The sequence below is a fragment of the Seriola aureovittata genome, chromosome 13, assembly GCF_021018895.1.
Source record: "Seriola aureovittata isolate HTS-2021-v1 ecotype China chromosome 13, ASM2101889v1, whole genome shotgun sequence".
Lineage (NCBI taxonomy): Eukaryota > Metazoa > Chordata > Actinopteri > Carangiformes > Carangidae > Seriola > Seriola aureovittata.
Genome location: NC_079376.1, coordinates 17,624,338 through 17,685,271, shown reverse-complemented (window position 1 = coordinate 17,685,271; position 60,934 = coordinate 17,624,338). Strand labels below are relative to the sequence as shown.

General features: G+C 41.9%; 1 protein-coding gene across 3 annotated transcripts; it reads left to right on the top strand.

Annotated features, from left to right (window-relative positions):
* Positions 1–1,171: 1,171 nt before the first annotated feature.
* col12a1a (collagen, type XII, alpha 1a) lies at positions 1,172–56,661 on the top strand. Of its 3 annotated transcripts, none has more exons than XM_056392952.1 (66): positions 1,172–1,348; positions 2,789–2,894; positions 6,886–7,002; positions 7,105–7,248; positions 7,918–7,971; positions 9,222–9,485; positions 9,690–9,854; positions 10,104–10,277; positions 10,413–10,703; positions 10,834–11,436; positions 12,243–12,521; positions 12,610–12,885; positions 12,999–13,271; positions 18,289–18,558; positions 20,085–20,351; positions 20,595–20,787; positions 20,899–21,023; positions 22,653–22,802; positions 22,885–23,004; positions 23,095–23,259; positions 23,366–23,512; positions 24,098–24,237; positions 25,022–25,151; positions 25,555–25,700; positions 26,250–26,379; positions 26,522–26,658; positions 27,844–27,973; positions 28,067–28,206; positions 28,464–28,596; positions 28,810–28,833; positions 29,625–29,764; positions 32,131–32,260; positions 32,471–32,610; positions 32,746–32,875; positions 34,812–34,954; positions 36,565–36,694; positions 36,828–36,970; positions 37,088–37,217; positions 37,834–37,953; positions 38,080–38,226; positions 38,356–38,472; positions 38,584–38,736; positions 38,858–38,932; positions 39,037–39,176; positions 39,320–39,443; positions 39,581–39,724; positions 39,923–40,087; positions 40,330–40,368; positions 40,505–40,643; positions 41,391–41,533; positions 42,046–42,155; positions 46,361–46,519; positions 46,835–46,912; positions 47,781–47,867; positions 48,388–48,441; positions 48,901–48,996; positions 49,412–49,465; positions 50,432–50,485; positions 50,788–50,841; positions 51,397–51,468; positions 51,585–51,620; positions 51,721–51,787; positions 51,881–52,063; positions 52,394–52,471; positions 53,625–53,795; positions 54,800–55,187. In XM_056392952.1, the coding sequence occupies exons 2-66, from the start codon at positions 2,825–2,827 to the stop codon at positions 54,808–54,810; spliced, it is 9,213 nt and encodes a 3,070-aa protein (XP_056248927.1). In that variant the 5' UTR covers positions 1,172–1,348; positions 2,789–2,824; the 3' UTR covers positions 54,811–55,187. The 3 variants fall into 3 exon arrangements, with proteins under 3 accessions (XP_056248927.1, XP_056248926.1, XP_056248925.1); XM_056392950.1 differs by lacking the exon at positions 54,800–55,187 and adding an exon at positions 55,714–56,661 and having other exon boundaries at positions 1,173–1,348; XM_056392951.1 differs by lacking the exons at positions 28,810–28,833; positions 54,800–55,187 and adding an exon at positions 55,714–56,661.
* Positions 56,662–60,934: the final 4,273 nt, after the last annotated feature.

Below are 60,934 nucleotides of genomic sequence, written 5' to 3'. Positions count from 1 at the left end.
GCATAACAGTGGGGGCACTGAAAATGGCTTTGAAAGTAAAATGACTGTAATTTGATGATGAATCATAAAGGGTTGTTTGAAGCCAAGCTCAACTCATTGCTCTATCTCAGTCACATCTGTAATACTGTGTGATGTTTTCACAGGGAGTGGATACATCGTGTCCATGAGATGTTTACTGCTGCAGTTCCCAAGAAGGCTCAGTGAAGCAGGATCGTCCAGTCTGACTTTATTATCTGATGAAACAAGTATGCTGATGCTGTGTGTAACTCACCAACTATCTGCCGGACAGATTTGTATTCTGGGAAATTGTTACTCCTACCAATAATATGACTTCATTCTGTGTTTGAAATCAATGGCTATTGATTGTATAAATCCTGATTCCTACTGTAGATGTTTGGTAAATTTTACTACAAGCTTTCATATTGAGTTTATATATTTTTGGAAAAAGGTCAAGACCTATCTTATTTTTTACCCAGAATTTGAGTCCAGTATGAGACTGCAGTTTTTCTCTTAACTGATTTTTGTAACTGTATTTTCATCAGGTTAGATTAGATTTCTCTCATCAATCCTAACATGTAGTGTAGTACTTTGATTTGAACACTAGAGGGCAACAAAAACCAAGCGGTCAGTAGCTCAGACTGTTACATTGTGTAGCAGGATGGGCTGTTGCTGAAATACATCTCCAGTCCCAGCAAAAGTTAATTTACCCATTTTAGCTACAAATACACTTAATAATAATAATACATAAATAAATGGGCTCATGTTTTTGTTTCTTTATGTATCTTGAGCACATCAAGAGAGAATAGCCGTGTTATAACACCAAGAGATTTGTGGTTACAAAACCAAATAATCAACTTTTATTTCAGTTGGAATTTGAGATAAGAAATGAGTTAAAGCTGCCTGTTGCGCATATGAAACGCTTCCCCCCTCTAACTGTTGTCTGGCAAACTGTGCCCCTGCTGTGAAGTCACATCGGCAGTGGAAACTCATTAAATTGACAGACCAAAGGAATGCAAGTGAAAAAAAAAGTAATTTCCAAACAGTGGATCGGTCTTTGCGGGGGACATACATCAACTGACAGGCAGAGGTTTCGTAAGAAACCCATACGATGGTAAATTGAGAGTTGGGAACTGCCCCTCTATTAAGTAGCCGATGGTGGAAAGATTCTTCCCACTTGGAAAGAGGCTTTTCCTCCTTGGACATCTGCTGGCGGAGCTTTCAGTAGCCAGAGAGAGGAGAGAGGGGTCCAGCCGCAGCTCCTGACACTTCTCTCTTACTCTGCAGAGGAGGAAGCTTCAAGCAGGCTGCTCTGAACATTGGTCGCTTCATTCTTTAGGGGGTTGAATAGGTGAGTAGACTGACTTTTATTTATTGCAAATTACTTATTTTAACTTTTTAAAAATAGAAATAACAAATTTTCAATTTTACAATATTTGGGAAGGTTTTGACATTTTTGACGCAGTTTTTTTTCTGTATTATCCGTGTTTTTCACATGCATGATTAGGAAATAAACTAGGCTAGATCACTTTAAACAACATTTTTAACAAACTTTTTAGGAAACGACGCCCAGAAACTTCACTGAACTGAACTGAATGAAATTTCATTGACAAGCCATTGGTTTAAAAATACTATCTGAAAATGAAGCCATTGTATCATAAAGTCATTATAGGTTATGGCCATGTAGTGATTCAGTAGCAGTTTATGTGTGATTCAGTCTTTTTGATAAGATCAGATCCTTGTGGCCATGGGGCCAGGAGAGTAATCTCAGCCCCTGAATAGCTGCAGTTTTCTGGCTTGTGCACCAGGAGGGGCGCACAGCCTGTGGTAAAGACTTACAGAAGCTGAGTTCAGACTATGATGTGGGTTTGGGGTTCAGGCAACTTATCCTTTGGTAAAAGGAGTAACCCCCTCACACGAAGATGAAGTATTCTATTTCTGTAACTGCGTTTGACAAAGTCCTAAAGGAATTTATCTTGTTGAAGAGAAGGAGAGGAGTTAGGGAAGCAATTTTAGGATTTAAGGTACAAAATGTGCAATTTTTTTCTTTTTTTTCCCTTTCTTTTTTTTTTTTTTTTTTACAAAAGATGCTGCTATGAAGATGTCTCATTATACATTCAAATACTTAAAAAATATTACCATTATGCAAACTATGATACCACAGTTTTTGGTAACTGTATATGGTCATCCAGACTCCATCCCTGTAGGGCTAAAGAGAACATGAGCTATAGATAAGACTATTCTGTTGTAGTGAGCTGCAAAGTGAACCACCAAAATGATCAAGCTTGCTAGCGAAGCCCTGGATTTCCACATGTTATATAAAAGTCAAACCAGATGAGCATGTGTTAAAATGTTTTTTCAGTCACTCATTACTGAATACCTACAGCAGTTAGTCTATACCTCAGGGTGTGGGCGTCAGCTGGAGGCAGCAAGGTGTGGCACTTGTTGTGTAAGCGAGTCTAGATGGAGCATGTAGTTTTTGTTATCATGACGGAAAGCAGTGTAATAATAATAAGAGCTATCAATCTGGATTCCATATAAAAAAAATTAAAAAAACATAATTCAGGGTGGGATTCGGCTCGACTGTGCATGTTGCATATTAACACTATGCACTCTTAGTTAAAGGCAAACTGGCCATTCTTCAGCTCATACTCTGTCTAAATCTGAGTATCAGGGCGCAGCAGTAAATCAGACTTAAATATGTTCCCTTGATGTAGTGCCTAGTTGCACCACACTGACAAAATGAGCTGCAGATCTGCAGCTTAAACTCATTTTATTTCTTTGTCCTCAGACTGATTGATGCGCTGCTGACCCTCTAAGACCAAAGATGAAGATAGGGCTGTCACTGGCCGCGGCTGCCTTCCTTGCAGCCTTGTTATCCTCCGTAGATGCTCAAGGTAAATGAAACCGCCTGGCCTCAGTCCACTCACTTACACTATATCACTCTGTCTCTTTATCTCTTTATCCTTCTCTTCTTTCACCTATGATCTTCCCTGGTTGTTTATGCTACAATAATTAGTCTTTTATTTTAATGCCAGAGTCATCACATGGAAACTCTGAACTATTTGTATTGATAAACTGAATAAAGTTATTCTCATTTCATGTGTATGCTATTTGACTATGTGAATATCGGACATGTGACTGATTGTTTTATTATTGTCATGCTTTCATCCCTCATTTGCAGCGTGTATTGTCAGATTTATCTGTCATGACTCATTACAGAACCACTTTACTTGTATTTAGGCTGTAATTGAGATAGTTTAAACCACCACTTGAAGGACAATTTTCTCATTCAAATTTGGCACATATAAAATACCAAGCACTCTAAAGCACTCTTATTTCATGTCCAATTTTTAACTGAATGCATTAAACAGCAGGACACACACTAAGAGTAGAACAAAACTCATTTCATGGCTAAATGTTTCCTCTGAAATGTTTTAGCAGGCCTGTAGCTCTTTCGTTTTTTTTTGTTTATCTCTGCACTTTGACTAAAGCAAAGGTTGCAAGATTGAGAATCCTTGGTAATTAGGCACTGAAATGCTGCTAGATCACATATGAGGTTGTAGCAGGATCTTGTAAACCTGTCTAAATCTCACTGCAATGGTTTTAGAGTGGTTGCAGCAGTAAGCTTTTTTTAGAGTACATTAACAGTACAATAGTTAAAGTGATTTAAATCATCATTAAAAATGTATAAAACATAGCATAATTTTTTTTATTGTCAGTATCAAAAGTTTTTAGTGTCACATTATGGAGCCAGTACTGTAGTTTTGTTGTTAGAAAGTTTAATAAATGGAAACATGCGAGTGGTTAAAAATGATCTTTAAGAGCCATACGTGAATAACTTTGTTAATCTCCAACTCTGATTTGCGCTTATATATGACTGTTTCAGTAGTAATTAAATACTTGTTGCTGTATGTGTCACAAAGGCCGACAACAGTCTGTTAACAACATGTCAGTAGGTTTGACAGAATATGACTCAAAGTAATTTCATATGCAAACATTTCAGTCCAAATAATGGGAAATATGGAAATATGGTATGGAAACCTTCAGATTTTTTCCTTTGAAAGCTCTCTGGCGTGGTGAGAGGAGTCGAACGTCTATTCTCACATATCTCCACTAACGGAATGGAAAGATGAAATACGAGAATAGCAAATTAATCCTCAGACAGCACAAAGACAAAGAGCCTTTCTCGGGCTTCTTTGCGGGCATTCACAAAAACGCTGAGTTGCAATACATATGGAAAGTTAATATGCAGTAATGTTTAATGTCAGCACATGTTGTGGAATTACTTTGGCATCTGTCCTGCCTCTCTGGGAGAGTCGGTGTTCTTTCCTCCCCTTCTTGGTCTCTCCTCTTGGCAGCAGCTCAGGCCAGGATAGCTGGCTGGCTGGCTGAACACAGAGGTTACTAACAGAACAGTAGCCAGACTCTGGCCCCTGGGAGCCAGGAGTGTCCTTTATTGGGAACTGATGAGACAGACATTCATATAACAATAGCAACCACAAGGTCCAAATAACATACCAGAGCTTGTTATTTTGACAAAACCATCTTTGTTCCTTAACCTCCTAAGACCCGAACTCTTGCATGGCGTGCATTTTTAATTTCTCTTTGCTATTTATTCTGATTGGGACCTGAGAAAAATGATGTCCACATATGAGGACATTAGTTTTACATTTCTATTACTGAGTGGCAGTATAATATCCTCATATGTGGTCACCAGGCCCTTGTTGAGAAAAAGTTAGTATTGTGGTCTAGAGAACCCAAAATGTGAGGTCCACATATGTGGACGCCAGGTCCTAGGAGGTTAAGCATATTTTAAAGCCAGATGGACATATGGTCAAAGAAATTGTAACAAATTGAATTCACATGCTCAAACCATCTTTCCATCAACAAAAGTGGGAGTGGCGGACGCGTCATGCAGGTGAAGACTGGTTTTAAATCTTTTTATTACGAATTTTTCAATCCACCATTCATCGCTTTGCTGCTAACCCATCCCACCACTCATACACACCCTACCCACCCACACACACACACACACACACACACACACACACACACACACACACACACACACACACTCACACACACACACACACACTTCCATACCCCTTACCATTCGGTGTTGGAGATGAGTACTCGCGGAGAAATCAGGGGGAACACGGCCCATCGGGGCTCCTTGAGTTGATATGCCAGGTTGGTGATCCTCCAATCCCAGTGTTTAAGCATTTAGTGGGCTCCTGTTTGTCATCTGCCTGTGCATTCAGTGTGTCCCAAGCTATGGCTTCCTCCTCCAAAGTGTATTTTACAATGATATTCTTGCCTCCCGTGGCACTCTTATTCTACTTTACAGCTATAGCATGCACTCACATGGCAACACTCTTTGCTGACATCTTACAGTCTTCTGCATGGACTGGTACTACTGGTACCACTGTGGATTAATGCACTTGAAGTCAGTGTAAATAACATCATGCTAAACTCATTAATCTCTGTAATGGTCTCACAAAATTAGTTTTATTCTTTTGTTTCTTTTCTACTGTTTTTCAATGATTGATTGTGTCACTCTGAAGCATCTTTGTCTCCAAACACCAATTATCTCTACATTAACCAAACTTCTTGAGCAGAGCTGCATGCACCATATCAAGAGTTTATTTTAATTACTAATAGAGATTACTAATAAGATAAGAAAATTAAAACTAACTACTTACTTGATACAAAAAGGAAATGTAGCACTTTTAGATTCAACTCTTAAAATGCTTTGATGTGAATTTCTTGCATGTAAACGACAAGTACTAAACGTTAACACATCTCCGCTACTGAACATTAGCTCTCAGCTGGTGGCCTCGAAGCTGTAAGAAAGAATATCATTTTAAAATATGTTTGTCGTCTCTGTCTGTGTGGTCCCAACTGTACATGGAAACTACCGTCCAGTCAATCAAAGTTGTTGAACCAAACAACTTTCTCATGTACATGATGCATGACGCTGTGATCGAGTCAGCTCGATGTAAAGGCGCGTGGTCTTGTCACACTGTTTATGTTTTCCTGTATTTATTTCAGTGTACACACTTCCTCTGTTGCAGTACATCTGAACATTCTTTTGAGTGTCTCGAGTAATCTTGTTCTCTCATGCCTTCTTATGCATTATGCTGCCAATGAAAAAGTACACAAGAGTCTCCGGCGACGAATTGTGTATTCTTTTTAAAAGGTTTGCAATGGATGTGTGCCACTCACTTGTGTAAAGAGTCTTAACCAAATAAACAACAAACCACTTCTTGTCTTTGAAATATGTTTATATACAACGTATATATAACATATGGTGTTCAATTTTGTCAAGAGTTACTTCAACAACATATGGCAACCTTGATTCCATTGTATAATCAGTAACTTGAGAATGAAGTCACTGTTGTATTTTTGTAATGCTGAGATCAACTCCATCATAAAAGCAGTTTAGTATGTGGTCGAGGCATGCGTTGTAATGACTGCACTCAGCATGCGTTGGATGGTTCACTCAGTGTTTGCACTTTGGTAGCGTTTGTGTGGAGTCGTGCACATGTTGGCATACACACACACACGTGTATGCCAGTGCTTGAGTTGCTGGCCATCTTGGTCGGGCAACTCAAACAAATGTCATTTTGCTCCAAAATGGCTTCTCACACTTTTTCAATGTTGTCGTGTTCTTTTACTCGTCACCCTCACAAATGGACGTCAGTGCTATATGTGTCTGTCCCCAACAACGAACGAGTCCGCTTCAGTCATGAAGTGTTTGTCGTTGGGATCAGTGTGAATGCTTGATTAAAAATGTCTTCGTTTGATTTGATCACAAATACAACCATCTTTATACACACATTGGTGTTTGTTGGGATTTAATGCTGTTTCATCTCTTATTTGCAGTGGAACCTCCCTCAGACTTGAAATTTAAAATTCTAAATGAGAACACAGTGGATATGTCATGGGCAAGGCCCTCAGCAAGGATAGATGGCTTCAGAATACAAGTTGTGTCAGATGCAGGTCAGTATGGAGTCAGCGCCTGTGTCAGTGATAAGAACCTGCCAGTGTTTACACACACACAGCACCCCAACAGGTGATTTACTGCTTGATTTCCTCTCCTAGATGAACCGGTTAGAGACTTTACCCTTGATGCCTACACCACTACGACCTCAATCAGTAACCTGACCCCTGACTTGGACTACTCAGTGTCCATAAACTCCTATTATGGGTCAGAGGAGAGCATTCCCATCTTTGGGCAACTAACCAGTAAGTACACAGGGTCATATGGGGTTGATATAGATTGTTTGGTCTTTTTTTCACATAACACACAAGCACCTTTGAAGTCAATAAAATAGCCTATTTTTGTATCTAGAGTTTGCTAGAGATTAGTGTAACGTCTGCTGGTTGTGAACTTTATAATTTAAATAATTAAAAAAATTCTTTATAATGATATAGTATTGCTAGTGTGTAAAGGCATGAGGTACTGTTGTATCCAGAAGGTCAGTAAAGGTCAATGAACATTTCTGTTGTCTTCTCATTCATTATACATTCTGATGTTCATTAGTGTGACATCAAGATCACTAATACCAAACATTATCTCCTCTCACAATATATGGAGTACACTTGAATTGTATAATATGATGTGCTTCTAAAAGTGATATTCTCCCGTTAATAAGAGTACAGCTTATTCCGCATTTTCATCTAGCCACATGAGACACATAAAAGTAGGGAGGAATCACATCTGTTTACTAAATCTTGAATTGCTCCCTGTTTATAGCTAACGCAGCATAGAAGATATGTGTTTGTGTGCATGTGGTTTTGATCCTCTCGACCAGCTTTTACGAAGTGTTAATTTGGCTTTTTCCGCTGTGAAAAAAGCCCACAGTGATACAGCAATGTGCGGCCCTAACTCACCAAGTGTTTCCTGTGTTTCAGTTCAGTCCAGTAACACCAGTGGACGAGTCAGGAGGCCACAGTCAGATGCAATCAGTGAGTATGTTTACGGTAGTGTCAACCAAAATCTGAACAAGGCTGACTTTCCAATTTTTTTTTTAATGAATTTTTTCCCCTCATGACTGTCATCACAGTGTTTTTCTCTCATGGAATAATCTGGTCAGGCGTACATTTTACCCTCTGTCAGGGTTGTCACAGGGTAAGCAGAAGGAGTTCTGACAGTGACCGGGAAGGCGCACATTGGCTCTTTTAATTGAAACCAGTCAGCACATCAAAAAAAAGGAGACAGGGCTTCTGTTATGCGTCATGGAGAGGAGGGGAGCAGGAGGGGGTTGTCAAGCAATGACCTATTCATTGTGCAACCTAGAGGCTAGTGCTGTCCCTTGAGCTGTCAAAATATGTGGCACAGTTATTAATCAGATTTCTCCCTTTCCAAACGTCATGAGACCTGGTCTATGGTCACTGACAGGAGGACATGCTCACATGTCATGCCCCCCTCCTCCTCCCAACCTGATGACTGGAAACTGTACCCACACTTCCAGATTCTCCTAAACCCTTACTCATGGTTAAGCACTCAGAAAGCCCTTCACGGCCACAAAAATTATTTGACTAAACCTCTACTTTCATGCCATTATTTTCAACATTAGGTCAGGGAATTTTGAGGAAGAAAGATGGGCCTTTTAAAAATGAGGCTTATGAGATGTGAGGAACAGAATTTAGAGTCAATGAGACCTAGGGGAACGAAGATTAAAGTCCATCCACATAAGCCTTGCCAATTATTTCAATAAAGTCATCCTGTATGTTCCAGAGAATTTCTTATGATTTAATGCTCCGTAGGATTTGAAAGTATAAAAGTGAACATTGCTGGTGGAACCTCTGCTGAATGTTTAGTCTATAAAGTTACATTTTTAACTCTGTCTACTGGAATGGCTATACCAGTCCTCTGCTTGGCACTGGTTGATATTTCCTTTGATGTCAGAATGCATTTCTCTGAGTTATCCAACTAACTGTCAAGGGTTTGATTTTATTTAGACGGACAGAAGAAGAAATGGGCCAGTTTGAAAATATTGTTCCAAGACCAAGCTTTTGCGGCCATACCTTAATTGGCACATTTTTGGCTTACCACTTGAGACATAAAGGATGTGCTTTTAGTTTTTACACAAATCATTAACCACAAATGCCAAACTCTTCCCAATCTGGATCAGTCAAATTGTGTTACATAATTTCCGAATGCTTCTATTCCAGACTGACTTTCTTATTTCTCCAATATCAATATCTGTCTCCAGAGTGCTCGGTCAGTGCAATAGCAGATTTGGTTTTTCTGGTGGACGGCTCATGGAGCGTGGGCAGAGAAAACTTTAAGCACATCCGCAGTTTCATCGCAGCCCTGGCAGGGGCCTTCGACATTGGCGAGGACAAGACACGGGTGGCCGTGGTTCAGTACAGCACAGATACCCGCACAGAGTTCCCTCTCACCCGTTACACCAGAAGAGGAGACCTGCTCCAAGCCATCAACTCCCTGCCATACAAGGGAGGAAATACTATGACAGGTAAGGTGCTCATTAGCAGAAAGGTAGAATTTAATAGATTTGTACGCTTCTGCAAGAGAGCCAATATGGGTTTGTATGGTTGTTAGTGATTTTATTAATAGTTTTTATGTGAAAAATCATTTATATGTGATCATAAATGATGTGACCTTATGCATGCAAGAGAAGTATTCAAAAATACACATGTAGATACATTTCTGTCTCAAGGTGATGCCATAGATTACCTGCTGAGAAACATCTTCACGGAGGAAGCTGGATCCCGAAAAGGTTTTCCAAAGGTAGCCATGATCATCACTGATGGAAAATCCCAGGACCCAGTGGAGGAGTATGCTAAAAGACTTAGGAACATTGGAGTGGAAATATTTGTCCTAGGTATGGTTTGTTATTCAGTGTTTCGTTGAATTGCGCTCTACCATGTGAAAGTCTGTCTGTTCTTGGAAGCCATTAGATTTTCCACTGATTGTTCTTTGTGAGATATTTGACTTGGTAAAAGTCAGGTACTGCTGTTTTTTTCTGACCCACACAATACTCTAAAACCGTCAACAGTCTTCCACATCTGTAATGCAGACTGTGAGATAAAACATGAGTTAACATTGTTGTACCTCACATTTTCCCACTTAGGTATCAAAGGAGCAGATGAGGATGAGCTAAGGGAAATTGCCTCCTCACCTCATCACAAACATGTGTACAATGTTCCCAACTTTGACCTGATCCAAGAGGTACAGAAAAAGATCATCACAGAGGTGTGCTCCGGTGTTGATGACCAGCTCAGCTCTCTGGTCAGCGGAGAAGAAAGTGAGTCAATTGATCTTTATTAAATGTGGTACAATATAGTTTTGACATGAAATGCCCCTTAGCTTAGCATTTTTAAGATACATCTTAAAAGCCCAGCTCAACATTTTCTCATTTCCTTTGATTTTTTTTCCTCAGTGGTGGAGGCACCATCTAACCTGCAGGTCACTGAAATTGCATCTAAGTCAATGAGAGTGACATGGGATATCTCCATGGATGAAATCACAGGCTACAAGCTCACGCTCATTCCCATGTTACCTGGAATGAAACGCCAAGAGCTATACATTGGACCCACTCAGACATCCATAAATGTCCGTGACCTTTCCCCTGAGACTGAGTATGAGATCAGCTTGTATGCCCTCAAAGGTCTGACTCCCAGTGAACCCATCCAGGCGATGGAGAAGACCCAACCTGTCAAGGTGTCAACAGGTAAGATAAATTGATTGTGTATGACCTGCATCTTTTCTTGACTATTTTCAGGTTAGATTTTACTTAATCACCTTGTTTTCATCAAATTTCATTTCATTAAATTAACCTGTGATTTCTTGTCTTTTTCAAGAGTGCTCTCTGGGAGTGGATGTGCAGGCTGATGTGGTCCTTCTTGTTGATGGTTCGTACAGTATTGGATTACAAAACTTTGCCAAAGTCCGTGCCTTCTTGGAGGTTCTGGTCAATTCCTTTGACATCGGCCCCAGTAAGGTCCAGATAAGCTTGGTCCAGTACAGTCGCGACCCACACACTGAGTTTGCCCTCAACACCCACCATGATATTAATGCTGTTGTCAAAGCTGTGCGCACCTTCCCCTACCGTGGAGGCTCCACTAACACTGGCAAGGCCATGACCTATGTCAGGGAGAAGATCTTTATCAATTCCCGTGGAGCAAGACAGAATGTCCCCCGTGTCATGGTCCTGATCACAGATGGAAAGTCTTCAGACTCTTTTAAGGACGCAGCCACCAACCTGAGGAATATCGATGTGGAGATCTTTGCCGTTGGTGTGAAGGATGCAGTGAGGTCTGAGTTGGAGGCCATTGCTAATCCCCCAGCAGACACTCATGTCTATGAGGTGGAGGACTTTGATGCCTTCCAGAGGATTTCCAAGGAGCTGACTCAGTCCATCTGTCTGAGGATTGAACAGGAGCTACTCAACATCAAAAAGAGAAGTAAGTAGGAGGATAGAATATCATGACATGCTAATTGTTACTTGAAGGGTAGCCGCGTAATATGCCCGTGACTTCTTGGCATCCGTTTTGGACCATTTCCATTTGCTAAGTATGTTAGCATCTTCATGTTGGTCCCTTTATTAGACACTGTAACATCTGACTGTCTGTTGGTGGAAAAGAGCCAGTGAAATCAAGGAAAAGCAAAACACAGCATTATTACACTGTGTAAATTGCTGTCAGACAATGTACAAGCTAAATTTAATCAACTCACTCTACCATAGCCTGCCAATAAACATACCACAGAACCACACAGCTTGTTTCTTGAATGAGCTCTATCACACCATTTGTTATCACTTACATCGACTGGAACAACTGTACTATTTTGACTTGATAATTATGGCTACCCAAGCTCTGAGAGAGAGAGAATAGAGCTGTGGCTGTTCCACACAGTGTAAAAATGACATCACTTCACACACTATGCTTATTGATACTGAAGCCTGTAGTCCCAAAACACACACCAATTAGTGAGTGTACCATTCCGTGCCTGTTTTTTTTTTTTTTAACATTTTTTTAACCTTGTCAGCTGAACAAGGTTACATCAATGCTTTGCTTTTCATTGCTGCTGGTAATTGAAGGTAATTTCCCCGGCCAAGGCAATGGACAGAGAGGAGAAAGGAATTAAACAGAGCTTCATTAGTTCCTTAAACTTAACAGATTTATAGCAAAATATGATCATTAACATGATCAAGGCCCATACACTGCCTTTCAATGACACACTTTCTCAACAAGTAATCTTTGATTTCCAGGTCTGCTTCCACCCAGAGACTTGCAGTTCTCTGAAATTACCTCCAGAAGCTTCCGTACCACATGGACGGCCCCTGCTGCCGCTGTCTTGTCTTACCTGGTGCGTTTCCGCAAGGCTGAAGATGTCACCGGAGACTACATTTCCCTGGCAGTGCCAAAAGATACCACCACAGCTGTTCTGCCCCACCTTTATCCCCTCACTGCTTATGAAGTCAACGTCTTTGCTCAGTACGATAAAGGAGACAGTTTCCCTTTGACCGGTGAAGAGACCACTCTTGAAGGTAAGAGATATTTCCTTGGATTTGACCCAATACAGCTAAAGTAATCAAAATGAGAATACTTAGCATCTGTAAATTCTTTTCTTTTCAGAACAAGGGAGTGTACGAAACTTACGAGTTACAGAGGAGACAACAAACAGTTTTAGGGTGTCATGGCAACCTGCTCCAGGCTCGGTGATCAGGTATCGCCTGTCCTACGTTCCACTGAATGGTGCTGGGGAGACACTGGAGGCACAGACAATTGGAACTGAAACCACCATGGTCCTCCAGGAGCTTTTCCCCATTACCACCTACCGTGTGTCTGTGTCTGCTGAGTATGCTACTGGCCTAGGGAATGAGATGCAGGTCGATGGTACCACTAAGGAAGGTGAGTCAGAAAAGCTACTGGTCATTAGGAAGTAATTTGTTAAGAGCAAGTGGCAAACACTTGTGCGAAACCTGGAATGAATTAGTGTTTGATCCGTTTTTGTTTCCTTTCAGTCCGTGGCTCTCCTCGTGACCTTCGTGTCTTTGACGAGACCATATCTACAATGAAACTGGCATGGCAGGCTGCTCCAGGAAATGTCCTTCAATATCGTATCGCCTTCAAACCTGCTGACGGTGGTGAGAGGAAGGAGATATCGGTCAAAGGAGATAACACCCAGGCTCTGCTGAAGAACTTAAAACCAAGCACTGAATATGAGCTGTTTGTTAGTGCTCGCTATTCCTCCGGTTTGGGTGAACCTCTTCTGGGCACAGGAACCACTTTAGAAGGTAAGGGAGAAAGTCACATTGCTAATGTCTAATTTGAAATCTTTGAAGCATGGTAGGATTATTTCTGTAGCCAATGTGTGACAGAAATGTGAAGCACGCTTTGTGGCTGTGGGCTCAGCAAGTGGGTACTGCTGAATAGACAAATGTATTATTGTGCTCAGCTTCTTTTCCAGAGGAAAGAAACCTCAGAGATTTAGGCATGCACACTTAGGGAAATTTTGTTGTTCATTAGCATTTATAGTTTTTCAAAGTCCTGTGTGGTGTAAAACTGAAATTAGGTCATTTGTCTCTCTAGATGTCCCTTCAATAATGTAGCATCTCGTATTTCTCACAGGCAACTACATCAGATTTAAGGAAGTTGTGCTCTGACTTTGCAAGGTTGGTTGAGTATACGGGCTGTGGTTAGAGGGGAAAAGACAGGAATGTGGCTCTTGATGTAATTTTTTTGGCATGGACTGAGGGTTAGGGTGGCTTTGCCGCCCATGAAGGCAGTGAGGTGGAAATGGGTGGGGGATGCTTGTAAACCTAGAAAACTAATGAAATGGCTTGGAACAGACTTTGACAGCCCTATGCTTGCCTGGTAATAGCTTTACATCTCAGCCTGTCAGGGATGTATGATTTATTGTTTTACAGTGGTTTATAAGACATATGGGGAATATTTTATAACGAATTTCAGATACTGTATTACTCCACCTGCACTTTACCTGTCAGTTTAGCTCATCTGACAAAGGTCACTACCACATTTTAGTTACTGGTAAGCTGGATGCAATCTGTGGTTGAGCATTTTTGTATATATAGAGGACAGTTTATAGACAACAAAGGGGGCACATAGTGGGGGGGGGGGGGTGGAGGTTTCGGGGGTGGGAGGTCCTCTTTTGATTTCTCACAGAGTGGGAGGAGGAATTGTTGTAGTGTCACACCACAGGAAAGGAAGTCAAAGAGATCTGTTTTGAGAGAAGGAGGGAGGTCTTAGCTATGGGAGGGCAAAACAACAACCAAGGTCCTGTATCCCACAGAGGGGAATGTCTCTGGTTTTTAGTCAGCTCCACTTGTGGCTGCAAAACTAGTAAACTATGCATGAAATCAGAAGACTTCACCAGGTTGGACATTAAATTATAATGGTGGAGTTTGCCCCAATATGCTGTACTGGATATAATGGTTTATAGTTGGACTATCCATTAAAATGGGGATCATTTGCTTGGTTTAAAGATGATGATTGTTGTCTGATAAAGCACATTGTTGTTGTGCTTAAACTATCAATGAAAAGACAGAGAGGACAAACTAGGCATTGTTTTATTTATTTATTTATTTTTGGTGTCTAAAAATTCAGAAAGTCACTGTTTTTCAACCTTTTGATGAAAACAAGATGAAAACAGCACAGTCACAGTCTTTAATTGTGTCCATGTTTAGCTCAACCTGAAGTGAACTCCTCTCTGAAAACAGTTTGAACACACAGACACATCCAAGCTATTTTATTCATCACAATAGCAAGAGTGGAGCTCTTGTTCATTAATGTTGCTTCCTTACACTCCTGGCAGTGGTGAGGTTCTCAGTGCCCGGTGTGTTCTTATTCAACAGGAATATTTATTGCAGACCACATGGACCTGTCAGTAGGTTGCATAAGAGGACTTTGGCTCAGAAGGTGTTCTTTAGAAAAATGAACAAACCTTCAATTTTGAATTCACAACTAGAATAGTGGATCTTTGTTTACGTTTTGGAGACTGCAAGAATTTGAAAGAAAGGGTTTTTCTTTGCTGTGTTTTCCTCTTTTTTTTCTCTGTTCCCACATTGAGCAAAGGGCTTGGTTTTGATTATAGAATTAGTTTCCACTGGTCAAATCTGTGCTGTCATCAGCCACACACCCCCACAGGAAAAAGACCCATGACAAAGCACTTTGTTTAGCCAGTGCTATTAAGCTGTCATGACGTCAGCATACTTCAACACTGATCTCATTGTCTTGAGTGCCACTCATTTTGAGTGACCCTCTCTGTGAAGTCCATGTAGGCGAGAACTGGAAGAGAGTGGCTCGCACAAAGACATCCCTTGTGGCTAACAGTGGATGGTAGCCAATACAGGAGCCTTGAGTAGGACAGAATTATAACATCCTGAAATGACTCAGAAGGAGGACAGAGAAGGTGTCAAAGGGAATGCTTGGATGAATATCCCAACTGTGGATATTATACACAAATATGGCAAAATTATTTACTTAAGAACAGGGAGTTTTATTGTACATGTGGAAGATGTTACCTAAGAGGAGCTTGAAAGCTGTGTGAGTTGTCTGTCTGTTCTGAAGAACTGTCTGTTCATCTTCCTCCAGGGTGGGGCAAAGGACAGGCAGAGGCAGAGAGAGGGCGAGGACGAGTAGAGAAATGAATACTTTAAAATGTGAAGCAGGACGCCTCAGGGTGACCTGGTGTCTAAAAAACTCAGTCCATAAGGCCATATGATCAACCCCTGAAGGAGCCATCTCTGAAGTAACCAATTACTAATTACTTACATGGCACCGCAAATGTTTTGCCATGTGCCAGAGGGACTTAGATTCTTTTTACTATCTTTAACTCACAGAGCAGCACAACAGCAGGTGAAACTGTGGCATCTTGGTTTGATTTCCTCTTAAACCAATGCCTTTGGGAACTTTTAGGCAGTGCCAGGCTCTTTCAGTGGTTCTGCCAGACTGTTTTTCTCCACCGCTCTGAAGGTCCTTTGAGGTAAAAGGCCAGAGACGGACAAACCTTGGCGCACAGACACTGAAGGCTTCATCTTTGTGGCTCAGACATACAGTATGTCTTAGTCAACCAAAAGCAGTACAGTGAGGGAACTTTGAAGTGGGGGTGCCAGCGCTGAGATGGCAGTTTGAGGGAGCTATGTATTTCCTGCGGTGATTTTGGAGAAATTTCCAGAATGAGCCTGAGTAAGAGTAAAACACAGCTAAGCTGAGTCTTTTAACTCAGTGTCTGTGATCCAAATAACTACTATCCAAAACAAAGGTTGTGCATAAAGACACTGAGTAAATCAATCCATGTAAAACAGTGCTGATAGACTCTTTCTGTGCATTTTCCATGCCTGCTGGCATTGATGGGTTTTTTTTCCACAAGTGCAGTCATTTATATTTTCAAGCTTTAGACATCTTTGGCTGCAGATGTGAAGGTTATGTCAGCACATGCCCCTGCAGCAAATCTCTCTAGATGATTTTCACTTGTGTCATATGTGGTTTTCTAGAGACATGGGTGAGGCTTTAATGTGAATGTATGATCTGGTCTTGTTCAGGTCTTAATTTGAGAGTAGCCTTCTCCTTGAAGGGTGGGAAGCAGTTTTGGGGGTTTGAGAAAAATACTAAGATAAGGAGATGCAGATTTTTTTTAATTATTATTATGAAGTTACACGTGTGTGCTTGTATACACATCTCTGTTATATATATAAATACAACTGTAATTCCCTGCAGCCATGTAGTTACATATAAACATACTGTTATGTAACCAATATAAATTTAAAAACTGACAATTAATATATTGACAGATTGTAAATTCACATATTTCATCAGACCAAAACCTTTGCTAGGTCTGTGGACCATGTGTTTCGTGTATGTGTGCTTTGCTTCTTGGAGCGGCTCCTTCTCTTTAGCTTGTCTGCAAGTATTGATGAAAAGCGAGCCACTGTCTGCAGAACTCATTTCCTTCTGATTCTTTTGCCCTTGGTTCACACACAGCTGTAAAAGTCAGTCAAGTTCTTCCTTTTCTGCTTGCAAAGATTACCCTTTTGATGGAATGATCTGGGTATTTATTAGTGGTCCTTACTGTTTTCATGGTCCACGGTCAAAATCCGGAGCTCTCCATTAATTTGTGGTCGCGGCCATTACTCTTCATATCTTTGCTCTCAAAGTGCAGCTCGCTGTGCTCTCGACATGGCTGCTGCAGTTAATCCTGTTCAGATCGGCATCCAATTCATCTGTAATGCATTGATGCTGAGAGGGACTCGCAGGCTGACAGCCTTTTGTGCTCTACGCTGTCTTTAGATTTCCTAATGATTATGCATTGGACTTGTAGTTTTGTGTTGCGTCTCATTCTTTGCAATGGTTTTTTTTTATTTTTTTATTACAAATCATTTGGTGAGGTTTGATGAATAAGGTTTAAGAGAGACCACCCAGCATCTCTGCACTGCCTGCGATTATATTCTCATTAGGTGCTGGCATGTAGTGGGTTAGGGGCTTGAGTGAGGATTATGATTCCAGAGGTTGTGTGGGAGGCTATGCATGGCGGCCTATCCTCCTGTGGTGGATACATCTCCTCTATATGGCAGCCAGGCCGAGAGTGTTGAGAGTCCATCTCAACATGGGCATCCCTCTCAGCCAAGTGTGTGTTGGCTGCTCATCACGAAAACACCACCACAAAATTCCCTCCACTCTGTTTCTGCGCCTGCCTCCTTTAATGATGGTCTCTCAGGAAAAGAGAGTGAAGGAGAGAAAAGGGGGGAGCGCAACATCTGCAATTGTAGCAAACACACTTTTGTGGATCTGGTTTCCTCTGTTTCGATGGAAAATTAAAGCGTTGCCGGGAGAGGCACTGAGGATATGTGATTTGTGATTAGTTTTGCAGAGATTTTTCCAGCAGTCTCTGATTAAGAAGGGAGAAAATCAGGTTGTTCAAACAGATCCTGAGGGGTTAAAGCGGAGACAGATGAGTGATTGTTGGTGGTGTATCGCGGGGTTGTTCGTTTTGTCCATTTCGTGTCTCGCTCACTTCCTCAAACCTCCATATATCTGCATTAAAAATCAACACCACCTGGACAAAGCCATCGCTGGGCTGGAGTGAGCTGAAGCATTTTAACGCCACCGTCTTAGTTCAGTTAATATTCATCGGAGCAAATCAAAACAAAGAAAATCCTGAGCAATTTGTATGAGTAAACAAAAGTAAACCTGTGGCACTACTTGCTTTTCTATTTCCATATCCATTATGCAAAGGCAGATGTAATACTCCAACCTCTGTTACTAATGTTTTTTTTCCTTTCCATCTATCCACAGAGCTTGGTTCACCCAGAGACTTGGTGACCAGGGACGTCACTGACACCAGTTTCGCTGTGTCTTGGACCGCAGCCCCTGGTAATGTTCGTCAGTACCGGATCAGGTGGAAGTCTCTGTTCACTGAAGAGGCTGGGGAAAAGACAATAACAGGAGACACCACTGCCACAGTTCTGGATGGTCTCACCCCAGAGACACGCTATCAGGTCTCTGTGTTTGCTGGCTACGGCCATGGAGAGGGCCAGCCACTGGTCGGAGAGGAAACCACAGATAGTAAGTTACTCTAGCTGCTTTAACTCCCCCAAATCCTCCATTTACTCTATATATTCTTTACTTTTCTTATTTTTTTTTTGCTACAGCCCTTATTTCTCTCTCTTTCTTTGTCTCTTTTTGAAGCTCCACCACTCCTGTTTCTCTCCGCTGCGCTATATTTTTTATGAGTTTCTGGATGTCTCGGTTTGAGGTTACCTAGAAAGTGTGAAATTGGGATTTAACTCTGCCATCATAAAAGCCATTAAAGCTCTATGACCACAATGGGACAGCTAAACTGTTTTTTCATGTGGAACTGTCACGATGATCGTTTTAAAAGCCAAGAATGCAGCTCTAAACTTTCATGTCATAAACACTTCGTTTGCCTTAAAGTTTCATTTGCCTCTTAAGTTACGGAAGATGATCACTGAAAAATCTGGGGCAGTGACGCAGGCTAAAATATTATCCACCAAATAAAGTTTAGCTGCAAGCGCCATTTCTGGGTTTTATGTAGAAATGGGGATCTGTCAGCGACACTTCTTCTGTTCTGTTCTTCTGTGGAGCCATGAAATAACGTCATAACTGTTGGCATTCGCCTGAGACATCAAGACTATTGAGACTTTGCGTGCACATCTTTAAGACTGTGCACGTGTGTTATATGGACGTACGAGGTGATGTAATGGCCAGCGCACCTGGACCCTGTTTTCATGGGAGATGCAGGACTGATATAACAATGGCCTCTCCCTTGTTAGACTACACTCATGCTTGGATGAGAAAAAGTACATTGAGCGGAAACTCATTTGGGAGGGAATTTGTCCATCAGTTTAGTGAAATGGTCAAGGAAGAAAAAAATTCCAAGTCGTGAGAGGTGGCATGCACAGCAAACCACGAGATGGCTTTGTAGACTTAGATGTTCACTCTGCTTTTCCCTTCCCTCACTTAGCACCCACTATCTGTTGCTCTCTATTCTTGCGCTCTACACAAATCACAGGTCTCTGTGGGCTGAGCCACACACGGCAAACTTGGATGTCCTGCGTTTTTCCGTTAATAAAAGTGAGCGTTCTGAATATTTTCCTCAGCTCGTTTCGAGGCCTCTGACAATTCACACTTGCCCTTCCTGTTCTAAAAAAATAAGAACACTCTATGGACACACAATGGAAAAATGAAAACTATGGGTTTGCTCAAATTCTAAGCCTGGCTCCCAAACCCACCAACTAAACACAATCAATCATGTAAATCTGGGCCTGTTCAATGTATACTTCTGAAAATCAGAAATATTCGGGTGGTTTTGTATTCACACGCATGTGGAAACTGAACAGATATCCAGATGAAAGACTGTGAGGTAGCCAAGCATGTTACTGTTTAGTTTACTTACCAGCAGGAAAGCCACGCTGCTTATATTTCCGAAGGTATGTTGGAAACATAGGCGGTTAAGCACACATTTAGTACAGATTCCCATCTGAACAAGGCCCAAAGTCTACATTTTCTCAGACCATCCATTCATCATTCCTCCTCCTTATACCTTTGTTCCTTTTTTTTCTTCCTCGCAGTTTCAGCTGCCGGCAGAGCAATTGTTGTCTCAGAGGAGACAGAGAAGACCATGAAGGTGACATGGAAGGCGGCACCTGGAAATGTGCTGAACTACCGTGTCACATACAAACCCCAGGCTGGAGGGCGCCAGCTAGCAGCCAAGGTGCCCGGTGGCACGACTACCACTGTGCTGAGACGCCTTACTCCCCTCACCACCTATGACATCACCGTCCTGCCAGTGTACCGTTCCGGAGAAGGCAAAGCAAGGCAAGGAGTAGGAACAACACGTACGTTACGTCTATCATTCACCACACCACAAATGTTGCTCTGTCTGTTGCCAAGTTTAGGAAAAGTTTGATTGTCATTTACAAACTCAACCACATCCTCATCACAATCATAACCAACTCACACTAAAAGATAATATTGCAGTAAATGTACGTATTTGTTCTTTATCTTCATTAGAAAGCATTTTAACCATGCAGGACTGTCCTGTTTAGTCAATCTACACTATGCTTGTCTCCTCTCTCCAGTGTCGCCTTTCAAAGGTCCTAGGAACCTCCAAACTTCAGAGCCTACCAAGACCAGCTTCCGTGTTACCTGGGACCATGCTCCTGGTGATGTTAGGGGCTACAAAGTCACTTTCCACCCTGTAGGGGATGATATTGACCTGGGGGAACTTCAGGTTGGCCCCTATGACAATACTGTGGTGCTGGAGGAGCTCAGGTGTGTCTTCGGGCTGATTTCTCATTTTCATTTTCAGCTTTGAACAATATTCCCCAGTAGATTATGTACAAACTGAAAATCATTGTTTTGTTTTGTTTTTTTGTTCTGCAGAGCTGGTACCAAATACAATGTGAATGTGTTTGGTATGTTTGATGGAGGAGAGAGTATGCCATTGGCTGGAGAGGAGAAAACCACTCTCATCGACATACCTGAGCCTTCTCTTGTTACGCCATCAGGTAAAATGATAAAACCTACAGTTCTATGATGAAAATATACTATATCATCAAAGGAATAACAGAGAAAACATGTTGTATGCTAAAACTGACTAAAACACGAACAACCAAAATGGTTTTAGTCAGTCTATTACTATGCCTGTCATCACCTTAAAGCAGTATCTCCAGTATGTTATGTCTCTGGGCAGCAACAGTCAAACACTGGAGGAAAATACACCCAAAACCCATGCCCAATAAAAGCTGAAGAGTTTCTCTAAATACCTTTCCTCAAAGCTAATTGTCTCATGAAATAACAGATGTAATGGCAATTCCATCTGTCTGCCCTTTTCTTTCTTCATTGTGTCACTTTGGGCTTCCGCTTTTTATTTCCAGTCCAAGTACAGCCAGGCTAGACTCAAGCCATACGCGTATAATCTGTTTGCAGTTATAAAACATTTTACTACCTTTTGAGTCACAGCGAGCGAGGCAGGCAGTAAGTGTGAGAAGAGGAAAATTGTTGTGTTTGCTGGAAGGAACTGGAAAAGGTCAGCTTGACCGCTCAGCTGCAGGCCCGGTCCTAATAGGGAGGCAGATACACTGACAGCTCCAAGCTCCAAATCCCAGTCTCCCCTGCACCTTCTATTGGCTACAGGTCACTTCTCAGCAAACCTCTGGAGCTCCAAGGGGAAAGAAAGTTGTAGGTGTGGCAAAAATCTGAAGTAACATTCTCCTTGTCCTAATTCATTAAGAGCTATTTTAAAATTACATTAGAATGTACCTTTGTATAATTTTCCATTTTTTCATCTCATCCTAGCCAATTGATAGCCAATGGTCTTATGAAATCTCAGATTCTATTGTTTACATATCTATACCTGTAACAGACCTAACTGTCGGAGATATGTTGGCAGATATGTTTTAGTACCTCTTCACTTTCTCTCTCTCTGTAAGCCTGGCAGCTGGTTGTCTGTCAAAGGGGTTGGGTTTGGGTTTTGTGTGTGTGCAAACCAATCTGTAAATCAAATATATAACCTGTTTTCAGTTGCAGACAGTGGCAGTTAGTGCAACATCTGCCTATCCCCCGTTGCACATCTGCAGCCTCCTTTTAGGTGCCGAGGATCAGATGCGTTCCTTGTCATCACACAACTGTATGGAAAACAGGATGTGAATATTACCTTGCTGCTCAGTACTCTCTCCAGTGGAGACCTTTGATATGCCAAGGGCCCTCAAGGGTGCATTCTCCTGATATGCCCTCTGGGACTGACTCACGGATCCATAAAAGAACAACTGAGAGAAATGCTGCCTCGACATGCCACCAGACAAGAAGATGATAATTATAACACCTGGAAAATCTTTTCTGTTCTCTGATAAAACTTCCCCAGTAAAGGAAGATAGTAGACATAATGCTTTACTGCTTGTTTGTGGAGATGCTTGTGTAGCATTGTGGAAATTGTTTTATTGTCCTTTTCTCAAAATGAAATTTTATGTCATGAACTTTCCTTTCCTTCTTTCCTTTTACTCTCATATTTCTTTGAACACCTACATCATTGTAATTCAGAGCACACCATTTTGGGTACATGACAGTTGAAGTACATCTCATTTGAAACTGTCCCTTTCGTCGAGTTATGACACATGAACTTCTGCCCTCCCTCTCAGATGTGATGTGTAAGACCACTGCGCAGGCTGACATTGTGCTGCTGGTGGACGGCTCATGGAGTATTGGACGTCTCAACTTCAAGACCATTCGTGCCTTCATCGCCCGTATGGTGGGAGTCTTTGACATTGGCCCCGAAAGGGTCCAAATTGGTGGGTCTATCCGTTAACTAATTATTAGTAATAATACAACTATTGACTTTTTGAGTTGGTCTAACAGGTGTGCTGTCTACAGGTCTTGCTCAGTACAGTGGAGACCCCAAGACTGAGTGGCATTTGGACGCTCATAGAACCCGGGACTCACTCCTGGAAGCTGTGGCTAACCTGCCCTACAAAGGCGGAAACACCTTGACTGGTACTAAATTGTCCATTTGTGTTCTCTGATTCCTCATGAATCAGCTTAGGTTGCAATCAGGGTGATAAATGCACATTGTATTCACTGCAGGTCTGGCTTTGAAGTACATCCTCCAGAACAATTTCAAAGAAAATGTTGGGATGCGACCCAACTCTCGGAAGATTGGTGTGTTGGTCACTGACGGCAAATCCCAGGACGACGTCAATATCTTCTCTCAGAGCTTGCGCGATCAGGGCATTGAGCTGTATGCCATCGGTAAGGGGAACTCACTTCTCTGGACTTGCACAGATTGATTGTGTGAAGTAAAACTCCCATATGTATCAAACTACCGATGACTATTGACTCAGTCATTGTTGTTTAGGCGTGAAGAATGCTGACGAGAATGAGTTGAGGTCCATTGCCTCTGATCCGGATGATATTCACATGTACAACGTGGCTGACTTCTCCTTCCTGTTGGACATTGTGGACAATCTTACTGACAACCTCTGTAACAGTGTCAAGGGACCAGGTAAGTGCAAGATAACATTAGAGTATTCAGATCCTTCACTGCTCAAAATGAAGGAAGCAACAAATGATTTGCAAGTCTTCTACTTTACAAATACTAATAATAATTACTGCATTGTCTGAGCCAACTGCTCTGTTCCCAGACATTTGATGGGCAGTATAAACATAGTGTACCCACAGACAGTTACATGTCTGGCCCACCATGGAAAGCAACACTAGAAGCTAAGAACCAGCCAAGCTCTTGAAAATCATTGCAGATATTATTTCCTACTTGGAAAGGAGGAAGGAGAACTGTCTGCTCCTTAATTAAATGAAAAAGCTGGTACTGGGGAACTTGGAGAGGATGCGGTTAGAGTCTCAACACTACTGTGATGTGAACAAGGCAATATCAGGACTTGTTACCAAATAGACATGTTTTTATCTGTTTCCACATTTAGTGATAAGCTATATGCTAAGCTAATTTATGAGAATCTCAAAGGTTGTGTCGTAATTAACTGAATGAATCACATATTCTAGTATGACAATGTATAATCTTCACTGTGATGGCAGCATTTGCAGTTTCTATCTTTCAATGCTTACACCTAAATAGGAGGCGCACTGGATGCTCCCACTGATCTGGTGACATCAGATGTGACTCAGCAATCCTTCAGAGCCACCTGGACTGCTCCTGAAGGCTCAGTGGAGCAATACCGTGTTGAGTACATGACTCTGTCTGGACGCCCACTGCAGGTATATCTGCCAGATTCTCAGTCTTGACTGCCACTAATTCAATCACACAAAAATTAGCAGCGAGTGAAGCGTGTCTCCCTGTGTGGGTATTGAGCGGATGTCGGCTTAATGGTGTCCCGACCCACTGTTTCTGATCCTAATGGGAAACTCCGACTCAAGCTTCTATTTCCAGCCTCCTGTTTGTGTTGGCGTCTGGCTGCGTGGGTGTCTCATTACATTAGGATCTAAGACAGGGCAAGGAAAAAAAAACACACAGCTCTCAGTTTAGAAGATTAGAGAGCAAATAGTGACGTCACGAGTGATAGCTCTACCGGCAAGCAGGGTCTTGGCTTCACAATGTGCGGATTAGATGCATTTTTGGTGTCTGAATCTAATTACGTGTAGGAGATGTTTGTTTTTGTCCAGCAGCTCCCATGGTTTTGTTTAATAGTGAACAAAGTGGAGTGAGGTTTTATTATTGTTTATGGATCTGGAATTGAAGCACATGTTGAGTTTCAGGCCAGTGAATATCTGCCAGGGGGTTTTCTGGTTTAAATTGGAAGGCTTTCCAAAATGCACAAGTCTATCCAGTAAATAGATGGAGCTTTTGATTGTTTTGCTCCTTAATTGATTATCGCTCCCTCAACAAAAATGCCATTGTTTATTTAGAGAAAGAATCTGCAGACACTCAGACTTCATTAAAGATTTGACTCATAAATGAAAGTTTTGTGCCAAAGACATTACAGAGGAATCCTACAGATTACTACTTCAGCTGCAGTCATCTAACTATTGTCTCTGTTATTAGGTGTATGTGGATGGTACTGAGACCACGGTGGTTCTCCAGAAACTCAACCCTCTGACTGAGTACCTGGTCAACGTCTACTCCGTGGTGGGAGAGGAGAGCAGTGAGCCTCTTAAAGGAACCGAGACCACATGTATGTCCTCTCTTTCTGTGTTTATGTCTTACCTCTAGGGTAATATCATTTGATTTAAAAAGATCAAGATCCATGTACGGTGGAATTTGTCTACGGGAATGTAAACTATCTGAACAATAACTGGCTGACTGATCTTTGATCACTGGTCTTAGATGTAACCCTATTATGCTGATACAAACATAGCACAAAGATTTAATAGTGTTATTTAGTATCTATAAAACCACATATAAAAACACACTGATTGTTGAGGTTATTTAGTGTAAATGACGTACAAAATAAGCCAGAGGAAGCTCTCTGAAATCAAAAAAACTCACAAAGAAAATTGTGAATATCTATGTATTCCTGTGAACATATGTGTATGTTTGCTAATTGCTGCCTTTAACGTCATTGCCTGGTTATCCAGTGCCCCTGAGTGCCGTGAGGAGGATGGACATTTATGATGAAAAGACCACCACCATGCGGGTGAGGTGGGAGGAGGCGGTGGGTGCTACGGGCTACATGCTGCTGTACAGCGCCATCAATGCCACTGAGCCGTCCCTGGAGCAGGAGGTAAGAGCCGTTGTGAGAGCATTGAGAACACAGTGTGAGTGAGTGAATGAGTGAGTGTGTGAACGGGGCATGCAGCCAATCAGCTGTGGATAGGACAGATTTGGACAAGGTAAAAAATGAGCACATGATCATGTGTTTACGGGTGGGTGAAAACACACATGCTTGCAGGCATTCATATTCACTGAACACACGTAAACACGTACAACCTACTGTCAGCAGTTTTTTGACAAAATACAGATGTCACACACTGTAATACCATTTTACAAAGCCACCAGTGTTTGCCTCACCATTCAGCAGGCAAGGCAGAAGGGGAAAATACAGAGGAACATTGTTAGTCACAAAGGGGTGGGTGAACCATGAGCTCACTCTGCCAAGGGAACATCATCATTTGTTCATGAGGTGTCAAACCCAGTGGGTCAAAACCGGATTCAGCTGATGCGCCGCAAAAAAAAATTCTCTCAATGTTCTCATCCAAATGTCACTGAGGATTCCCTGTCATCCACTTCCCCTCTGACCTTATGTTGTTTGTTTGGTCTGGTTCCCTTGAAGATCAGAGTGGGAGGAGATACAACTGATGTCCAGCTGGCCAGGCTGCACCCCAACACGGCCTACACACTGTCCCTTTTCGCTCTGCATGGAGAATCAGCAAGTGAACCACTGACCAAGCAGGGAGTCACGTGTATGTAGTCACTGAATCATAAATTAATTTCATTAATGTAGCATGTATTTAAGGAAGCTGACATGACTTAATGTTTATTGTTGATATGTGTTGTACTGGGGCCACTGTGAAATCATTCATTGACCTTCTGTTCCTCGTTCAGTGCCCCTACCACCTGCGGGCGAACTGAGGGTTCGTGATGTCACCCACAGCACCATGATGCTTAACTGGGATGCTGCTCCTGGTGCTGTTCGCAAGTACCTTGTCACCTATAAGCCTGAGGAGGGAGAGGCTAAAGAGGTGAGTTTAGTTACAGTCCTGTGCTTTTTGTATATGCTTTATATATATGTGTGAACAGGATGTTAACAGCCCATGTTTTCACCAGTTCTGTTCTTCTTGCTCTTTCCTACATAACGTACATTGAGATTGTTGTCTGTTCGAGACATTAGGTTTGATGGTGATGAATTTATATAGATATTTTCTGACTGATCCTTCAAAGTACTGGCTTAGACCACATAATGGAGACTGCAGCTGGTTGGGTGGACATCAGGGAATGTTCTGGAGTCCAGTGAAAAGATTATGAAACTATCAGAACATGGTTTTGTGGGGGTTAAAGGGCGGTTATGGTGGCAGGGATTGGATGAATACTATACACTTGCATGTCCCCTTTTGGGAGTTCTTGGGCTTCAGCAGCGAACTCTGTGGTCTGCCATTTGCTATTTCCTCAGCCGTAAATCAGGTGGAGGTGATCCTCAAAGCTCCTTTGGTGGAAACACACATGTGAAAGTGACTCATGGGCTTAGGATGTGATTGTCAGAGGTGGGAAGGAAGGGCCTATTGCCCAGAAAGTAGCAGAATGTCATGTCTGACCTTATTTTTATGTGAGGGAGACCAGTAAGTGACAGTATACCACTCAGAAAACAGATTGCAGGACATATTCCCTCCAGGTGAAGCCTTTTGCAGGGTTTTATGGTCCCAAGAGACAAATGAGGTGTCTGTCTGTATTTACAACTCAAACGAAAATGGGAACAATCAGACAAACACACAGCAGCTGTTAATGGTATTGAGAATGAATCCCTTAAGTTCAATTTCTTGAGGTTCAGCTGTTGAAACTTAATGGAATCCAGAGCAGTAAAACCAGTGTGGTATTTCCTTTAAGTATTCCAGGTGTTTGGTCACATTTTGTAGCCTGTTGTTGTTTGTTAAGTGCCTTATTTGTTCCCATTTTCCTCTGGAAACAAGCACAGTTTTATATCTTCTGGTCAAATTTCCAACCAGTCTTATTAGGTGCATATTACCGCTGTCGCCAATGTTCATGGAAACACACGCTGAGAACGGAATTAAGGTTTCACAAGACTTGGCAAAACATGTCTGAAGAGGAAAACATCTGAAGTTCTTTTCAACTTTGAAATGGCAAAGCTCTATATATTTGCTTAATGAATTTCATATAATAATATTTAACAAGTGTGTTTGATTGCTCTACAGCTGGAGGTGGGAGGAAGTGTGACCACCAGACAACTGGACAACCTGATCTCACAGACTGAGTATGCTTTAGCTGTTACTCCAGTCTACGACGAGGGACCTGGACAGACAATGTCCGGAGAGGCAACCACTGGTAAGAATGAAAATTATTATTATGATGACAATGTGGATGTTGATTCTCACAGATGTAGAGATCACAACTAACTTCTTTGCCTCTACTCTATAGATGTGGTTCCTGCACCGAAGAACCTGCGATTCTCAGAAGTTACCCAGACCAGCTTCAGAGCCACCTGGGAGCATGGAGCCCCTGATGTCGCTCTGTACCGCATTGGCTGGACTAAGCAGGGAGATCCCAACTTCCAATATGTAAGAGAAAACCAGCTGTCCAAGATGTTTACATTTCTAATAAATCACGCAGATATTTCTTGATGAGTCTCACAGAAAGGTCTTTGGCGATGCTTTGGAGAAGACCTCCAGAGAAACATCTAAAAAACAGAAAGCTGCACTAATCCTATCGTAATAACTCTAATGTAGAACTTGTCTTCCTTGTCTTTAGTTTGTATTGGCTAAAAATTTTTGTCAAGCAAGCTTCCCTCATGCTGTGTTTGTGTTTTCCTCATTAGGCCATTCTGAACAGTGATGAGACAACCTATGTCCTGGAGAACTTGGAGCCAGACACGCCCTACGATGTGTCTGTCACCGCCATCTATCCAGATGAATCAGAGAGCGAGGATCTGCTGGGCACTGAGAGGACATGTAAGATACACATTCCAGCAGCTCTATGATGACAACTTAACAATCATGCCATGAAACACTGTTTTGTTCAGTTACTTGACAGAATATGTGTTGGCTCTTGACCAAAGGCTACACCCAGTGACTGACCTTTTGATTTTATCTTCTGGAAATATGCTGAGTGAAATGTTCAGTGAGGGGTATGCCCATTATACCTTTCTATTTCTGCCTCTATAGTGTCCAAGAATGATCGTAAACCAAGTAAGTATATATGTGGTAAAGCTAGAGGATGCTTTTTCTTTCAAGTGATGAAAGCATGTTTTGTTACTTCAACAAGTCATCAGCGCTGTTGTTCACTGGACAACCATCATTTCATCATCAAGCAAGGCCCTTAACCCATCCACCGCTCCAATGGTGCTACAGCTGACACGTGGTTTTTTATGTTTGTCTGTCCTCGTCTGTTTGTCCCATTGTCCATGCCATCCATCCCAAGGCTGTTCATGAGTATGTTCTTACTCAGTGAAATCAAATGGGTAAATTTAAACAATGCATGCCCTGCAAAACGGGGATTGATTTGAATCCCTGTTTTTGAAACCCATTCCATCATCCATCATCTGTCCATCCATCCATCCCTCTATTCATTGCATTCATCCATGCATTTATCAGTCCATCCATTGTCATCTTTCCATCAATCCATGGCTGTTCAAGAGAATCCATCCCTGCTTCAGAAAAGACACAATCCCAGAGGTGGATTGTCTTTTCTTCTTTAAAGCTGCAGTCCTTGACACAAATGAGTGGTAGACCTGCTTCTTTTACCATAAAGTAAAGAAAGGACATTATCTAGAAGTAAATTAACTTATATATTGATGACAAGTGAGTAAAACAGGACTAAGAATAGACATCTTAACATAGGCAGACCAAAATATCAAGGACTGTGTCTTTAAAAGATATTTTAAAGAAAATCCATGGGAAGAGTGCTCTTACTATATATGACGGATAAACATGTCAACATGGTGGTAATTGTGATATGTGTGTCTGCGTGCATTTTACAGCACCTAATGCACCTCCCACCAACCTGGTTGTGTTCAATGAAACCATCACTAGCCTGAACGCCAGGTGGAACCCACCTACAGGTCGCGTCCAGAACTACAGGATCACCTATGTCCCCACAGCTGGAGGCAGGAGCCAGACAGTAAGTGAGACCAACAGACACCTGTACACAGTGTGTTCATACTCTGAATAGTCCAGTGTAACATACTTTTACTTTTCATGTACTGTAGTTAATGTAATCTCATTGGTTTTGAGGCTACAGTTAGCAAATGAGCTAACTGGTGATCTTGAATGCACAATTATCACAAGTTAGAAGTTAAAGTTTATGATCTATAAAAGGAATTTAGGTTAGGCTACAGCTGGAGGAGGAGGGGTGAGTGTCAACAAATATCAATGAAAGACTAGTGTGCCTAACTTAATTTGGAAGGTCAACAAGGCTAATGTGGTAATGTTGATATATCTAGATTCCATTTAGTTATTAGCAGCTGCACTAAATACTTGCTACTTACTCCTCACTCTTAGTCCTTGTCTTTTAACTGGACTTATCAGTCTAGCATTACATGCCAGACAAACTGTGGTAACTCAATTAGTGAATTTGTTTCCTCCTCCGGAGCAGCTTTACCTCCAAGCAATATAAGTGTATAGCTAAACATCTGCCACTGGTATTGCATTATTTTAGTTTATTCTAAGTCAAATCTCTTAATCTGTTGTTTGGATATAGCAGCATTAATGTGGACAAAACCCTTCCTAGTTTTTTTCTCAATTTTTCCTGACACTGCAGACTGTCACCTGCTAGTCATGCATTTTTGGCGGCCTTACTTAATATGCACAAGTCTCTTTGGATTACAGCTGAATTTTTGGTTTCAATTTGCTGTCAGACATTTTTTCATTGCTCCCACAAGCAAGACTTGAAAGCAGGACAGAGGAGTGCTAAATGGTGCTTACGCATATGCTCATGCACAAGATTACAGACTGATAACCACACTAATAAGCTGTTAAACAACATCTTAAATCAACGTTGCATGTTCCAACCAACTTTACTGAAAATATTTCATCCCCACTGCGTGTCATTTATGAGCTGTTCGGAGTTGCTCAATGGAGATAAAATTTAAATGTCATAAAAAGTTCACATGACATATTTTGATGGCTGTTAATTTAATAGCTCTTAAGGGAGACACTGAACAGATACTTAACATTCATCTGCACTGCGCTGTGATGGTTCACATGTAGTTGCAGTGTGTGCTGTCTGATCAGTTGTGTGTGCTTGTGTACATGGAAAATGGAATGTGTTTTGCCCAGTCAGGTCAGTGCATGTGTAATGAGAGAGTACTGGGCCACGAGTGTCATATATTATACAGCAGATTGTATTTAACATGCTGCACAAAGCCTCTGTGCTCACAAACCTGGCAATTAGCTCACAGTTTTTTCAGCTATTTCAATAAAGCCCAGATAGCATCAAACATTTGTCATACCGGAGAAGGCATCTAAAGGTTTAAGCTAATTTTCTTTCCTTATAATTTACCCCGTCTGAAGTTTTGTACAAAACTCAGCTGGTGTTACAGAGGTCACTTGTTGACCGTTAGTTTCCCTTTAAACAAAAGGAGGAAAGTTTTCCACTTAAGTACTTGATGAAATGTAGTTGCGCTGATTGCCTGGGTGATATCACACTGAAAGGCTGATGGAAAACTGGAAGTGAACGAGCTAACGTTTGCCAAGTCGTCCTGGTTCACTGTCAGGATTTCAACACGGACAGCCAGCCCAGGGAATTTTGCATTATTTTGTCTGTTTTTGCACATGCCTGACACACATTTTGCACTTGTGTACAAGAAATGGCTGAGAAAGCTTGAGAGAGCTGTACAATGACCAAACCAATCCACATGCAAACACACTCTCAAAGCTCTGTTAGAGTTATATATCCCAATCCATATCTAAGCCAAAAGCAATGTAGTAAATTCATCACCAGTCATGACTGTTATGACAACACATCCGACTGTTTCAGCCATCAGCATAGAGATTTACCTTGGCCAGTGCGCTGTGCACTAACCATGTCCAAAAACACTCAAAACATTCCTCCTCTGATATGTTGACGGTCTAGTAGTTTTCAGGTAGAATTCTTTCCGTCAGGTTATTGAAATCAATTTAAGGAACCCATGGAGAGTTGTTAAACTCTTTATCCCTTCAAAAACAGATCAAATATCTTCTCCCTGAGCAGATACTAGAATTACAAATGGCAGTTTTGAGAGCTATAGCATGTATTGTGTAGTCTATTCATGAAGGAAATACAAAAGCTTTCTTGGAGAATGGATAGCCAAGTACACTTTTACCAAGTAAAGTAGTAAACCATTGTTTGAGCAGCTAAATTCTTTATGTCTATATGCAATATGATCACCTAGGATTCACATACATTTGACAGCATCAGCGACTGATTTAAGAGTGATACTAATAAATGTTTTTCTTTTTAAACAAGACATAAGCCAATGAAGCTAACATTTATTCTTCACCAACTAGACCCAGGTAGGAGGGAAGAAGAATACTGTCCTGCTTCCCAAGCTGACCCCTGACACTGAGTACTCCATCAGCGTGGTGGCTGTCTATGCCCAAGGAGTCAGCCGAGATCTTAATGGCGTTGGAAAGACCAGTAAGTTGTCTTCCACTTAGGACGCTCCCCAAGTGACAATTGATTATAACAATTTCTATAATAAATGTCTACACTTTTTACATTCCTAGTGTTGGATCATTTATCCATTTGTCCATTTTAGTATCAGAGCTAATAGACAAAACTGTAATAATGTTGCTATTATGGTATGTGTACAGCATTAAGTGTATCATATCTTTATCTTTATCCCAGGGCCTTTGGGTGGTGTAAGGAACCTGCGGGTTACTGACCCCACCACCAGCTCCCTGAATGTCCTGTGGGAGGCTGCTGAGGGCAACGTGCGCCAGTACAGGATCTTCTATGTTCCTGAGGCTGGAGGAGAAGAAGAGATGGTAAACAGGAGAACAGCTGTACACCATAGATAGACTATTTGATTAACCAGAAAGTGAATGCTGGGTAAAATGCTCGGCCATACCTCCTCTGGCCATAGCACAAACTGATGTATGCCTTGTTGTACTTCTATCTAGGTTCAGGTCTCAGGCAGCACCTACAACACTGTGCTGAAGAACCTGCAGTCTGACACTGTCTACACTGTAACTGTAGTTCCCATCTACTCCGCTGGAGAGGGACAACGCATGTCTGAGAATGGCAAAACATGTAAGCACTGCATGCATATAGTCAGTGGTGTAGGTAACAAGCTGCAATGGTGGTCCGTCCAGGAAAGTTTAGATGCAGTGGTGACAGACAGATTTCAGGGTTTAGGATAGTTCATGCAGACCGGGAAGATGACCTCTGAGAATAACATACTGCATGACAGCAGTGGGATATTTTTTTTTTTTCTCCCTAAGTCAGGAATCCATTCATGTCTGTCCAGAATGAACTTACTGGCCTTATTCGCTGGCTTGCTGTTGCTGTATGTCAGAAACCTTCAATAAAGCAGCCAGTCATATCTGATTTATTTCAAAAAATCATCCAAGGCCGTTTAAATTCAGTAAGCCAAGTTAAAGTGATCAAATGCCATTAATGCACACTCAATCCACACCTTACATGTAAAATGTAACATAGAACATAACATAAAATGACAGTATTAAGCTCAGTCAGCTAAGTTTGAACTTTTTCGAAGAACAGCATTTTTCCATTTTCTCCCTCAGTTTCAAACCACCAACCTCTGTTGGGCATGAGTCAGCATTTTGCGGGGTGATTGCGTAGGAAGGAATTCCTCCGGGTTGGCAGCATTATAATGGTGTCTCCTCTCTCTTTACCGTAATATTGTCCATTTATAGGTTGGAATGGATGGTAGTGGTCAGGATAATGGTGGGGCTGAGGAATGGGGGGATATATTGAGTAATTGGCTCTCCTTTGGGAAAAAGAAACGGAAGGGGGGTTGGAAATGAATAGCGAGCATTATATGTTTTATGGCTCTCAACTCACTTGGCTAAGGTCATGCTCCATGCCTGCTACTGTTACCCCCATTTTCCCTTCTGTAGCAATGGTACCTCATGTTTAGTGGCTTTTTTCGTGGTCATGTTAACCAAACTTCTATACAGTATGTACAGCGTATCAGATCATACTGCTACTACTAATCTACTACTAGTCTTGTAACTTTGTAGAATATACTGCTTCAATTTATTCTCATGTCATTCACTTTAAGGAGGGATCTGCTCTCGCCACTTGAGCTAACATTGCTAGTCGCTGACTGTTAATTTTGCCATCAAATTCAAAGCAGCTTCCTGGGCCACAGGCTTTAGTCTGTGAAACTTTAAAAGTACGGAAGCTTGCTCACTGTGCTTTGCCCGCTATGTTTTTTTCCCCTGCATTTATGGGGTTATAATGGGGAGCTGCACAAAGTCTCTAAACATCTGCTTTGGTTCTTTAGAGGACAAGCTTCACACAGGGCTCCACATATGCCTTGTATATCCTTTTCATTAACCTTTAGGGCACTGACAGGAAGTGTCCTGTTGATAGCGGTATTGTTGGATAATGTCTTTAACTCGTCCCTTTTGGGTAATGGAGCGTATTGTTCCCATTTTATTGAAACAGTCTCATGTAGTCATTGGGCCATTCTGGCTGTCTGAAAAACTAGTCTAGACCATGTTTTGTGAACTGAGACAAAGAATGGCAAGAGTTTCACAAAGATGACATGTAGACACTTGTAAAAATCTGCTAAGAAGCTTCATAAGGTAAAACCTAACAATACTAAAACACAAGAAGAGGGGAGAAAGGGCATCGTATAGCTGTATTATGAGCTATGTTCTTGTGTAATTGTTGGTTTTTAACCTCTTATTAAATGACCTCTGTCCATTCTCCACTTACGAGTACATGACCTAAACAATCTCTCTGTTTTTGTCTCCTCTGTCTTATTTCATCCTTTCCCTCCATCTGTCAACCCACTCTGTACAAACCACTTACGTTGCCAACCTTTAACCTCACCCTGTCACCACTCTTTCCTTCTCTGTCCAACCTTCCTCTCATCAACCTCCTCTTACCACTTTGCAACCTCTTTTTGCTTTACCTCACCCTGACCCTCACCCTCACCTTTTACGTCCTTATCTTTGCCTGTACCTCTAACCACCCAACATTCCTGGCTCGGCAGTGGAGCGTAGCCCCGTCAGGAACATCCAGGTTTTCAACCCCTCTACCAACAGTCTGAACGTTCGTTGGGAGGCTGCCACAGGTCCAGTCCAGCAGTACCGGGTGGTCTATGCACCTCTGACGGGCGCCAGGCCCTCTGAGTCGGTGAGTATGCATCCACTGTGTGGTAAGAAATGCAGTTTTGCATATATGCATATAAAGAAAACACATGTACAGTAGGTGTGCAGTGGTACCCATAACTAAAACTACCATTTTATTCACTTGCAAGCAAACATCTTATTGCTAATTCCCTACATTATACACACACAAACACTGAAGGGTCCTTTAAGAAAGAGGGGACTTAGGGAACATCTGAGAGGAGGCATATTTTACCCAAGCAGCAACTGATTTTTACCAGCATTTACAGTACACCATGTGTCATTAAGAATGAGAGAGCCTCATCCTGTAGCTATTAAAAGCAAGACATTAGTCTGCTCACCAAATGGTGCATGTGTGCAGCTACTGCCAGTTGATTTTTTTTCTTTAACAAACTGTTAAAGTTTTAAACCAAGACATGTTCATTAAAGCCGCAATTCTCTAATTGCAACTCCGGTATGTGGCATCTGGCACCAGCGTGCCCACATCTTCACGTGCAAAGGAGTTCAGGGTTAAAGAACCCACAAACAACTTTTGAAGTGTTAACTTAACTTCGCACCATTAGCTTTCCTCAACATCTGCCAGAAAGACTGCACCATTAAGAGCTGTTTCTACACTGGGAGCCTAATAACATGGTCTTTGAAGAGTGAGGCATATTCTCGTTTATTGATAGAGAGGTGCACTCTGCCTTTATCCCTATTTGTTAGCACATTTATGGCAGGCTCAAGCCTTTTCCATGGCCGGAGCCAGTGATGTGCGTCAGTGGCAATGTGGCCTTTCTCAGCCAGCACCATCAAATTTAACACCAGCTGGAGATTTGTAGCATGAATTACCAGCTTCACCGGTGTCACCTGTGACATTATTCTTATTCTGACTCTCAGTCACCTCAGTAAGTTTTTGACCAGGAGAGATGGGAGCAGACTGCAGGTGTTGCAATTGAAAGGGAACTAAGGTAGACAGCAAGGCGTTGTTTCATGTACATCAAAACATAGTAAAGAGATTTTCCCACCGAGCTGCTGCTCTAGCGCTCGCACATGGTGCAATCCTTCACACACAACCCCCTTCAACCCACAGGCTCTCCCTTTCTGTCGAAACATCCAACACAAGTATTCGTCCCTCCCCCAGAGGTTATCAGCCAGGCCAGAGCCCTCTGACCTTACTCTTAACTCTCAGACACAGAGGCTGAAGAGGAGGTGGCACTTATGTAATCAGCTGTCTTCACTGTCAGGCTGGGTTAAACAACGGTGCCGGCTGTCAAACACTTGACCCGACCCCCCTCTACTGCCTCCACCACCACACCTCCAAACATCAAAGGAATATTTGGCTCCTCTTTTCACTTGGTGCTGACAGCAAGAGGCTGTTGAGTAAAAGGGAGATGTTAGAGGGAGTGTACAACACAAGCAGCTGTCAGACGAGAGGGGAAAGGTCTTTGTTTGAAAGTGTGTTTGCTGGGGGACCTGCGTCATGTCTGTGAACCCCTACACACTGCATAGGTTTTTTTTTTTTTTTTTTAAGAAAATAAACACATTTATTCACATTATATTTGTCTGATTTTACTGAGCTGAGCACAGTTTTAGTGCGGTCAGTGTTGATCCCTGACATGTTTGGTGTCTCTGCAGGTTTTGGTACCAGGGACCACCACCACAGCCTTGCTGCAGCAGCTGCTCCCAGACACTCAATACAACGTTGGAGTGGTTGCCCTGTACAGCGATGGTGAAGGACCCACTATCAGTGATGCTGGAAAGACATGTAAGAACCTGGACTAGTACATCCTTGAGTGTGAAAAACAATCAAAGGACTCCATATATCATGCTCCTTAGAATATAAATGCAGATCTTTTATAGACATTTCAGTAAATTTTTTTATTTTTTTCCACGCTCAGTGCCCCGTAGTGGCCCAAGGAACATGCGCGTGTACGACCCCACCACCACCACTCTCTCTGTGAGCTGGGAACATGCTGAAGGTCCTGTCATGCAATACCGCATTACCTACGCCCAAACCACAGGAGATCCCATCGAAGAATATGTAAGCATGTGTACAGCTCCACATTTAAAGTTTAATTCCCTCTCAATTTTTCACCACAGCCCTAATATGCTCTTGATTTTTTTCTCTTATAAATGTGGTATGTCTTTTCTCTTGTAGACTACAGTACCCGGAAACAGAAACAATGTGATCCTGCAGAACCTGGATCCAGACACGCCTTATAATATCAAAGTGACCGCGATCTATGCCGACGGGTCAGGAGGACAGCTGGAGGGAGATGGACGCACAGGTACAAACTGTTCCATCCTCACTACCACACCAGTGCGCATCGCTGTGCTGCACCCAATGTGTACCTTTTTAAGTGGTGCAGAGACCTTGGACAGACATGGATATTATACTCTACTGCACACACACATGCACTCACCAGAGTGCAGAAAATCTGAATAGACGGATCCATTGATTAGGATCCTGAATTATTGTAGCAAAAGGGGAATAAGTGAAATTCTTGACTTTTCCTGAAAGCCAAAAGCACCAAGAGCCTTTGCCAGAGAATTATGAACTGGCTGTACTCCAGTCAGGGAGAACTCATACTTTCAGAGTTGGCCAGCGTCTTGCCCAATTGTGCCTTTCAAACAAAAGAAATCCTATTAAATATCGTAATACCACTCTGCTCCCTGAGGCAGCTTCTTTTTTTTTTTTCATAATTGTTCTGATGTGGTTGAATTTATCATGCCCTTGATTGCACATTGAGATAGTCTACTCATAATTAAAAAGCCATAATAAGCTATAATATAGTAATTACCCTGCTGACAGCTCACTAACAAGGAGCAAACTGAAATTCAAAGGATCTGAATCCCATTGCAATGAACTGAAGCCTTTGTTTACTGTGCTCTCGTTTCCCGCAGTGGGTATGCTTGGCCCCAGGAATCTCCGTGTTTCTGATGAATGGTACACCCGCTTCAGGGTGGCCTGGGACCCCGCCCCCTCCAGGGTTAATGGATACAAGCTTATCTACACACCTGAGGGTATGGACAATGTTTTTATACGTGGATAAAGTACATACTTAAGGACAAGAATAGTTTGCAAGCTGTAAGTACACAGCATGCTGCATCGCTTACAGGCACTTTTGTAAAATGTATGTCTCCTTTCAGGCTCTGATGAGCCCTTGGAGGTGTTTGTTGGAGACGTGACTTCCTATCAACTGCATAACCTGAAACCTGGAACCACCTATGACCTGAAGGTGCTGGCACAGTACAACACCGGCTTCAGTGAACCTTTGATTGGACAAGGCACCACATGTAAGCTGATGAGGGCATACAATTAAATACATGATTCCACCGTTGAGTGGTAGATGTTACAAGCTCTGCGTGTTTAACTGGGCACAGGAAAAATATGCACTAATGGAACCCTTCCTTGCTTCCCTTTAGTGTACCTGAATGTGACAGACCTGACCACCTACAATGTCGGCTATGACAACTTCTGTGTCCGATGGGCGCCTCACAGAGCGGCTACCTCCTACAGGGTCAAAGTCAATCCTTTTGACAGTAAGTGTTTCACTCAGTTGCAACGCAGCGTATCGTTGAATTCGACTCTGAATGTGTCCTGCAAGATGAATTCATCTGATCTGGACTTTCTGTCTTTCCTCTCCTCTCTAGCTTCCAAGAGAGGAGCTCAGGAGATCACCGTCAGAGGCTCAGAGAGCAGCTACTGCTTTGACGGCTTGACCCCCGACACTCTCTACAATACCACCGTCTACACCCAAACCCCCAACCTGGAGGGACCTGGAGTGAGCGTCAAGGAGAGGACATGTAAGATAGCATTTTTCTATGTCAGTGAAATGTTGATGTATGAAAGGAGGATGAAGCTAGTGGAATAGTGTGGTTTGTCTCTTTTTCAATTTCGTGCATTTGTCTCTGTTTTGTCTCACAGTGGTCAAACCCACAGAGGTGCCAACCGAGCCTCCCACCCCCCCTGCTCCAGCAACAGTCCCCCCTGCACTGGATGGTGAGTCGAACTTTACATCTGTGTGCTTTAAAATAAATTTGAGAAATTCTTATAGTTTAGCTGAGATTATTCTTCATATTAACACCACTGTACCTGCGCCACAGTGTGCAAAGGTGCTAAGGCTGACCTGGTCTTCCTCATTGATGGTTCCTGGAGTATTGGAGACGAGAGCTTCAACAAGGTCATCCAGTTTGTCACCAGCATGACTGGAGCCTTCGATGTCATCAGCCCCAGCGGCATGCAGGTCAGTATAAATCTTGGTGGTTTGTTTTCAGTGATGCTTGTCTCTCTACAGATTTGGACCAAAAGAATTGACTGTAGAGGTGTTTTTCAGTGTAAGTGATTGTCCTATTCTTATCTTTTTTTTGTTTTGTTCTTTTTAAACAGGTCTCCTTTGTGCAGTACAGTGATGACGCCAAGACCGAGTTCAAACTGAACACCTACCATGACAAGGGCATAGTGCTGTCAGCTTTGCAGACTGTCCGCTACAGAGGCGGAAACACCAAGACAGGTACATCAAAAATGTTCATCCTCAACCTCAGGCTCAACAACATTTCTATCTTGATTGGTGTTAAACAAACCGGAGTCCGTTATTAGAAATGAGTTGTTGGTAACTGTTCCCTGATCTCCTCCTTCACCGTCATCCAGGCATTTCTCTGAAGCACGTCTACGAGAAGGTGTTCACCTCAGACAGCGGCATGAGGAGGAACGTCCCGAAGGTGCTGGTGGTGGTCACAGATGGACGCTCCCAGGACGATGTCAAGAAGAGCGCAGAAAAACTGCAGCACTCTGGTTTGTGTGGTTTTTTTTGGGGGGGGGGGTTGTGATGTATTTATTGTACATATGTACAGTGTAGAAGTGGAACGCTTTCCTTCACCAGAGCCAAACTTTGTGGCTGATTTAATAAACTCTTGTAATAATCCCTGCAGGGTTGAAACTGCCAGCGGTTACTGGAAGTTTAACAATGGTCTTTGTGTTTTGCCTCCACAGGCTACAGTGTGTTTGTGGTTGGAGTGGCCGATGTCGACATGACGGAGTTGAGAAATATCGGCAGCAAGCCCAGTGAGAGACATGTGTTCGTGGTCGACGACTATGACGCCTTTGCCAAGATCCAGGACAACTTGATCACCTTTATCTGTGAAACGGCCACTTCCAGTAAGACAGAGGCTAACATCATCATTAAAACACTGCTATTAAAGTTTAGTTTCTCTACATTCCAAGACAAAAACATTGACATAGATTTTTTTTAGCTTCTATAGAGGTTGATCAGTTGAATGCACATCGGTGGTTGCAGATGCACTGGTCTACTGCCAGAGGAAATGTATAGAGAGATGAGTCACATTCTTTGAACCATAATCTGTTTTTCCAACTGCTAATAACATCTTGTCGTGTTTTAGCTTGTCCTCTGATCTACATCAATGGATTCACCACGCCTGGTAAGCATACAACAGCACCATCAAACATACACGTAACTTGTTTGCTACAATTATACCACGCCATACAGGGTTTCCCTATTTCTTTTACCATGCTCTCAACATGGCTCATGTTTTTTTTTTTTTTTATCCCTTCCAGGCTTCAGGATGCTTGAGGCTTTCAACATCACAGACCGGACTTTCGCTGGCATGAATGGCGTGTCCATGGAGCCGGGTTCCTTTAACAGCTACATTGCCTACAGGCTGCATAAGGATTCCTTCCTGAACCAGCCCACCAAGTAAGACCTGAGGCTAGATAATATGCGTGTCTGGCAAACAGAGGGAATGTGAGCTTCACTTAGTGCGTGTTCCCAGCCTATTGGCTTTATCTCCTGTGCACCATAATCCTGCCCAGCCCACGGTCATTATTCATAATGATGTTCAATAGATCTGTAGTCAGAGGGGTTTCCCTAGTGCCCTTTGGCACTAAGCCCACAGCTATTTTGTTGTTGCAGCTTGAGGAATATGAGGTGCTAGGAGCAAAAAAAAATAAAATTTGGTCGTAGAATTAAAAAGGCCCCGGACCAGGCCCTCCTCCCACCTATGTCATGCTGGGAGCAAACAAATCACCCCTGGGTCAAGAGATTTGTCTATTTATTAAGTAGTGTTAGGCAACCGGAGAACTGTTGGAGTATCCAAACCTCTTCAGCATACTTTGTTAATATGTTTATAATGATACGTATTTTGTGTGCATGGGCGCAGCTGTTGACTTAATGCGCACAAATGGAAACACTTGCAAAGGAGAGGGGACAGAAAATACTTTCAATATGTGGACAATTTCTTCAAGGCCACGGGGAAACTTGGCAATCATTTACAGGTTCTGCAGCCTGTGTGACACACTGGATGCTGAATCAGTGTAGCGAGGTTTAATAGTCTCGGTATTAATTTCCAACATGTGACTTTCTGACTGCTGGTGTGATGAGGGCACAGCTTTGACTCGTGACTCATCACGATATGTTTTTTTTTTTTTTTTTTAACACTCACAGGGAGATTCATCCGGAGGGTCTTCCCCCATCTTACACCATTATCCTGCTCTTCCGCCTCCTGCCCGACACAGCCTCCGAGCCTTTTGATATCTGGCAGATTGCAGACAAAAACAACAACCCTGAAGTCGGGATCACCGTCAACCGTAAGCCTCTCATCGTGTTTTGCTGCTCAGCTGGAGGGGGAAGCTGCTGTAGCCGACCCAACATATACACAGCTGTACACTCTTTATTTAACAACTTAAGCCGCTGTCTTTCTCTCTCCAACTCTTATTTGCAGAAAGTTAAAGTTAACTGATCTGTCAGATATGATAGGCAGCACAAAGAAGGCAGTGGAAGCATATTGAAATAAGTACTGTATGACCGACTTCAGTCCGCTATTCTGATTTTGATTCTGATTTTGGCTTTGGGTTGACCTTTTTTTTTTTTTTATTTCAATAAAAAGCCTTCATTTTTAAGTAAGTATCTTTTACAAATGTGCGCTTCCACACGTGGTAAATACATGCAAATAATTACGGGCATGGACCTAATCCCTCCTAGCCTTCTCTTTATCCTCTCTCCTTGCAACCATGTGTTCTCTGTAGTCCTGTCTGTGCTTTGCGTGCCACCGCATCGTAACACACTGTCAGGGATTCATCAAAGACTCTTCTCTTTTCAGCTTCCAGCAAAACAATCACGTTCTACAACAAGGACACCCGAGGAGAGGTCCAGAGAGCCACGTTTAATGAGGAGCAAGTGAAGCGGGTTTTCCATGGGAGCTTCCACAAGGTAAACACAATGCACAATTCTTAAAGAGAGAAGTCCCACGCAGTGATATTATTAAAGCTTTGCTTGAATAGGAAAGACTGAGAATCCTAACGATCTTTTTAAGCTCTTTTTACTGCATATTGTTTTCATTCTTTTCACTCCATTTTAAGTATATTGTTTTTAAAATCCTTTCATATTTCTCTGTGTGACTTTTACGCCCCATTTGGTTTGGCTGAATTACTTTTTAATGGGAAGAACAGCCAACGCCATGTGGCTGTATCATGTTACCTGTCAAAAGTTCCCTGCTATCCAGCTCAGAGTGCCGGGCTGCTGTCAAAATGGTCTTTGGGCCCTTTTTTTTATGATTTGACATTAAGCTCTGTATTTTTTTAGACCACAGGCAGTTAATTTGATAAATGCATTGTGGAGGCTATAAATAAGTTGAAATAGAGGTTGGAGGGAAATCGTGATACCTCAGTGATGCAGCGTAATGTGCAAACTGTTACCGTTAACCATGGAGGTCTCACCACATCAAGACAGGAGACTATCCTGGTAGTTGTTAAGTGAATTCCAAACCAGTCTGCTTCTAACTGAACAGATTTTTATTCGAGCTGAGTTGGGTTCCCGAATGTCATCAAGCGTTTCAAGACTAGATCCTTCAAAATTTCCAAAATCGATGCAACTGAGGCCAACATATTCTAACTTTTAGTTACGAGTATTGTTCAGTCTCCAAAAAACACTGCTACATTTGCCAAAATGAAACTCAATAGCATCTTCCATTATGCTTTCCCTGCCTGGTAAACATCTTACCTCCTTCGAACCACTACATTCGGCATACAAGCTTACAACTGCATTTGTAAAGTATAGACTCTCTTGAGGTAAAAAGAGACATCAAGTAACTTTTAAGTGCAACTCAAGGCTGCTGTGAATATAAAACATCCTCTGTTATGTCCACCACAACAGAAAGTCTAGAGAGTAAAACAATGGGGAACAGTATATTTTCACACGGACCTGGATCGGCTAAAGATGCATGAATCCAAGTCGCATCCAGTTGCATTTCGGTTTGTTCCCAAGGACAGTGTGTCCCTTATTTAGTACAGAGGTTCCCTTTCCCCCTAATTCTAAAGTAATGAAAATTAATGCCCCTTTTCATGTAGCCGGGTCTTATCCGACATCAAAGTTCGCCCACTTCCTGATATTACAAATTACAGTTTTTTTTTGAGTTGAGGGACCGATGAGAGCGATATATTGGCTCCTAGATCAGAGAGTCCTGTAAATGACTTTTCCGTTTGACCATTTAGCATCTACACAACTAATTGTAGGGTAACTTCATGAATGAATGAGACCCTGGAAAATGTTGGGTCAGGGCTGGAAGCAAATGACATCACTGCTGGTCTAGTTGGACAGCAGCCTGATCTGTGTGTGTTTATGTGTGCGTGTTTTCTCAGTCTGTGGCCGTGGTGGAGACTGCAGTCTGAATGTACACTGGGTGGCTAGTTTGTGGTGCAGTAGTTGCTGCTCCGTGAGCTGGCGAGTCTGCAGCGGTCTACCTAGCTGCTTATTTACTGGTCTGCTGAGTGAGTGCCACTGATGACTGCTGTGGTGGTGTGTGTTTACATGTTGTCAGAGGTTTCCCAACACTTTGTCCGTGGCTATTACAGAGTGACCTCAGTATGTGTGTGTGTGTGTGTGTGTGTGTGTGTGTGTGTGTGTGTGTGTGTGTCTCTGCTGAAACCAGAGTGACCAATGACGAGGCTTGTGATAAATGGCAGTTGGGCTTTTTCTCTATGTGTGAAGAAAAACAAAATAAAATGCCATAAAACACATGTTGACCTTTAGTTTTTAGGTTAACCAAGAAAATGATTATTACTGAATAATCTACAAATTATTTTCTCAATTAACTCGATTAACTATAGCCTTGTCCAACCAACAGTCCAAAATATTGACATTTGAGAAGTTGGAACAAGTGATATTTTGCCATTTTCCTCAAAAAATTACTTCAAGAATGAATCAAAATTGTTGCCATCAGTCGCCTCAACTGATCAATATACAGGTCAGCTTTTTTATACTAACATCAACAACATTTTCTGATGCTTGCTCAATGTTAACTTGTAATTTTAAGATAAGGAGTCTCATTAACAGTGTTAGCCACTACTGTGTCAGATTTGGCTTCTTTCCTCAGGCTAGTTAATAAAGAGTAACTGAGGCTGGAGAGGTCGTGGTCTACCGCTAAATGAACATGTGGGAAAGCTCTCAGAGATGACTTAAGCAGATGCTAGCCACTCACTACCCCACTGGGGAATCCCCTCCTACACTGGAAGGGTGGGTGTCTGTATTGGGAACTTTCCTGTTAACTGGAGTGAAGAAGATATTTTCCATAAGTCATAGTGACTAGTCATGTGTTCAGAGTTACAATGGTGGAAGTTTGAGAGTGTAGGTTGTTGTAGTCACTGATCATTGCACTGTAGTTTGCTTCCACCCTCGCTGTTCCGTGAGAAGTCTTGAACTCAGTCTTTTAAACTTCCCCTTCAGGGGCTTTGCTGGGAAAGCGGTGCCAATATATGCATTCACTAATTAAGACGGATGGCGGGGGTGAGTGGAGATCTCCACAAAGCCAAAGCACTACTTGATGCTGGCTCTCATGTCTTTGTTTACCTGATGGATAGTTTGCCAAAATGCCCTCTGACTGCACTCTTTGTGCTCTTCATGTGTCACAACTCTCTTTTAGACAGGAAGACATCTTTTCTCTGTGACCTGGACAAGTAGAATTACTGACACTAGAAAATACAGGAAATTATGAATTAACTTCTCTAAACAAATGAACAGGAAGCTGCCTTGTCTGTTTGCATGAGCCAGCTCTGACATGGGAGCTACCCTTTTAGATTGATACAACAGAAATGGTCAGTCTTGGAACTGTTTGCATTAAAACTCCAATGTAATGGAGATTCTACACTGAACATTTATTTCTTTTTATTCTCAACAAAAGCTAACTCAATCTTAGCTGCATGTTTTTATAGCGAGGACTCACACTTGCTTGTGAGTGCATGCATGAAATTAAGGCAGTGAGGCGTTCAAGGTTCAGGATTATGAAAATGGAGGAACAGTCATGATAGAGGCAAGAATAATAAAATCTAATCTGATAGAAATCATGGAAATGTGTCAGCCTGAAATCTTACCATATGTACTGTATGTAGAGTGTTGACACAGCGCAGCACGGGGAAATCTTCACACTTCGCTGCTGAGGGATCAGATCACTTCGCAGCGAGTACCATAACCTGAGGGAGCAGTGGTCACTCAAAAGCTAGTTTTCCTGAAGTCTTATTTTCCACTGACTGAAGTGTTTTTATTGTGTTTACTTATTGGTCAGTGAGGTAATGTATACACGCCATGTATGGACCCTTGGATAAACGACACCCCTCTCTCTTTGCGGTCCACCAGATAGTTTGTTCTGTTGCCAAGGAAGTCAACTGTAATTTTGTGATCGGCTGCCGAGAAGCATGGCCTCGTCTGTGGTTGGTATGGCTTTGTAGAAAGAGATGGTAGCTTAGCTTGCTTTTCCTGACATAAAGAAAGCTTGTGAGCAGGGGAAAATTTGCAACTGTGAAGGGAAAAGTATGGAAAGTGTAGGACTTTTGATGGCACACCGCAAATGATATCGTTTCAAGATGTGGAGCCGGGTTCTCTGGACAGGAAACTACAAAATCTGGCACTTTGTCATTCTGTGTTGTTATACAATCACTGACTGCAGCTTTAATGTGACACCAAAATGCCAACTGTTGTATATTTCCTTTTTTTTATGGTCCATTCATCTGTAGAGGGATCAAACAGCAGTCGTATGCCAAATCAGTAACCACTCTGGGGTAATATCAGAATCTATAATTAACATGGTTCTGCACAGACTAAACACTTGAAATCTTGCAATTATGCGGAATACATTATCAGCATCTTTATGAGCTACAGACAACTTGGTTTAAAAAGGTTCAGTGAGGCTGCCTCTAGCCTGATGGTTGCACTTTCTTAAAGAATTCCTCTGCTCTTTTAAAGGGCAATCATGACCCTTCCAAATAGAAACAAATGCCAAACCCAGCTTTTCAAAAGCTCCAATGTTCTTAGTAGTCTTTGCCAAGTAATTGTGTTGCATCAAAGTTGGCAACTATGCAGTATTGAGAAAACAAGAATGTTTTGGTAATAGTGCCCTCTCTCCATCCTCTCTCTCGCTCCTGCAGCTCCACATCAGCATCTCTCCCGAGAAAGTCAAGCTCAACGTGGACTGCCAAGAAGTGGCAGAGAAGCCAATCAAGGAGGCCAACAACATCACACTGGACGGCTATGAAGTGCTTGGCAAGTTGGTCAAGTCTGGAGGTGGAAGGAGGCAGTCTGCAACAGTAAGCAAAAAAAAAAAAAGAACTCAAACTTCTTAAAGAAAAAAAAAAAAAAAAGAAAAAAAAGGGCTCGGAAAAACACGTTTGGAAGAGCATCTCACAACTTTCCAAAGAATGAATATCCAAAACCTCTTGTGCGTAGATGCACAATTAAGTTTTAACTGCTCCCAGTGACTGCTGGAAGGATGAAACCCTCCATCTCTCTGTTTCTCTGAGGGGCTCATTGTTTGTCTGTTTTCAACAATGTGCATTTTCATTGTGAATGGGAGCCATTTGTAACACCCCTCGATGTTTTCCCCAACCTCTTCTGTTGTGTAGTTCCAGCTCCAGATGTTCGATATTATCTGCAGCTTGAGCTGGATCAGCCGAGACAGATGCTGCGACCTGCCCAGCATGGTAAGAACAAGTGTCATTGTAGAATCACACAAGTCAAAAGGTCATTTACAGGTGCACTACTACCATTAATATTGAGTTAGCTGTTAAAAACTCATAGTAAGAGGACCATTATGATTGTGTACGCTGTGTGCATGTTATGCCATCTCGGGGGCTTACAATCTTGGTTATCTTTAAACTGGTATTTGGTGATTGGGGTTGATGCATTGCTGATAACTAGATTGCTCTTTGAAAAGAAAAGTCCCTCAGCTGAACTGAATAGATCCTTGTATCCTGTGTAATTGTGCTAATCGGACTGCTGCCAGAATAACCTCCTAGTTACATGAAAACAAGCAGTCCTTTAGATCACAGAGCAAGACAGTAAATCATATTTATTTGGATACACTATGTTAAACACCGGATGCAGGAACATTTATCCAATTATAAGTAATTCCTCTGTAATTTACATCAGATATTAATACATCACATCAATGATTGCAGTGTTATATAACTCATTATGTCAGAGACTCATTTCCAAAAATGTGGACAAGGTTTGCAGCTGTCTCTGAGTATTTGGTCTTAAAGCCCCCCCCCCCCCACTGACTTTGCTGATTCCAGTCACATTTAGGCCTGAGCCACTGTTCCACCATGACCTTTGCTGGGTTTCTAAACTGTCTCTTCTTTTTAAATTAAAAACAAAGTCAAAGCTGCAGCCAGGAGACTGCCACAAAATTACAACGCCTACTTTCAGTTTTACCCCCTTGTATTGTGCAGATTGCCAAGACATGGTCTCAATTATTAATGCCTGTGAAAGGGAAAGTTACAATACTCCTCTTAAGTGCACATTTATGTTTCTTTTCTAATTTCTGTATCTTCTGTCTTCCATTTTCAGAGAGATGAGGCCAAGTGCCCAGCCCTTCCCCACTCGTGCACATGCACACAGGACAGCATCGGCCCTCAGGGGCCCCCTGGACCCTCGGTAAAGACCATCCAGACACATTCCACTACCTTCTTGTCTATCTTCACCTCTTCTTCTTCTGTCTGTCTTCACCTGATCAAATGTGGAAGTCATACATGTTTTGATAATGATGATGATGTTACAACCTATTTCCTCTGCTGATGCACAGAGGAAGTCATAGTGTTAGAACCGTACAGCTATAAAGACCTCCTTGATAGTTGCCTGTTATATAGTTTGACCTTCAGTAGACTGAGGATGTCCCCCGAATCAGGAGTGGTATTTTCTTTTACTTCTGGTACAACCAGTAGATGATGAGACAGCGGCATGCAAAGAAATATGGTCATAGAGAGAAGTGTCACAAGATAAATGCCTGTTGGGAAAAACAACAGTAAAAACGTCCTGAGGAGAAGTCTGGAATATGTGTGCTTGATAACCTCACTAAGCCCCAGCAAGGGTTTCGTAGGGTTTGGGGTTTTAAGGCTTTTGGAATCTGCTCCTGTTGTTACACTCACCCTGTGTTTCTGGCTCTTTGCCTTTCCAGGGCAGCCCAGGTTCTAAGGGACCACGAGGAGATAGAGGAGACCCCGGCAACGCTGTGAGTTAAACTTTACATCCCTTAAAGCATGTTATAAATTATTATCAGTGGGTGTTTTTTTTTACAGGCTTTTTTTTTTTTTTTTTACTGTAAGTTAAGTGTTAAGCAAATAACCCGACTCTGTTCATAGCCAATGAAGCTTGCCGACATTATCAGTAATGCTAAATTCACACATAATAAACGTCACCTTCTCATTGCCATGGTATTTCAGAAGCTATTACTGCTCTGCAAGGAAATTGCGCACATCTGAATCCAGTTATCGAACACTGTTGTATATTTTTCCTCAACTTGATTTAAAGGGAGCCTATGTCAAGTACCTTAAAGGGCCACTTCCCAACACTGTTAACATTAATTTTCTGTATCTGTGCAATTAAAAAACTGATTAGGGTTGTCTTGGGGGTTCTTTTCTCTTACTGTGGCTATTTAACAGCATTGTTTTATGTGTGGGTAATGCTGTAGGGTTCCATGGGTCCTCGCGGTGAGTCAGGACTCCCAGGCGCAATGGGACCACCGGGTCCACAAGGCCCTAACGGACTGTCTCTACCTGGAGAACCTGTAAGTTTATCTACTCTACAAAGCGTTCATATATGACATTATGAATACACTACGAAGAGAAGGAAAAGTGAAAGATTTTAACTTATATGATAGACACTGTCATGTATGATCATGGCTCATACATGCTGATGTGAATGAACAGTTTGTATGAAAGTGTGAAAGAACAGCTGAAATATTCTCTGTCTCAGATCCACCAGCGAGTGGGATTCACAGCTACAGTCAAAGCACTCATCCCTTCTTCTCCCCAGGCAGCTCAGACTGCTTCTTTATTTTCTTACCTACAGATGTTCTTGTCAAAACATGAAATCAATCACAATCACAGGCTAAAAAAGGATAAAACAAAGACTAAAGCATCTTGAAAAACTATTTTTTCTTCTTCTTCTTCTTCCTCCTCCTCCTCCTCCTTCGCCTTCAGGGTCGCCCTGGACCAAAGGGAGATCCTGGAGACCCGGGTCTGGCTGGTCTGCAAGTAAGTACTCCCCTCTCATTTTGTGGTTTATGAACAGGAAACAGGAGACTATCCATAGAGAGCAGCACTGCTACTGGAGCCTGGATTCAGGCCACATGGCGAGACTGAAACCACACTCAGAGTGGGAGGTTTACCATGCCATCCTCAGGGAGACCCACACTCTCAAATCAGCCCATTGATTGACAAACAGTAGAAGGCCAGTGATGCAGTTAAATTATTATGAAGTGTAGACTCATGTTACCAAAGGGGAAATAGGGAATGGAACATGTTCTTCTCCAGCCTCATAATTGAAGATGACTGTGACTTTATGAAGACTTGAAGTCGGTCTGAAGTTTGAACATCTTTGACTCACAGTAGATGTCATTTTGGGGACTTGGTTTACAGTTCAAAGTCTTTAACTTATAGCTCCTTCAGATAATTGACATCACTGCTCTGTCAAGTCGGAGACAGATTTAAATTCAATCTCAAACCCATTTTACATTACATGGGAACTTTTTGGTGGGAGTGCATTTTGGAGTGGGCTGGCATGACATAGCCATCTCTTAGCCAAGTGGCTCATTCATTCAGCTAAGGTCATCCAGCCAACTCCCACCATTCAACTGGAGGGAACATCAGCACTGGATAGTCTGGCCTCTGAATAAGCGAATTCAAACTTGGTAAAAAAAAAGTCCCACTCTATGATCTTGAGAGCCTATTGGCAGCATTGTGTTGGTTACTTCACACAATAGAGCTAACAAAAACAGCACTGTCTACACACAATTCAAGTAGAAATGATGTGTCAACTGACAAGAGAGAGATTGTTCCAGTTTTCGAGTATCGGGCTGATATATTATCTTTGGCTAAATGACTAGGAAACTGCAGGATTTTTTTCTGTAAATTCAAGTCAAACAGAGGCATTAGAGAGCTGTATAAATATGTTGTTCCTGATGATTAGCATTTGATTAAGTGTGTCTGCTTTTTTCCCAGGGTTCTCCTGGGCCACGTGGTCCTCTGGGCCCCGTTGGACCAAGCGGAGCACGGGTAAGATCCACCTCCAGGCCTGCTGAGTGCACACACTTGTGTTCAAAGCCTACTAAATGGATCCAACACTTACTTAAGCTCATGTTCTGCATGTGATCACCCACTTAGCTCGGCGTGTACAGAATTACTGTTGTCACACTGCATGTTCTCACTTGCGTCAGCCAAAATAATACTTATAAATGTAATTTCAAATGACAGACTCGAGGCCGAAACCAATATAAAGTCATGACACTGATGTATTGCATGAACAGGGTCCCCAGTGTGTTGTAACCCACGAGTGACTGTATGTTGTTTCTACATAGGGGCCACCAGGAAAGGAGGGACCATCTGGACCTAGAGGCCCACCGGGGCCCATGGTGAGTGCGTGCGTGCATGTGTTTGTGTCTTTATGTTGTGCAGAAGAGAGCCAAATAAATATTCCTTGGAGCGTGCTCTACTTCCTGACATATCTACAACAATTACTCCTCTGGCTCCACAGTTGCACTCTGCTGGAACAGCACATAAAAAAAGCAGACAGTAGTCTCTAGGCCCCTCCACTGTTACGAGGATGGTGGGTGCACGCATCTCATTTTCTTCTTCTGTGGTTTGGTGGAGGTCTGAATCTACTTAATCCAGTCATCATGCCAACAGGCAACATGCCAGCATAGTATTCACATGCACTATACCATCCTGAGTGCTCAAAGGGCCATTAGCAAGATGTGTGTATTTCCATCTCCTCTTTAGTGTTCTTGGCAGCTTGTGCCACACACACCCCCGCCCCCAAACCCCACTGCAGATGTCAAAGCATAGGTCCCAACTTAAAGCTTGTTACACAACCATTAATAGGGAGTAGGAGTTAAACGATGCAATTATGTTTACTGTGCAGTAATTTAAAATAAACACGACACTTTCTGTGTTTTTCTTTTTTTCAGGGAAGCCCTGGAAATCCAGGTGTACCAGGAATTACTGGGAAACCAGGGAAACCAGGAGACACAGGAAACCCAGTATGTATTATTTATACAAGGCACAAACTGATGGTCACATGACAGAGTTTAGGGAAGGAGATTAAGATTAAGGACATTGTCATCCCTTGGTCTAACGTTGTTCTTTTTGTCATCAGGGACCTGTTGGCCTTAAAGGAGAGAAAGGAGAGAGGGTATGTATCCTTTTTATTGAACGCCTCATCCACCTGTTGTGATCCATCATCAGTCCGGATAGCAATGCCGTCTCTACATGAAAATGTCTTTGTTTTCCAGGGAGACTTTGCATCCCAGAACATGATGCGCTCCATTGCCAGACAAGTTTGTGAGCAGCTTGTGAACAGTGAGCAAAGCTTTTCTTAATCCTACAGGAATTTTACAGTTGTTAAAATGTGCATCTCGTCCAAATCCAACTAATTTCATTCTTCTTTTACAGGTCAAATGAGCAGAATTGACATGATGCTCAACCAGATTCCTTCTGGATATCGCAGCAACAGTCCCGGGCCAGCTGGTCCTCCTGGCCCTCCCGGCAACCAGGGATCCCGCGGAGAGCCTGGGCAGCAGGGCCGAGCTGGTTTCCCTGGAAGCCCAGGTTTACCTGGAAATCAAGGAGAAAGAGGTACTTTATCGCTCCTCTTTTTCTGAAGGTTAGGTCACGCTACAAAGCAGCAGGCAGAGAAATAATAAGCAACTGGTGAGCAACTAAATAATTAGGGTCATGGAGACACTGACTCTGTAGACTGTAGTGTCAGTTCAACATGAAAGCAAAAACAACATAACTGCATTACCCTTGTGTCTACACATGATTCAATATTATTGAATCATGGATTTCTGCTCCTGTGTTTCATACACGCTGTGTAGCTTCATACCCGTTTCAGGATACTTGTGATTTTTGGGAAAACTTTTTTGGTGTGAAAGTGATGTTTCCTCTTTTCTCCTGTTTATGTAGGTTTGCCAGGCGAGAAGGGAGAAAGAGGATCTCCAGGAACTGGTATCAGAGGACAAAGAGGTGCAAATGGGCCACCAGGTAACACAGTTTGCCTTTTTAGCCTGTTTTTAATTGACTCTGCCACCAAATGAGCCAGGAACCCACAAGTGACCAAATGTTGTGTTGAACATTGTTCTCAGCAGCTGCCAACAGTTTGCTGGTGTCCCACTGTTCTCTTACAACTTTATCTTCACACCTCTGTGGCCCATTCTAGGACACAGAGTGCTCCCGTTAGTCCAATTAAAATGATACGCTCCAACCAGAGGATGAAATTTACCTATATGTGACTTGGGCATCTTCGTTTTTGCAGCTGCACCACATAAATTCTTTGGAGAGACCCCAAACATATTCCTAATTCTTTCCTTTCCTGAGGATCTTGTCTGTGTATATTGAGCTTCTCCAAACACTGTGCTCATTTGAAATATTATACGTTAAATAGAAGGTATTTACATTCATCACTGAGGAGAGACTTTCTGTGTCTAGAATTTAGTCTTCAGTGAAGGCCATGATGCAGTTTCAGAAAGAATTGTTAAAAAATGTTATTGGAGTGATTTGTCAGTTTGAAATAGGTCATAGCCTCTCCTCAGTTGCAATTGATATCCAATATAAAACGCTCACCACTTCACAAGATTTCCTTTCCCAAGGGAAGCTATTGAAAAACAACAGAAACCTTCTATTGATGTCAACCCCACAACACCAAAACACTGACATGTCTGTTTCTGTGAATGAAGTGAGAAACAAACTGAGGACCAGAGGGAGGAAGTCCGCACTGATGACTCACTTTTGTGTGTGTGTGTTTGTGTGTGTGTGTACGTGCGTGTGTGCATGTGCGTGGAGGGGTGGGGGGGTTGGAGAGAGAATTGGATTGTTGTACAATGAGCTTTCTTTGGTGGCTTCATTGACAACACATGGGCTCACTTAAGGGAGAGAAAAAGAGAGAGGGGGAAAATTCCATCCTGAGTTTTTACCGTCTAGACACACGGGGCCAGGGGGTAACTCCACACAGCCCCACACTTTTTTCTTTTTGAGTCCGGCTTTTTAATTGAGCCATTGAAAAATTTAAATTACAGCCCTGTGTTACCCCCACCATTTCCACTGAAGATTTACGGGTGATGTCAGTGGGTTTCTGCGCTGAGCTTCAGAAACTCCCTTTTCAAACTGGCCCCACTCACCTTCTCTCTTCCCTTTGCAGGGCCACCAGGCGAGTCACGAACGGGACCCTCAGGTCCTTCTGGTTCCGCTGGGCCTCGTGGCCCTCCAGGTCGCCAGGGTACTCCTGGGGTGAGGGGACCTCCAGGACCCACTGGATACTGCGACTCCTCTCAGTGTGTTGGCATTCCTTACAATGGACAAGGATACACAGGTACACTCAGAACTGTCTAGGTCCTGCATGGTACTACATTAGATAAAAGATGTGTATGCAGTAGGTGTATGTACTAATGACATTTGCAACATGGTGCACTTTCTCTTTCTTTGATAATGTATGGAGGTATGAATGTAAGTGTTCCGCAGTCGTGATATTGTACAGAAAGCTGTTATAACTTATTTCCATAAAAGTTTTGTTCCCTAAACTCCGCCTCCTTAGTTACAATTGCCATGCCCCTCATGCTTTTCATTCTCACATGGCACATAATGCAGTTGAAAATGATAATCTGGCAGATTTATCATCTAAATTCAGACAGATTTCATGCAGAGGTAGACAAGGTTTCTCATTTCTAGCCAGCAACAAATAACAACTGTCACTGGCAGATTTTATCAGCTGTAGCTAGCTCGTGAATTGAGCTAACATTAGCTCCATGAGTTGTTTGGAAACTGCTTCGAAGCCGGCCCTTTACTGTTTCTAGCTGACCTGTTTTAAAAATGTTCAGTGGAACATAGCTAAAGGAAAAACATAAAACTTAAATAGCCAATTTAAATTCCACTTTAACTTTAATAAAAACTAAGAAGTCATTTACCCGCACAAACAATGGTGATCAGGCAAATTAGAGACTCCCTACTCGATGAACAAGTTCAGTCCAGAGAGCCACAGCCTCATAACAGCACATTCACTGAGAGATATTGGCATCTCTCCTCCAGGGAAAGGAGTTAAAGTCTACCCGAAAAAGTAGCTAGATTTGTCAGTTTTATTAAAAAAAAAAACAAAAACAAAAAAAACAATAGTCACCAGTCAGGAATGAGGAGGGGGTTAGTGAACAGTCAGTTCGGAGCTACCATATTCCAATACCTCCATACATTTGATGTACAATTTTAAAACTGGCATGTAAAGCATTCTAGCTAGTTGTGTATGATTACTTACATTAAATCAAATAATATGCTAATAACTTTGTTCCACAGTGAAAACTCACACCCTCTTTGAACTATTTTCAGGTTTGGCATAGTAAACGTTAAGTCACCTGTGCCGCTTACACTTTGAAGCCCTGTTTCTGAGATGTTTGCCCATTTGCTATGGGGCATGTAAGGATAATCACCATGGACATAATTACAAACATTAAAAACAAACATTACAAAAGCCAAAAAAGAAAAAAAAAAAAAAAGAAAAACAGAACGAAGCGGACTGGCACTAACATCATCTCACAGCTACAAGCTACAGTGATGGCAACCTGCTGGCCTGTTTGCATCATGAACCACAAACCGTTGGGAAATAAAAAAAACAGAGCCTGAGCATTTCTACGAAGGAAGGAGCATGTACAAATACCACCCAAAACAACTACTAACAAAGAGGATTTCATAACTGAAAGCAACGTTAATGTGGAGGTGATATGTGTAAATAAAACTAATTTTTTTGCCTTGTAAATGATTGTATGAACCCGGACATTTCACTAAAAATCAAGTTAACATCTGTATTGAGCTTGTGCCTCATAACCCTCTGCTTACTTACCACCAGCATAACCTCTGTTTACAATGCCTTAAGTGACTTCACCAGCTCTGGTCCAGACTGAAGCATGTTTCATTTGTACGTTTAATCATCATGTCCTTTGTGTACGTTGGCCAAATCAGTGCTAAATGTTGCTCCCCTGCCATTTCCATGAGTCTTTTGTAGTATGAGCTGGTTATTTTACTACATCTTATTATCCAGTAGCTTTTATTTTATTGTAAATGTCATCACAACAGTTTTTTGTTTAGCTTTTTTTTTTTGGTACTTTAGGAAGCAATAGTTTGACACAGGGCATTTTCTGGAAGTCCATAGTGCAATATAATTTAAATTGTGCATGTAAAAAGTTGTAGAAAAAAAACAAAAAAACAACCTTTTTTTTGATTGGCCGTCCCAAATACTTTTCTAGACAACCGCTACCAGCCTGAACCTGATGTAGTGTCTATACCTGTGGAGCCAGCTGGAGAGTTTGAGACAATACAGTCACCCGGTTACTCACGAAACCAACGAGAAAAGAGATCACTACCAAGAGGGAATACAGACACATCATAGCTATGATCAAGAGTTCTCAGAAAGTGTAATATTGAAATGACTTCCACGATCACGTAATGTGAGGATGAAGTGCTATTCAGAACAAAACTAGTACTTATTTGGGTTTGATACCCCTGGTTATATTGAACATATATTTTTTGACATGAGAAAGTTTAGCAAGATGACTACAAACCTACATGTTCGCTCATTACAAACCTGTGTGCTTGCTAAGTGTTTCCCTTTAAGTGTCTGCTTGTAAAATAACTGCAAGTGTTTATCGGACTCCAATGTTTAATGAACTAATCATGTGAAAACCAGCAGAAAGTTTGTCGAAGGAAGTACAGTATGTGTGTTTCTGAACACTTTCACGCTACCCATGTTGTTTTTGTCCAGTTTCAGTATGTAAAGCTGTTTCAGATACTCCATTGGTAAAAAAAAAAAAAAGAAAAAAAAAAAAGGATGATGAATTTGATCCCCAAAGATTTGTGCATTGTGATGTCTTGTACGGCCTGTAAACGATAAAATGATAATCTGACTTATTGTAACAAACCAAACTTTTTTTTTTTTTGTTTGTTTTTGTTTTGGGTTTTTTGTTACCAAAGGTGGAATTGCATGTTTGTGTTGTATATTTACTGAGGATTTCTAAGTCAGAATATAGTTGTTGTTTTCTATCAATGCAGTTTGGAATTGGTTGCAAGACTATGGACATAGAATTGCTTTTCTCATGTTTTAACTGCACATTTTGTGAATTCCACACAGCCTTATTTTCTTATTTATTTCTGAAACAGAAGAGGCATTTTTCAATAAAACTACTGAAAATGTAGAAGTTGTTTTCACTTATTTTTGTCTTTTGCTAATCTCAATATCTGAACAGAACATTGTGTTTATAGCCAAAACCACTTTTTGCACATTTATTACCTTAAAAAAACAAAGGTTAGATCTAAGGCTGTTGTCTAATGCAGCATCTGCATTTTCCTACCAAATTCCTCTAGACGGAAGAGTTCTTCTTCCCAACATTAGGCCTTGAGGAGTACGCTTTGAAGTTTGAGCCTTTATTTATTTTGACAGCTAAAGATATTTTGAGCCGTCCAGAATGTCTGTTCGTGTCAGGGCAACAAGAAGAGGAGGGAGTGTGAAAACAAACAGCTCACAATACCTAACTTTTCCTAACTTGGGAACCACTTCGCAGTGTTTTATATGCACCCACTTGGCTATAATCCTATCAGGTTGTAATGATTATACTTGGATTTCCGTGAGGAAACAATGCAAATGTGACTGGGCAGATAGCAGACCTGGAAAAACTCACAGCTTTCCACCCATTAAACACATCTAATGATGAAATAAGAGATGTATGAGGTAAGGAACAACTGACGCCATTTCTCTTTATCGTGATATAATGAAAGCATGTCTGAGAAGTTCTGCACAAATGCCAGACATCAACTTGAGGAGGTGGGGGAAACCCTTTAATTTCTTATTCTTATTTACTGATGTGTGCAAGCAAACTATGAGGCACTTTTGGAAAGCCAGGGGAGCTTTAATAGAGTTTATAAACGTTTATATTTCATGAGAGCTGGGAATTCTTACAGGTGAAGTACAGTATGAGTGTCTGAACAGCTGGTTGATGTTAATCATAAAGGAAGCGGAGGCAAGTCTGTGAAAGCACTTCACAGAAAAGAGCTTACACGAGAACAAATGCTGCCATGTAAATCTCCTTTTAACAGCGCATTGTCATATATAGTAGAACGTAACAACACCCACAGCTTTGGTCTCCGTGCACATTTTACAGTGTGGCAGTGTGGTTTACAATATGTACCTCAGAGCAGAACATTCGCTGAGACATACTGGCCTTGTTGAAATATGTTCATACCTGTTATAAGTGATACGCTGTTCATACTATAGCTCAACATCAGGCTCTGATTTTTGTTTTGATGTCATTCTGTGACATTGTCCAAGACAACACTGAAGCCTTTAAGTCCCCCTTTTTTTCCACAACAACCAATCAAACCCGGTTTCCCTCCAAACTCATAGAAAACTGTCTTCAGTGATGCCTGATACCATCCTCAGTGTAACCCTGTCTGCATTCTGTCTGCTGATTTCTTTGAGTTTGTTGACAATCCAGCATGCATCTGTGTTCACTTTGTGGCAAGAGTTTCAAGTGGGCTGCTCCGGAGTCTGTGGTTATTACAGATTTTAAATAACTCCTGTTTTATATCTCCAGTGCAAACACCAGACAGTGTCTCTTCCGCAGCAGTGGGTAGGACGATTTGTGGTCTTATCTAGAATTTAGTTCCCATATTAAGACTTTAAGGAAAAGTGAACATTATGTGTTTTCCTCCTGAGAGTTAGATTAGAAAATCAATACCACTGTCATGTCTGTACAATAAAGCTAGCAGACGGTTAGCTTAGCTTAGCATAACAACTGGAAAAAGGGGTAACGTATAGCTAGTCTTAATGTAAATGTGAAATTTTTGGCTTGTTATAAAACTGCTAGCTTAGCTGAGTACAAAGGTAACAAAATCCACCTATCAGCACCTCTAAAAGGTCATTAAGTACCATGGTGTATCTCATTTGTTTAATCTGTACAAAAATAAAAAGTGGTTTTATGTGTTTCGTCATAACTGGTAACAATTAGCATTAGAGGTGCTGACAGGGCTAGGCTAGTTGTTTCCCTCTGTTTCCAGTCTTAATGCTAAGCTAAGCTAACTGGCTGCTGATATGAGAACAGTATTAATACATTTTGCAAATGGAAGATAAAGTTGGTCACCAGTCAAGAAACCAGGCGTGAGAACAATGTCAGACTCTTACCATATGGTCAATAAATGACATGAATGTGGAACAGGATGATTGAACATTAAATTACGTCAGCTCATGTTTTGCTTGTTATTCTTTGATGTACTGTTATAGAAAGTCAGGGATTCTCAGCCTCTCTAAACTGCTGCAGATTCATATCAGCCGTGTGACGTGATATCAGCATTGGCACATTAAAATGCCGCCTGAGGTTCAAAGAAAGCAAAACTCAACCTCTGCAATTCACCTGTTTTTGATTTACTAAAGAGCTGCCTATATAAGTAAAAGTTTAAAGAACATTTTTCTTGTATCTTTGTTTAATAATTTACAATTCATTACATATTGTTAATCGGGCAGGGTGATTTACTGTGAATTCTTGCATAGCATTTTATAAGAATTTAAGGCCACAAGAGAATGACACTATGCATGAGCTCTGGGCAGTACATGAGACAAATCAGCCTTTTACTGAAAAGTCATCATAAGTGGCTGCAAAGTAAAATTTTATTTGGACTTTTAGGAGCGCTATGAAAGCACTAGCATGAGAAGTGGTGGGAGGACAGTTGAAATGATGGAGATCACATGCAGTGGAACGTAGAAATGTGGAAAGTTTTCATATTTTCATGAAAACATGTTATAGCTCTGCTCATAATGTAACCTGCTGTACAGTACATTAATCGTTACGATGCAAACCTTACATGGAGATAGAGAACCCAGTCATGAAACATCCTCCTGAAGGGGAGGCAAATATAAATATATATTGCTCTAACGTGTCAACACCAAAGCATTTATCATTTGCAGTGTGGACAATCTGGTTCGAGATGCCTCATTAAAAAGGAATAGTTCAACTTTTTTCATTCAGATGTTAGAGTGGTGTCAACCTTCTCACCCAACTCTTGGCAAGAAGGCAAAGTTAATAAGAGAACAAGGAACCCAAAGTTTTACTCAAGGACACTCATGGGATAATGAGAGTGTGAGTTCTTGAAGACCAGTAATCATAATAAAGCTCTTTATTAGATGGCCTTTGCACCAAGCCAATCTTCTGTTCTGATTTCTTTTTTTATATTCGAAAAATTTCCCCTCTGAATTGTACTTTTGGCAAGGTGGACAAGACTCTGAAAGAGCGTTTCGCGTTTATGTGACTCTCCAACTTTCCAGTAAAATGCAGTAGAATAATTTATTATTATGGATATTATGTGGAATCCTATCAAAAACATAATAAAATCAATTTACAGTAAGCTACGCCCCCTCCCGTGAATGATACTATCATATTATATCGTACGAAATCTCATCTCGGCTTCAACATGGTACTGCACAGAGGGAACCAGACACAAACGTATATGAATTGCTTTACTCAAAGCAGCCACCCATTAGAAAGGAGTGGCTTTGATTCTTAGCTTGCCAACCAAAACCTGGGGAAGGAATGAAGCAGGCCTTTTGAACTTGAAGGGGGGTTGATTCCTCAAAGGGCAAATATTCAGTCAGCATGCAGACAGTAGGTTTCCACTGACTGAGATGCCAAAAGCAACAGCAGAGCAGCACTCCCCTTTGGATATGAGAAGAAGCAAGCCAACAGTTCTCCAGCTGACCTTGTAAAAAAAAAAAAGCCTTGGTTGTGAATTATTCCTCTTAAAAACCCATGTCCTTGTTTGCCCTGTTACCTGTCACCAAAATGTCCTTCAAACAGGAAACAACAGAGAACTATGCAGTGTGTTTTATAGATAAAAATCACTCCTGATCCCTTCCAGCGACCCTATTACTGTTGTCTATAGTATCATATAATCTAAGACACATGTAACTCTGAAAGGGAAACTTTGAAAACACTTCAAAATTCGAGGCCAAGAATTGATCTGCATGGTTTTATTTTAGTCCTGGTTGATTTGGCAGCACTCATGGTAACTGGTGATAACAGCATGTGCGGTTTAATACTACGACAAAAAGTCACTGAGCAGCTTCTTTGTCAGGAAAACAACAGATGTATGTGTTTACAGGGCTGCAAAACAAACTCACGTTGTTTTAATAAAAGGAGTACGCCAAGAATAATCCTACCCGTGATCTGATTTTCTGCTGCAAGTAGTTTTCCACACAGCAGCAAGGACAAGGTAAGGAGCTGGTAACCTCGCTGATAAGCCGATGACTCTTCCTCACAAAGATTGAAAATGATCCGCTGACCCAAAAAAAATGCTGAAAATAACTGTTATATTGTTTTGGATACTTTTTAACGACCAATCACGGGTTAGCGCTAACTGCAGTGACAGATTCACTGTGTTTCCTGCAGCTACTTCACAATAAAAACCACCCTGTGTTTCTTCAGT

Bases quoted from the DNA above. Each gene is read 5' to 3' on its own strand.
- col12a1a (XM_056392950.1), top strand. From the start codon at position 2,825: ATGAAGATAGGGCTGTCACTGGCCGCGGCTGCCTTCCTTGCAGCCTTG. The intron at 39,177-39,319 runs GTCAGTATAAAT...CTTTTTAAACAG, and splicing joins TCAGCCCCAGCGGCATGCAG to GTCTCCTTTGTGCAGTACAG. The intron at 40,369-40,504 runs GTAAGCATACAA...TATCCCTTCCAG, and splicing joins CAATGGATTCACCACGCCTG to GCTTCAGGATGCTTGAGGCT.